This window comes from Rhipicephalus microplus, chromosome 5, assembly GCF_043290135.1.
Source record: "Rhipicephalus microplus isolate Deutch F79 chromosome 5, USDA_Rmic, whole genome shotgun sequence".
Classification (NCBI taxonomy): domain Eukaryota; kingdom Metazoa; phylum Arthropoda; class Arachnida; order Ixodida; family Ixodidae; genus Rhipicephalus; species Rhipicephalus microplus.
Genome location: NC_134704.1, coordinates 113,532,444 through 113,604,532, shown reverse-complemented (window position 1 = coordinate 113,604,532; position 72,089 = coordinate 113,532,444).

The following is a 72,089-nucleotide window of genomic DNA, read 5'->3' as shown; positions in this document are numbered from 1 at the left end:
ACGGCCACGAGCACGCCATGAATATGGTATGTTGTCATGTGCTTACATAACACGCGTATCAGGATTATCATGTTTCACTAGTCTTGTACTTTAGTGATCCATTGACGTCACGTAGCACTAAATTTGGTATATGTGGAGCTAGCAAAAGGCCGCGAGCGCATCATTGAGGACCCAAAACAATCCAAAGTAGCTTTGACGCGCGCGCATGCTGGGCACAGTGACGCTACGATAGCAAAACGGAGCACTTTATAGTCTGAAACCAGGCTCGACCGCGCAACCAGCGCGACCAGCGCCCGTCTGCACGGCACGACGGCAACAGGCCGGGGCGTTACCCAGACAACACATCGTATCCCTCTTTTCGTGACGAAGGGACGCCGTACGCGCTGAAACACGCATGCGTCCAAGCAACGCAGCTCGACACGCGCATTCGAGTACATGACAGGACCGCCGCCTGGCATGTCAACGCCGGCGTGACGAGACGAAATGAACGCAGGGGAGCACGCGCACCGCGTCACGTCGAAATGTTTTGGAACCTTGACTGTGGCATGTTGTCATCTTCTCACATGACACGTATCTCATGATTATCATGTTTGCATCAGTCACATACATTCGTCCTCCAATGACATCACGTAATACCAAATTTGGCATACTTGAAGCTAGCCAAACGGCCTCGAACGCATCATCAGTGTGGCGTGTAGTCATGTTGTTACATGATACGCATGAGATGACTATCATATTTGAATGTGTCATTACATATGTCGTCCGTTCACGTCACGTAATACCGAATTTGGTACATTTGAAGCTAGCGGAAGAGCTGCTAGCGTATCATGAGCACAGCATGTAGTCGTGTTGTTACATGACATGCATCTCATGTTTATCATGTTTGCACCAGTATCATACGTTCGTCATGCACTCACGTAACGCAATAGCAAATTCAATATTAGGGAAGCTAGCGAAAAATCTACCAGCGCATCATGAGCGAGGCATGTAGTCATGTTGTTAGATGACACGCAATTCATGTTTATAATGTTTGCACCGTAATCATACGTTCATCATCCATTCACGTAACGCAATACCAAATTTGGTATAAGGGAAGCTATTGGAAAAGCCACCAGCGCATCATGAGCGTAGCATAGTCATGCTGTTACATGACATCCATGTCATGATTATCATGTTGCATCAGTCACATACCTCCGTCGATCATTCGCGCACTGTAATACTAAATTCACTATATGTAACACTAGCGAAACGGCCGCAAGTGCATCATGAGCATGGCATGTAGTCATGTTGTTACATGACACGCATGTCATGATTTTCATGTTATGTCTGTCGCTTGTGTTCGCCATGCAGTTATGTCATACCATACCAGTGTCACAACATGCCATGTGAACGAAACCACCGCAACAGCTGCAGGACCATGAAATGTAAAACATGACATTCATGACAAACATATCATGGTTTTCATGTTATGACTAGTTAAATGTGTTCGTCATACAGTCATGTTACGCCATACCAAATTGGGTATCAATGCCATTATCGAAACAGCCAGGAGAGCTAAAAGTCGTAGGTGGCTAGATAGATAGATAGATAGATAGATAGATAGATAGATAGATAGATAGATAGATAGATAGATAGATAGATAGATGCGCTCTAAGTCACGAAGTTCGCTAAGAAATGCTTCGCATTCAATATTGGCAGATTCCACGTACAGTTGGAATCGACGATATACGAAGCACGATTGAAAAATGTTGATACGTCACTTTGAAATCAGCACAGTGTTACGAGGTTGAGGTAAATGATGCCATACATGACTTCCGTGCCATGATTAAGTTTGGATGTGTCATTTACCTTCGTCATCTGTTCACGTCACGTGATTCCAAATTCAGTATATGTGAAGCTAGCGAAACGGCCGTGAGCACGCCATCAGCGTGGTATGTTGTCTTGTTCTTACAAGACACGCGTCTTAAGCTTATGATTTTTCCACCAGTCATATATTTCGCCATTTTTGACGTCAAGTATTTTCGAATTGGGTATATCTGGAGCTAGAAAAAATGGCAGCATATCCACGGAGTGAATGATGAGGAGTGGGGCGAAGCATTCGTCCGTCCATTTGTTCTTGCTTCCGTCCGTTCCTGCGTACGTCTGTGTAACCGTCCATGCGTCCATCCATCCATCCGTGCGTGCGTCTGTTCGTGCATCCGTCCCTGCGTTCATCCATGCATCCGCGCCTACGTCCGTTCATGCGTCCACCCATGCATCTGTCTGCGTGTCCGTTCGTACATCTATCCAGCACTCCAAGTACCACCATCTCACATCTTTTCATCATATTGTAAAAGAAAAAAGGAGCCATCCTGGCGACTTAGTCGCGCCAGACGGCTTATATGAATTCACCGTCATGCCCTTCGGACTTTGCAATGCACCTGCAACGTTCGAACGAACGATGGACAACATCCTGCGTGGACTAAAATGGAAGATATGCTTGTGTTACCTCGATGATATCGTGGTCTTCGCCCCTAACTTTGACACACACTTACGTCGCCTTCAGCACGTCCTTACTTGCTTAACTAACGCCGGTTTTCAATTAAACCTCAAAAAATGTCGATTTGCCATGCTTCAACTGAACATTTTGGGCCACGTTGTTTCCAAGGAAGGCATCCTCCCGGATCCCGAGAAATTGCGAGCTGTTACGGCGTTTCCTAAACCTGCCACCATCAAAGAACTTCGAAGTTTCATCGGCTTGTGTTCGTATTTCCGGCGATTCGTCCGAAACTTCGCGTCTATTATATCACCTCTCACGCAACTTCTCAGCAGCTGTAAAGACCTCTTATCGTGGTCCCCTGCCTGCGACGAGGCTTTCACCACCCTGCGACGGCTTCTTACGACGCCACCCATTCTACGCCATTTCGATCCTGAAGCTCCAACTGAAATCCACACCGACGCCAGTGGTGTAGGCCTGGGTGCTGTGCTCGCACAGCGTAAACCGGAACATCAGGAATACGTCGTGGCATACGCTAGTCGCACACTTACCAAGGCTGAGAGCAACTACAGCGTCACAGAAAAGGAGTGCTTGGCCATTGTGTGGGCCCTTGGAAAGTTTCGCCCATATCTATATGGTCGTTCTTTTGACGTCGTGACCGACCACCACGCGCTGTGCTGGCTTTCGACGTTAAAAGACCCATCTCGCCGCCTCGCTCGCAGGGCATTGAAAATTCAAGATTACGACATACGCGTGGTTTATCGTTCAGGACGGAAGCATGCTGACGCCGACGCCCTTTCCCGTTCCCCCCTGTCCCAGAATGCCACAGCTGACTCCGCTTGCGATTCCACATTGTCATCGCTTGACTTTGACCCCATTGCTATCGAACAACGCAATGACCCGTGGACTGCGTCTCTCCTCAATCATCTCTCCGACACTTCTGAACTCCCAAAGACGCGAACGCTTCGGCGCCAAGTTCCACACTTTTCGATACGTGACACGCTTCTCTATCGACGTAACTACGCACCAGAGGGACGCAAGTGGCTGCTCGTCGTTCCACGAACCCTGAGGTCGCAGATTTGTTCCTCTTTTCACGCTGACCCACAATGTGGCCACGCAGGAGTCTTCAAGACCTACGAAAGGCTTCGACATCGCTACTACTGGCGTGGCATGTATACCTTCGTCCGCAACTTCGTCCGCTCTTGTGCCGAATGTCAGCGCCGAAAATCTCCACCACACGCCTCCGCCGGTGAACTGCAGTCTTTACCATGCCCTTCCCGACCCTTCGAACGGGTTGGAATAGATATTTATGGGCCACTTCAATTGACTCCGACTGGCAACAGGTGGATAATAGTTGCTATCGACCACCTCACGCGCTATGCTGAGACCGCTGCTCTTAAAACGGCTACAGCACAGGAGGTTGCCACTTTCCTACTGCGTCATTTTGTGTTGCGTCATGGAGGCCCTCAAGAACTCCTCAGTGACCGCGGCCGCGCCTTCTTGTCCGAGGTCATTGAAAAATTGCTCACTGAGTGTGCTATTGTACATCGCACATGTACCGCTTACCACCCACAAACCAATGGGGCTACCGAGCGCTTTAATCGTACTCTCGGTGACATGCTATCTATGTATGTGACGCCTGACCACTCTAACTGGGACTTAGTTCTCCCATTCATTACATACGCCTATAATACGGCAACGCAAGCGACAACAGGCTTCTCCCCTTTTTACCTCCTCTACGGCCGTCACCCCTCCCACACCATTGACACCATTTTGCCCTATCGACCAGACGCGTCCGAGTGCCTACCGATCTTGGACGCCGCCAGACACGCAGAAGAATGCCGCCAGTTAGCTCGTCGCTTTACCTGCGATGACCAAAACAGGCAAAAAGCAATTCGTGATGCCCAGACCTCAACTCCCGTTTTTCTTCCGGGTTCTCTTGTATGGCTGTCAGTGCCGCATCGCACACCTGGGCTCTCTTCCAAACTTCTGCCAAAGTACGATGGGCCATATCGTATTGTCGAACAAACTTCGCCAGTAAACTACCTCATTGAGCCTCTTACGCCACCATCAGACTTGCGACGTCGCAACCGCGAGGTTGTACACGTCCAGAGGCTCAAGCAATACCACGGTTCAACGCCGCCTGCCCAGGACTAAGTCGCCAGGATGGCTCCTTTTTTCTCCGTGGGGCCATTGTAAAGAAGAGGAAGTACTCCGGCGCAGAGGCAGCAGCATCGAGTGTGCAGCAGCGGCTCGAGCTCGGAAATTGCGGCTGGTGCATCGCCTTCCAAGCCTTCCAAGCACCAACCTTTCTGCTTAATAAATCTCCTTTATAATATATTCTCCTTATAAAAGCACCGCCATCCAGCGGACATTTCAAGGACTAAACGGGAGGTGGCATATGCACACTTTCTTACGGCTTGCGCTTCGGGTTTACTTCCCACCTTTAACCACCTCGAGTTCATGGTATATACAAGTTCACTGTATTCATGGCTATGCAGCCCAACGCTCGCTAAACCTTTCTAAAACCAAGGAGGTTACAACCAGCGAGTATAACGTAGCAACCCTTTCTTTTCAGATCGTGCTCAATGTACATGCCAATAGCTGCTAATGGGGATCGCAGCGTGCGCGTTACCTAAAGGCCGAATGCTCCTGTCTCTTATTCCCCCTTAGCAGCCATTACCATGTGCATTAAGCACTATATTTTATTGTTCAACAACGCACAGAAGAAATCTCTCACAGGAACCACCTTGGAGGTCAAAACTGTAAAGACCGCTATTTCGGGTATGTGCCACTGGTGGTTACATACTACGAGGGACGCACAAGCCACGCCATAAGGAGCTTCGCCCCTAAAAACGGCCACGAACGCATCATAAAAGGCCCAAAATACATCAATGTAGCATTGACGCGCGCACACGCTGGGCACAGCGACGCTACGTTAGCCAAGCTCGAGCATTCTATAGTCTGACGCAGGCGCGACCAGCGTCCGTCGGCGCGGCCCGATGGCAACCAACGTGAAAAGCAACATTCTGCATTCCGCGCCGATGCGTTACCCAGCGATCACTGCGTCTCCCTCTTTTCGGGACGGAGGGACACTGGACGCGCCGAAACGCGCATGCGTAAAAACGCATGGCGGAGCGCGCATGCGAGTAAATGGAAGAACCGGCGCCTACGTAGCAACGCCGGCGTGACGCGACGAAATGGGCGCCGGAGAGCATGCGCTCCGTGTCACGTCGAAATGTACTGGAGCCTTGACTGTGGCTTGTAGTCATGTTGTAACATTACAAGCATCTCATGATTATCCAGTTTGAACCAGTCACACACCTTCGTCATTCATTGGCGTAACGTAATACCAAACTTGGCATATGTGAAGGTAGCGAAACGGCTACGAGCGCATCAGTGTGACATGTAGTCATTTTGTTACATGACACCCATGTCGTAATTATCAAGTTTGGATGTGTCATTTACCTATGTCGTCCACTCGCGTCGCGTAATACAGAGTTTTATACATGTGAAGGTAGCTAAACGGCTGCGAGCGCATTATGAGCGTAGCATGTAGCCATGTTGTTACATGACACGCAAGTCATGTTCATCATGTATTCACCAGTATCATACCGTTGTCATCCATTCACGTCCCGTAATAACGAATTCGGTATAAGTGAAGCTAGCAAACGGCCACTAGCGCATCATGAGCGTAGCATGTAGTCATGTTGTCACATGACACGCAACTCATGATTATCATGCCCCGCCACGGTGGTCTAGTGGCTAAGGTACTCGGCTGCTGACCCACAGGTCGCGGGGTCAAATCCCGGCTGTGGCGGCTGCATTTCCGATGGAGTCGGAAATTTTGTAGGCCCGTGTACTCAGATTTGGGTGCACGTTAAAAAACCCCAGGTGGTCAAAATTTCCGAAGCCCTCCACTACGGCGTCTCTCATAATCATATGGTGGTTTTAGGACGTTAAACCCCCCAAATCAATCAATCATGATTATCATGGTTGCACAGGTCACATACTTTCGTCATCCGTTCAAGTACTGTTGTGCCAAATTTGTTATATGGGACGCTAGCGAAAAGGTCGCGAGCGCATCATGAGCGTGGCTTGTAGTCATGTTGTTGCATGGCAGGCATGTCAGGATTTTCATGTCAGCGTTGTAACTTGTGTTTGCCATACAATCATGCCATACCATACAAGTTTTGCAACATCCCATGCGAATGAATCCACCGCAAGAGCTGCAAGACCATGATATGTATATCATAACATTTATTACATACATGTCAAGATTTTTATGTTTTTACTGGTCAAAGAATCAGGCAGAGTCTGCGTACATCTAAAATCGATGACATGCGAAGCACGAATTAGAAGGTTGATTTCTAGCTTTAAAATCAGCACAGCGTTACGTAAATTATGCCATACACGACTTTCGTGTCTTGAATATCATTGTAAGTGTCGTTTACCTTCGTTAACTATTAACAATACGTGATACCATATCTAATACATATGAAGTTGGCGGAACGGTCAAGATCATGCTATTGTCACGGGGTCGTGACGTGGCCGAAGACAGGAAACTTCGTGTTGAGATTTAACTGTTTATTTGGGCGAACCTGTGCCCGGTAAAGGGAAAGTCTAATTACAGCAGCAGTCTTGCACAGATAGCAGTCTCGGACTGATAGCGGCGAACGCAGCGTCGGCCTTCGATCAACAACTGACAAGCGGCGAAGCGCGTCGGCATTTATACCCTTGCCGTCGAATGTTCTAGCGTTATCGCTGGCGGTGGCGTAGGTTCCAGAACAATCTGTACCGTTCGCACAGTGGGCGTGATCTTATCGAAATGATCTACTACAGTCCGGAACCTTCTCGAAACCTGCAGGCGCGGTATGCACCGAGAATCGTGTGGTGTTTCGGAACGATAACAAAAACTTGGGAAATGGAACGTGGCATTGCCCCCCTCTGAAAAAACGCATCGTCCCGATGCTTTAACTAAAGATGAAGGTACAATAATAATGCAAGAAAGTACAATGAATAAATTACAATACAACAATATTACAAAAAACACTGTTTCAGTTTGTTAACGTGCATGAAACGGCTTGAGGCGCGCGACATGGACGACTTCAGGTCGCGATCGGCGTCGTTGAGAGTTCGTGATGCCGTCGGGGACAACCTCGTAATCAAGTGGGCTGAGACGTCGAACCACCTTGTACGGTCCGAAGTACTGTCGCAGAAGCTTTTCACTTAGTCCACGTCGGCGTATCGGCGTCCACACCCAAACACGTTCACCGGGCTGGTATTCCACGAAGCGTCGTCGAAGGTTGTAACGGTGGCTGTCGGTCGTCTGTTGATTCTTCATACGGAGACGCGCAAGTTGTCGGGCTTCTTCGGCGCGTTGAAGATACTCGCTCACATCGAGGTTTTCTTCGTCGGTGACGTTGGGTAACATGGCATCGAGCGTCGTTGCCGGGCTCCTTCCGTAGACCAATTTGTATGGAGATATCTGCGTCGTCTCCTGCACCGCCGTGTTGTATGCGAAGGTCACATACGGAAGAATGCCGTCCCACGTCTTGTGTTCGACATCAACGTACATTGACAGCATGTCGGCGATCGTCTTGTTAAGCCGCTCGGTGAGGCCGTTGGTCTGTGGGTGGTACGCTGTCGTCCGGCGGTGGTTTGTTTGGCTGTATGCCAAGATCGCTTGAGTTAAGTCGGCAGTGAAGGCCGTTCCTCTGTCGGTGATAAGGACCTCCGGGGCGCCGTGACGTAGGACGATATTTTCGACAAAGAACTTAGCTACCTCGGATGCACTGCCTATTGGCAGGGCTTTTGTCTCGGCGTAGTGGGTGAGGTAGTCGGTAGCTACAATGATCCACTTGTTTCCGAAAGCCGACGTCGGGAACGGCCCCAGTAGGTCCATACCAATCTGCTGGAAAGGTCGGCAAGGTGGATCAATTGGCTGCAGAAGTCCCGCTGGCCTTGTCGGCGGTGTCTAGCGTCGCTGACAGTCCCGGCATGTCCTCACATAACGAGTGACGTCGGTGGTAAGACGTGGCCAGTAGTACCTTTCTTGTATCCTCGCGAGCGTGCGGGAAACACCGAGGTGCCCTGCCGTCGGATCGTCGTGCAGGGCCTGCAGGAGTTCTGGTCGCAGAGCTGAAGGCACCACAAGGAGGTACTTAGCTCGAAGCGGTGAAAAGTTTTTCTTTTGTAGAAGACCGTTTCGTAGAAAGAACGACGCAAGTGCGCGCTTGAATACCTTCGGGACTTCGGCGGTCCTGCCTTCGAGGTATTCTATTAGGGCCTTAAGTTCCGGGTCAGCCCGCTGTCGTTCAGCGAAGTCGTCGCTAGTTATCGTTCCCAAGAAGTAGTCGTCATCCGTGTCGTCGGGTAGCGGTTGGTCGACAGGCGCACGAGAGAGACAGTCAGCCTCGGAGTGTTTTTTGCCGGACTTGTAAATGACAGTAATGTCATATTCTTGAAGTCTCAGGCTCCATCGTGCGAGGCGACCTGAAGGGTCCTTCAAGGTGGCTAGCCAACACAAGGCGTGGTGGTCGCTCACAACTTTGAAGGGCCTGCCGTAGAGGTAGGGGCGAAATTTCGACGTAGCCCAGATGATGGCGAAGCACTCCTTTTCTGTTGTGGAATAATTTGCTTCTGCTTTGGATAGCGATCGGCTGGCGTAACTAATAACCCTTTCAAGTCCGTCAGCCCTCTGCACAAGAACGGCGCCAAGACCTACGCTGCTTGCGTCAGTATGTATTTCTGTCTCGGCGAATTCGTCGAAATGGGCAAGTAATGGAGGCGTCTGGAGGCGATGTTTAAGCTCCTGGAAAGCGTGTTCCTGTGGCGTTTCCCACTTGAACTCCACGTCGGCCTTGGTAAGGTTAGTGAGAGGATCAGCGATGCGGGCGAAGTTTTTCACGAACCGCCTATAATAGGCGCACAGGCCCAGAATTCGGCGCATGGCCTTCTTGTCAGTGGGCGGCGGGAAGTCGGCGATGACGGCTGTTTTCCGTGGATCGGGACGAACTCCAGACTTGCTGATAACGTGCCCCAAAAACAAGAGCTCCTCATACGCAAATCTGCACTTTTCTGGCTTCAGTGTGAGTCCGGACGTCTTGATGGCTTGAAGTACAGCTTCAAGGCGCCGAAGATGCTCGTCAAAACTCGAGGAAAACACGACGACGTCGTCCAAGTACACAAGGCAAGTCTGCCACTTCAATCCTGCCAGTAATGTATCCATAACGCGTTGAAAAGTTGCAGGCGCTGAGACTTCGGTGCTGAGACCTCCACCAGATGTCACGACCCCGTGACATCTGGTGGAGGTGCTGTTTCGTTCATGTACCGAACGCCCCCGTCAAGCCGTGTACCCAGCACCTCCACCAGATGTCACGGGGTCGTGACATGGCCGAAGACAGGAAACTTCGTGTTGGGATTTAACTGTTTATTTGGGCGAACCTGTGCCCGGTAAGGGGAAAGTCTAATTACAGCAGCAGTCTTGCACAGATAGCAGTCTCGGACTGATAGCGGCGAACGCAGCGTCGGCCTTCGATCAACAACTGACAAGCGGCGAAGAGCGTCGGCATTTATACCCTTGCCGTCGAATGTTCTAGCGTTATCGCTGGCGGTGGCGTAGGTTCCAGAACAATCTGTACCGTTCGCACAGTGGGCGTGATATTATCGAAATGATCTACTACAGTCCGGAACCTTCTCGAAACCTGCAGGCGCGGTACGCACCGAGAATCGTGTGGTGTTTCGGAACGATAACAAAAACTTGGGAAATGGAACGTGGCACTATGAGCGTGGCATGTATTCATGTTTTTATATGACACGCATCTGATGATTGTCATGTTGGCACAAGTCGCATACCTTCGTCACCCATTCATGTACCGCAATACCAATTTTGGTACATGTGGCGCTAGCAAAACGGCCGCGAGCGGATCCTGATCGTGGCATGTTGTGTTGTTTTTACATGACACGCTGTCACGATTTTCATGTTATGACCATTCACTTTTGTTCGCAAAGCAGTCACTTCATACCATACCGATTATGCAACATGCATTGTGAAAGAAACCACTACAAAACCAGCAGAATCAAGAAATTTACATCGTAACATTCTTGACATATGTTTCATGGTTTTCATGTTACGACTAGTAAATATGATCGCCATGCAATCATGTTCTGCCATGTCAAGTTTAGTTTTGATACCATTATCAGAACGGCAAGGAGAGCTAGAACTCGTATGCGGCGAGATAGATAGATAGATAGAATCAAATTTGCTCGATTGATCGGTATGTGGGGATTAACGTCCCGAAAACACCATGTGATTATGAGCAACGCCGTAATGGAGGGCTCCGCAAATTCCTTCTACCTGGGGTTCTTTAACGTGCAGCCAAATTTGAGCACACGGGCCTACAACATTTTCGCGTCTACCGGAAATGCAGCCGCCGCAGCCGGGATTTGATCCTGCGACCTGCGGGTCAGCAGCCGAGTAGCTTAGCCACTAGACCACCACGGCGGGCCACGCTCAAAATTTCTGAAGTTCGCTAAGAAATGCTTTCCATGTAACATGTTCTCCGTACAGCCATGTTATACCATACAGAGTTTTGTATTGATAGCATTCTCGAAACGGCCAGGAGAGCTAGAAGTCGTAGGCGGATAGATAGATAGATAGATAGATAGATAGATAGATAGATAGATAGATAGATAGATAGATAGATAGATAGATAGATAGATAGATAGATAGACAGACAGACAGACAGACAGACAGACAGATAGACAGATAGATAGATAGATAGATAGATAGATAGATAGATAGATAGATAGACAGACAGACAGACAGACAGACAGATAGAGAGATAGATAGATAGATAGATAGATAGATAGATAGATAGATAGATAGATAGATAGATAGATACGCTCAAAGTCGCCGAACATTGCTAAAAATGCTCATTTTTACCGCCTATGCTTAAAGGCTTGCCTCGCGTTCTTCAACAAGCTACTGATATTCTGCACGTCCCTCCATCAGTCGAAAAGGTAAAGGCAGCACTACTATCTATGAAACGGGGGCTAGCATGTCGGCAAGACAGTTTTGCAGTTGAATTTTTGTTGTCATTTTGGAATGAGCTTGGTACTGCCTTATTCGTGGTTATCCAGTGATTTTGAGTTTCGAGGACGGTTTCTTTCCATCAAGTTTTCGAGATAGCCGCATTGTAGTATTTCCAAAAGCTGACGCTTCCTCTGTCAGTCCTGAAGATTAGAGACCTATCATTCTTCTTTACGTCACTATAAGTTATTTGCGACGGGGATCGTTCAACGTTGGAGGGCTCTGTTGAACACCCTCGTGGGTCATCACCAGGCTTCATCAATGCCTGGACTAGAAAAACACAGCTTGTTCTTACCAACCGGGATATCGTAGCCTGTGCTCTGTCACGATCACTGCGTGGTCTCCTTGTGTCTTGGACCAAGACAAAGCATTTGACCGACTAAAGCACACGTATATCTTTAAAGTGGTCACAACCTTTGGTTTTCCTAGCTCTTATATGGGATTCATTAAACATACCTACTCTGGTATACGACGTATTATCGAAGCCAAGCTCTGTCAGCTGGATTCACGGCCGCTTACAGAAGAGAAGATCCTGGGACCTTGGCCGACAGCTTCCCATACGCGCAAAGCCACGAAAGCCCTCTTGCACTTTTTAAGGAACACCAAACTTCATGACCGCTTGTGAAAGAACTGTGCGAGGTCGTGCTGTGTAGTTTCGAGCTGACTATTTATGCTTCTCTTTCTTGCTCCTCTTCTTTTCTGTCTCTTTTCGTTCTATTATTCCCCTTTTCCCCCACCCCAAGTGTAGGGTAGCCAACCGAGCCAAGCTTGGTTAACCTTCCTGCCTTTCCTCTCTATTTATCTCTCTCTCTCTACTCTGGTATAAAAACCACACTGCTTCTAGATGGTTGGGAGAGTGTTGCCTTTTCTATTATACGTGGGGTGCGTCAGAGATGTCCATTGTCTCCTGTTCTATTTGTCCCCAGCCTTGAGCCATTTTTGTGTGCTCTAGAAGTGAATTCACGGGTCCGGGGTCTTGCGCTTCTGGACAGCAGTGCCTTGAAAGTCACAGATTTTGCTGACGAAATAACCCTGTACCTTTCAATCAAAGATAGTCTTCACATAGCCTGCGTTTATTCTTTCAGTATGAGGACATTTCAGCTGCCACGCTGACCTTCTCTGAATCCCGATATTTGTTCATCGGCTGACCAAACTACAGACCTGGCTCGAGATCTGTTCATTAGCTTGCTGCGTCTCTTCACATTTTAGGAATTCTATACAACTATTTTGGCCTAGTAACTCCGTTTGGACAAACGCCCTCAACGAAGTAAAACAAAACAATTGGCAGCATTTCCAGAGAGTGAATGATAGAGAGTGGGGCGAAGCATTCATCCGTCCATTAGTTCTTGCTTCTGTGCGTCCATGCAACCGCCCCTGCGTCCGTTCATGCGTCCATCCATGAATCTGTCTGTGTGTCGGTTCGTCCGTCTATTGAACACTCCAAGTACCGCCATCTCGCCTCTTTTCATCATTTATTCCCCATAAGTACCACCATCCTGCGGACATTCCATAGACTAAACGAGAGGTGGCACATGCACACTTTCTTACGGCTTGCGCTTTTGGGTCTACTTCCCACCTTTAACCACCTCGAGTTAATGGTATATACTAGTTCACTGTGTTCATGGCGCTGCGGCAAAACGCTCGCTAAACCATTCTAAAACCAAGGAGGTTACGCACAGTGAGTATAACGTAGCAACCATTTCTTGTCAGATAGTGCTCAATGCACATGCCAATGGCTGCTAATGGGAAATGAGAGACAGGAGAATTCGGCTTTTACATTCTTACGGCTTACGCTTCGTATATACTTCCCACCTCTAACCACCTCGAGTTCATTCATGGTATACACTAGTTCATTGTATTCATGGCACTGCCGCTCAACGCTCGCTAAACATTTCTACAAATAAGGAGGTTACACCCAGCGAGTGTAACGTAGCAACCCTTTCTTGCCAGATAGTGCTCAATGTACATGCCAATGGCTGCTACTGAGGAATGAGAGACAGGAGCAGTCAGCCTTTAGTTAACGTGCACGCCGCGAACTTTTTATTGTTCAACAAAGCACAGGAGAAATGTCCCACCGGCATTACCTTGCTGGTCAAAATGTAACACTTGTTACACAATACGACAACGACTACGATGGACGAACGGGTGCCGCTTTAAGGAGCTTCGCCCCTAAAAATTGAGAACGCACGGGATTTCACCGTCCTGCTTCTTGAGCGGCGGTACCTTGCACAGACTGCGTTCTGCGGTCGCATTTGGTAGCTTTCTCACGTGGAGCAACCACCTTTACGCATCATGAGGTCATTGCGATCAGTGTTGTGTTCTTTTGTTTGTTCTTGCGGCACTGAGTTGGCTTCTCTTGCAGCGTTAGGACAGCAGCGTCCCCAGGGAGGCTTTGCTTTCCCTTAAGTGTCAATACGCTGCCGCCTACTGGCCTGGCGCTTCCTGTTCTACCTCGAACAAGAATAGGAATGCCGCTCGCGAAGTCTGGTATATTATTTTTTAGGCGCTCCCTTTTCGTATTAATTGCCTAATGTGCATCTTACTCGGGGCCCAATATCAGAAACACTTTCTTCGTCTTATGCAACAGCTGTCGCAGTTTTTTGCCATATCTAGTCGAGTTGTCCTGGAGTAGATGTGTTTGAAAACCCAATCGTTGACACAACAGCCGCTTTGTTGCTCCCCTTCAGTTCCTCCGGCACGCCGCCGCTCTATTCGTGTGTCTTGGAGCGCGCTGACGGCATCATTTCTGCCTGGCCACCTCCGGGACTATATGTGGCAGCTGGGGTTGGGTATGGGTTCTTCCTACCATTGACCGCCTCGAAAGGTGAACGTTCCACTCAGCAACATACACTAATGGCTCCTTACGGGAAACAAATCAGCATTTTTTAAGACAATGCGTCGTTGCTCGTATTTTCTAGCGGGCCATGCATGCTGGATTTACAGCCTCGGAGTAAATCGCTTTATTTCTTTTGGGCGTTGTTCTCGAGGCTGCTTCGCCTGCCTTCTCATTGTTGCTGGTGCCTACTGTCTTTGGCGCAATCGCTGTGAGGTGGTTGCAGCAGGTCGTCGCCGTCGCACTCTCTTACCGCTTTTGGAGCCTCTGTATATAAAAAGAACTACTGTCTTTTCTTTTGAGAAACTCTTCATTCTGTGTGAGGAGGAGTTCCTTCGACACTGGTCCTGCTTTTTTGTGTACTTCTGCGAGAGACGTGTAGAGCTTGTTTTCAAGCCTGCCTGTTTTTGGTAGGTTAATGTTTGTGTAGTAGTTGCGCAAACACCTTGTAAATACTATGTAAATACCTAACATATAGATCTTCACATTTCATTTTTGTGGTCTTCGTTTAGCACGTATTGTACATATGTAAACATATCTTTTTTTAACAGTTTTTGGTGTGTCTGTGGATGTTGTGTTCGGTTGCGATGTTCTGTTGGATTGTGATTGATGTTCACTGTTCGAGAGAATAAATTTCTCTAAACAAAAAACAAAGTGATAAATTAGATTTTGGCACTCATTTGGAAGTTGTATTGATCCTTTCACTGTCTACAAACACAGGCATTTGATTACATCTGATATTGTCAACTGATGCACCCTAACAGCATCGGTGAGCAATAAGAGCCTCAAAAAATGCCCGCTTATTTTCTACACCTTCCTTTCCTTATTTCGCAACCAGCCACTTGAGCACAACCAATTTTGTTCGCCTGCCACCTCGAGCCATCACATACGTATCTTTGTAATCAGCCCCTCCCATTCCTGACGGTGATTTTACCGTTACGCTGATTACTGCCGGTCAGCTGACGCGCAGTGTTCCTGGGCCACATACTAACGCGACCATAGCGGATAACTGTGTGTTCCTTGCGCTCTTTAACTTTGGTTTCACTCCTGAAGTGTTGCCCTGCCAGATATCTATAGCTCAGATTACTGCCATTGCAGAGGACGATGTCAGTGTTGTCGCTATATCTAGTCCTGATTGAAGCGCAGTTTCACGCTCACCCAGCTCAGACGATGCGATTTGTCGAAACATGAATGGATCGGCGCTTCTGCCTCCTCAAGCCGACGCGCTCTGCGAGGTTTCGACCTCATACAACGACATCTCCGACACCTACGCTCGTCCCTTGAGACAGACAAAATTGCCACTCACCGACTCAACACTCGTGACTATGCATCAATTCACCATCAGCCCTACCGCGTGTCAGCGTCCGAGCGAGAAGTGATTAAGAAGAAGTGGCCGAAATGCTTACGAAAAATGTAATTGAACCATCATCAAGCTCTTGGGCATCTCCCGTGGTATAAGTAAAAAGGAAGACGTATCATGTTCTGTCTGCACTGAATGTTGCCATCCTAACAAAATTGCCATAAATTACGTGTACTACCTACCACGCATTGACGATGCCCTCGATAACCTCCACGACGCCATCTTATTTTCGTCTCTCGACCTCCGATCTGACTACTGGCAAATTGCTGTAGAAGGCATTGGCCAAGAAAAGTCTGCCTTCGTTACCACTGACGGTCTTTACCAATTCAAGGTGATGCCCTTTGCTGTTTGCAACGCTCCAGTGACCTTCGAGAGAATGATGGACACGCCCCTACAAGGAGGTAAATGGTCGACTTTTTTGTGTTACCTGGACGACGTAATCATTTTTTCACCTACATTCGCAACCCACCTTGAATGCTTTCGACCATTCTATCCATATTTCGACGGGTCGGCCTGCAGCTCGATTCCTACAAGTGCTAGTTCGGTCTTCGTCAGATTACCGTTTGGGGTCACCTCGTTGATGCTGTCGGCGTACGACCAGACCCAACGAAAGTACGCGCTGTAACAAACTTCCCAGTCCCACGCTCGGTCCATGATGTTCGCAGTTGATTGATTGATTGAATTGTGGGGTTTAACGTCCCAAAACCACTATATGATTATGAGAGACGCCGTAGTGGAGGGCTCCGAAAATTTTGACCACCTGGGGTTTTTTAACGTGCACCCAAATCTGAGTACAGGGCCTACAACATTTCCGCCTCCATCGGAAATGCAGCCGCCACAGCCGGGATTTGATCCCGCGACCTGCGGGTCAGCAGCCGAGTACCTTAGCCACTAGACCACCGTGGCGGGGCTGTTTGCAGTTGACCGTCTCGTCTCTGGGTGTATACGAAACAACTTGGAACGATTATATGACGCCGCCCGCTGCACGGCCGTTATTCGTACCTTATTCAGCGAACAGTGCCCCTACCGTCAGCCAATGGCGCACTCTGAATACTCGGCCAATATGTTTTTCACATGGCATCCCAGGCCCCATAGCTCGTCACTGCCACCGTCAAAGCTTCCCCTCTCTTGACATTGCAGGGGCCTCACACTACATGCCTACTAAGCCACGATATTCCGTTCCTGCCGATCCACCTCCAGATGTACGTCCCCGAGCGCCAACCATGAAGCGCGAGCCGTTTGGCTTCTCGTCGTTACCGATTCATTTCTCCAATGTAACGTCACAACAGCCCACCGCGAGAGGAAAACTGACGGGCGTAGTTGCGGAGGCAAGAACTGCGTTGGCAGCGAAAATTTTAAGACCTAACTGCCTTCCCCCAAGCGAAATCGAACTCTATATTGATGGAATTAAGGTGCACAGATTTGTTGATACTGGAGCTGCTGTATCTATAATTAGCGAGAAAATGCGCCTAAACGTGAAGAAAGTGGCCACTCTACTCACCGACCTCTCTTTGTATACGGCTACGTCTCATCATGTTCAGTCTTCAGCTTTTTGCACTGCTCGAGTTGTCAATCAAGGTGTGATGTACGTCATAGCATCGGTATAGTTTTATTCCGTTCTCCGCATGACGTTATCCTTCGGTGGGACTTGACTTCATCAAATTCTGGTTTGGTCGACTGTTCTCGTTCCGAACTCGCGTTATCTGCGCCGTGCTATGACCCCGACGAAGGCGCTTTGTGTAGAGTGTTTGCTGCTTCTGACGTTGACATTGCGCATTTCACAGCTGTTGGCCCGGTGTCGTGTGCCTCTTCTCTGAAATCACCCGTGTTTTTATGCCATCGGTAATATCTGCGAGCCGTCGAAATTTCTCGCTTTCATTTGCCATCATAATTTTTCGCAACGGTCACGCTGCCATTTGTGTGAGCAATCCTTCGGATAGCCCGTCACCTCTGCTACGTGGAAAATGCCTGGGAAGTCAAGAACCTTACGAGTGTGTCCTTCTAGCTACTATAATCGATTCAACGGTTTCGGCCCCAATTTGTGCTGTCCCTCCTACCAACGTGCCTAAGGATGTTCTGGACGTCTTCTCAGATGTCATCGACTCTGAGCTCACAGTAACTCAGCGCCAAGTGATCAAAAATCTCCTACTCCGTCATCCCTCTTCATTCTTTCGTGACCAGCCAGGCTTAGGCCGAACCTCTGCCGTCATCCATCGATAACGACACCGGTCAAGGAGCCTCGGTAAGACAGCGTCCATAACGTGTGTCATCTGTTGAATGCTGCGTCATCTCCGAACAAGTGGACGGCATATTGAAACAGGGCATAATCGAGTCATCCAAAAGTTCCTGAGTTCACCGGTTGTTCTCGTCAATGGAAAAGACGGATCCATTCGGTTCTGCATTGACTACCACCGACCGAACAAGATGCCGCGCTAAAACGTATACCCTCTGCCTCGCATCGATGATGCTTTGGACTTCCTACAAGGAGCATAGTTCTTTTCTTTGTTAGATTTACGCTCCGGCTACTGGCAGGTGCCCATGGCAGAAAGAGACCGCCCGAATACAGCCTTTCTAACACCGCATAAACTATTGGAATTCACCGTTATGCCCTTTGGCCTCTGCAATGCGCCTGCCAATTTCGAAAGGATGATGGATACCATTCTGCGAGGTCTGAAATGGATAACGTGCCTCTGTTATCTGGACGATATACTGTGATATTTTGAAGCGACTTTGCGACCCATATCAGCCGCCTCGAGCAAGTTCTTACGAGCCTTTCCACAGCGGGTCTTCAACTTAAATTGAACAAATACCACTTTGGCGCTCACAAGCTTGTAATCCTTGGCCATGTGATCTTTAAGGACGGCATTCTTCCGGACCCTACACAACTTCGTCGCGGCGTTCCCAAAACAAACCACCATCAAAGGGCTCCGAAGCTTCATCGGCATATGTTCGTACTTCTGGCGCTACGTCCGCGATTTCGCCTCCTTTATCGCCCCTTGGACCAATCTTCTTGCCGGAAGTTTTGATTTGTCAGCGTGGTCACAAGCGTATGATGATGCATTTCAGTCACTCCGACGGCTGCTCACTACGCCTTCCATACTCCGAAATTTTGATCCGTCTGCTCCAACGGAGCTTCTTACGGACGCTAGTGGTGTCGGGCTAGGGGCCGTACTGGCCCAACGCAGGGTTGGCTTTGGCAAGTACATCGTTGCCTATGCCAGCCACACCCTCAGTAAAGCCGAAAAGAATTACAGTGTCACTGAAAAGTAGTGCCTTGCCATTATTTGGATAATCGAAAAATTTCGGCCTAATATATATGGACGTTAGTTTGATATTGTGGCAGACCACCATGCGCTTTGCTCATTATCTTCACCAGAAGATCCTAATGGTCGACTTGCTCGTTGGGCATTGCGGTTACAGGAATTATATATCTGGGTTACCTACCGTTCTGGCCGGAAGAATTCCGACGCCGATGCCCTGTCACGCTCACCGGTGGCCTCAGAGCCTGTCTGCTCGCCTATCTCCACCAGTGCTGCCTTGTCAATCAGCCTTTCGGACATGCCTTTTGAGCAACGCAAATACCCTGGATTTCCTCTCTTTTAGACTTTCTCTCAATTCGGACACCCGCTCGAGTTTCCAGGACACTTCGACGTTAAGCACAACACTTTGCTATTCAGGATGACCTGTTTACCGCCGAAACTACAGCTTAATCTGCCGTAAGTGGTTGTTCGTCATTACCCGACGTCTTCACTCTGACATCTGCGCCACATTCCACGATGATCCGCAATGTGGCCATGCTGGTGTGTTAAAAACATACACTCACTTGCAGCTGTGGTACTACTGGCGTGGTATATACCGTTTCGTTCACCGTTACGCAATGTTTCTCCATGCGTACAAGCTATGCAAGATGCGAGCTCAACATACCACAGGTCCCTTGCAGCCGTTGTCATGTCCAACACAAGCTTTTGATCATGTCGGAATCGACCTTCATGGTCCGCTTCTTTATATTTCGATTAGCAACCGCTGGGTCATTGTCGCTATCGATCACCTAACGTGGTACGTCGAAACAACTGCATTATTTACCATCTGCTGCCGCAAAATGCGTTGCATGTTTTATAGTGCGAAGCCTGGTTTTAAGGCATATGAGCACGTCGGGAGTTACTAAGCAACCACGGCCATGTTTTTCTCTCTGATGCCATCAAAGCGTTGTTGAGCGAGTGTCGCATCATACACCGCACTACCACAGCCTATCACCCACAAACTAATTGGATGACAAAGCGTTTTAATCGTACACTTGGCGATATTGCTACATGCATGTAAATTGAAATTCTCTTCCGTAACAATATGCTGATATGCTGGCCGTGTACGTTTCATCCAACCGTCAAATCGAGGATAGCATACTGCTTTTTGTGACATATGCCTACAACACTGTAACGCAAAGCATCACTGGATTTTCGCATTTCCTTCTGCTTTAAGGACGCGAGCCATCATCAAAAATGAATAGTATTCTTCCTTATCGATCGGATTCTTCAGAGTTGACAAACGTTTCATGAGCAGGAGCACATGCTGAAGAATGTCGGAAGCTTGCTTGTGCGTTCACGTCACACGACCAGATGCGCCAAAAACATCGCCACGACGCGTCCACCACGCCTGTGACCTTTGCTCTTAACTCGCTGGTGTGGCTATGGGTTTTTTCTACTCCTCCGGGCTGTTCCCAAACGTCTTTGTCGTCATGCTCTTTACGCTCCCATAACACACCAGCCCTTTAAATGTTTTACGCACACATCACACGCATGCAGAGTTTAAAGAAAGCGTAGTTGCATGAAAGCAATTTTCGAATGCGTGGTTTGGTTTGTACAAGCTTTCATACTAAGGCGGAAGTTTACATATCTAATATTCGCGTACATCCATCCGCGCCGTAGAACGGTGCCTGCTGTGGGTCCCAATCCCTCGCCTCCTCTTCCTGAGCAACAACGTGATAGTACAGTGGCGCATAACAACAGTTGTCCCGCCACCATTTTGGCCTCTCTCCCTTGCACGCTTTTATTGTTTTACTATTACTTTTTCCGTATAGCTGAGAGTAAATAAAAATAAAAGCAAAACAAACATGTCATAGGCAGCTTACTGTACATAGGCTTTCCGTGAAGCCACAGAGGAGTTTGCAAAGCGTCCTTCAATATTCAGGGGCGAAGCTCCCAAAGTCGTATGTCCATCCCTCCTAACTCTTCGTGGTTCGCAAGTTCGATGACTCGCTCGGCAGGTGCGGATGGTTGGATGGACAGACAAACAGATGGGCGGATGAATGGATGAACTGATCGATGGAAGGATGGATGTATACACGGACGGACAGATGGACAGACAGACAGACGACCAGACGTACGGATGGATGGACGATTCCCGGTTTACCGATAAAACCTTTCCACGCTTCACCCCGCTCATCATCCACTCCGTGGATATGCTGTGATTTTTTTTTCAATTATCAAGAGCGGGTGAGCAAGCATGCTTCGGAGTACAAGTTTCCTTAGTATATACAGTGAAACGCACTAGCTGGCACATTCATGGGAAAAACTGCAAACGTTCTTTCAGTGCAGCTCGGAAACATCAACTTCTTTTAAGGAATAGACTGAATTGAGCAAACTCCTGGTGGCACAGAAACGACGAAACGAAGCGAACTCATTTAGGTAAAGAACAGTTTATGTTCTTATAACCATGAGATCTGCCGGCTGATTTTTCATGTGAATCGAGTAATCACTCTTCAAAGTTTCGCTGACTATGACTGCGTATAAATATAAATTAAACTCATGTACACTGCGAACGCTTGCGCTCCCCCTTTGTGGTGCTTTTGAACGTGGCACTCATGATCGAAGATCAGTCAAGACGCTCGAAAGAAAAGTGCAGGCTGATCCCACAGTGATTCTCTTCGAAACTCGCCGAGGGGATCAGACTGCGCTGCACTGACGAAAGCAGCTGCCGAGACTTTTCTGGACAGCAAGAACTAGCATGCGAATTTGGAAAGGGTTACTGGCACTTCCTTTTATTTCTTGGCAAGAGATCTCTTGAATAAAAAGGTTTTTTATTATAGGCAATGCTACAAACGTGAGTTCTGTCTGGTCTGTGTAGAAGCATTATTTTTATGTATTATTCGGAAGGTTTTTCTATTCTTTAATGAATGAGATGGTGTATCTATGAATATTTTACTAATCTGAATCATACACTTGTCAAGATGTCTGTTTAATTGCTTCACCTGCCTATCTAGCTAGGCGCGTAAGGTATTACGCTAGTGAGCTGGAAAACGTGCCTTCAATTTCCGTCTACTTCTGATGCGCTTGGATGAAGTCAAAAGCGCAGAAAAAGCCGGGTTCCAGAACCGCACATGAACGCAATTAATCCAGCTTTTTTTGCTATACAGTAGAGCTGATGGCCACATGTTTTTATTTTCGCAAGTAAAACTATTTTTAAAAATCAAAAGTAATATTGATTTTTTGAAGAGCATTATTTGCACTTATACAGCTAAATTACCTATGTCGTATTGGCTAACAAGTTTTAAAAAAATAGTAGATCCTACGTACAGTGAGAATCGATGATATGCGAAGCACGAATGGGAAATGTTGATATTTCACTTTAAAGTCAGCAAAACATTACGAGGTGGACACAAATGATACTGTACATGACTTCCGTGTGATGATTACCATGTTTGAATGTGTCATTTACCTTCGTCATCTTTTCATGTTACGTGATAACAAATTTAGTATATGTGGAGCTAGCGAAACGGTCGTGAGCACGCTATGAGCGTGATAGGCTGTCATGTTCTTACAAGACCCGCGTGTCAGGTTTAGCATGTTTGCATCAGTCATATATTTTGTCATCCAATGATGCCACGTAAAACCAAATTTGGCGTATGTAGAACAGGAAGAACGGCTGCGAGCGCATCATAAAATGCCCAATATACTCCAATGTAGCGTTGACGCGCGCGCACGCTAGGCACAGTGGCGCTACGTTATCAAAACGCGAGCACTCTATAGTCTAACGCCAGGCTCGACCCGCGTTCGTCTATGCGGGCCGACGGCAACTGGCGTGAAATGCGACATGCTGCATTTCGCGCTGATGCGTTACACAGGCGACACTGCGTCTCCCTCCTTTCGTGGTGGAGGGACGCCAGATGCGCTGAAATGCGCATGCGTGAAGGCAACGCAGCGGGGCACACGCCTGCGAGTATATAGCAGCCCGGCGCCTGGCGTGGGAAAACTGGCGTGACCCGATGAAATGAACGCCGGCGAGCACGCGCATCGCATCACGTCTAAATGTATTGGCACCTTGACTGTGGCATGTAGTCATGTTCTCATATGACACGCATCTTTTGCTTATCATATGTGGACCAGATAATACTTTCGTCATCCATTCACGTCCCGTATACCAAATTTGGTATAAGTTAAGCTAGCGAAACTGCCACCAGCGGATCATGAGCGTTGCATGTAGTCATGTGCTTACAAGGCTAACATCTCATGGTTATCATGTTTGCACCAGTCATGTACCTTCGTCATGCATTCACATACTGTAATACCAAATGTGGTATATGTGACGCTAGCGAAACGCCACGAGCGCATGATGAGCGTGGTACGTAGCCATGTTGTTACATGACACCCATGTTATGATTTTCATATTGGGGTCTGTGGCTTGTGTTCGCCATGCAATTATGTTGTACCATACCAGTTTTGCAACATGCCATGCGATCGAATGCACCACAAGAACTGTGGGACAATTAAATGTAAAGAACGACATTCATGATATACATATAATGATTTTCTCGTTATGACTACTCAAATACGTTCTTCATACAGTGATGTTATGCTATACCAAGTTTGGTATTGATACTATCATCGAAACGGCCATGAGAGCTAAAAGTTGTAGGTGGCTAGACAGATAGATAGATAAGCTCAATGTCGCCGAAGTTCGCTAAGAAATGCATCGCATTTAAAAAACGCCTAGTCTGCGCGTAAGGCGTAGCACAGTCACAACGAAAGCTAGAAGAGTGGCCCTTGAAAGCCTTTTTTATAACAATCATTGGGTAACTACTGCAATGCTTATTACCCACTATGGCAATAATAATAAAATCTTTTTGTACCAGGCTGGCATTTGGTATGCAATTTTTAGTCATTCTTCTGAGAAGTGCGATATTCGCTAAACACTTGCACTGAATTTTGTGCCAATTGTTCATGCTGTGGCTGACGACGATGAGGAATTATGCCTGAAGTGGGTATGCGCCACAGGTAATAGCTTAACAAAAACAAGATTTTGTAATTGGTTGGAGGATCGGACGACCCACTTGTAACACTATTCGCATTGTGCGACGACTGGTCGTTATTTCACTGTTTGAAAACGCTTTATAGGCAGTATTGACGTGATTGTTCTCCGACATGAAGCCTTTCTAAGGCAACTTCGCAAGCAATTCCCAAGCACCAGTGTGGCTCCGTAGTAGATTACTGGGCTGGCTCCCAGCTTACCGGGTTCGAGCCCCACTGTGTCAGGGGCGCTTTTTTTTCTAATTTCTTGCGATGTGGTTACGGACACCGGTGGCGGCGGACAACGACGGTGGCGCATGACCTGAGTTGTGATCTCATAGCAGCTTTCGCTATAATAAGCTTCTCGAATACTGTTACTTTGCCATTAAGACTAGTACTCTATATCTCTACTAGGCAAAGTTCATCCACCTTCTCAATCGCTAGCATACCTTCGTTTCCCTGTGGTCATCCTAACCACGCCACACGAAAAAGAAAGCCTCTTCCCTAAAAACTGGCCCCGTATCTGCATGTTAATTTGCATATGTCGTCGAAAGAGGATAGCCTTGTGTGTGGAGAGATTTATAAAAACATATATTTGATGTTCAGCGCAAGAAAATCGGTGAATGGTATTCTGGAGGCACTGCGTTAGAGTCCCTCGAGCGGAGGTGAACGAGCGCATATTGTCACGTCACACGTGAGAAATAGACTATATCAGGCAGTTTTCTTGGGAAACGAAGCGCGCGGCTCTGAGACGAGCCTCAGAGGTGGTAAGGTGTAGAACGCAAGGCGACGGGTAGGTGCCACCCCCGTGTCGTCTTACCAAAGCATTGGAAATACCCGCTTTTTCGTGCAAGCGTTGCATGCTAGGCGCAGCGTGATAAACGCTATGGTCTTCAGAGGCACGTAGGCCTTTTCTAGTAAAATACGAACATACACACTATATATGCGTTGTTATAATGCCTCAGATATGCGCAATAATTGGTTTAATAATTGACGATTGCACAAGTACGAACGCTGAACCTTGAGCAACGTCGGTTGGCGCTCCGGATGGGGTCGACCGTTTGGGGTATTGGCTGGTGCCGTTCAGTGTACCCGGCACTGTTAGGGGGGACAAACAGGCAAATATACAGATAGACAGACCAAAATATTTGCGTCGAAGGTCCCCAAGAAAGACTCTCGTCTTTGAAAGAAAGTCTCTGGCATAACATAGGTCATTTAAAACTGTTCTGGAATGCCGAATAGATTAAGGGCCGAGAAGAACCCGCTAAAGGGACGTCCCCACGCCCGTGAAACAAACTGAGCAGCTGTGCAGCGGCCACGAATAGTTGATCCTGTAGCTGAAAAAGACGATTGATTATGCCTGTGTGCTTTGTAACTAATTGAGCTTTCAACCCGCGTATCATTAAGCAATTCACTTGTATTGACGCATGGTGTGATTGTACGTTTCTACCATGGCATTATAGACGTTCTATGAAGAACTACTACTGCACAAAACGTTCATTCGCCATGTTCTAGAATACCCATTTGTAATTTGGTACCCTCTCAACTCAGGTGACCGAAAAATTCTTGATAGCGTTCAACGTAAATCTATACTCATCTGCCGCAACAACAGCCACAATGTTTTACAAATACAAGCTCTGAAATCACTGAATAATGTACCATTACAGTCTAGAAATCGTATAGAATCTCTAAAACTATTTTATGAAGGTATGAACTCGTTTCATGGCATTTTAGGTTGTACGGACATCAATTTTATGGAAGAAACTTCCACCCACCGCTCTAATAAGTTGAACACAGGCCTCTATTTGCTCGTACAAACACATTCAAATTCAGTTTTTCCCACCTAAATTAGAACTCTGAACTTTTCCACCGGGCTGTATTCCTTTGCCACCACTAAAATTTTCGCTTATGCAGCTGCTAACCAATTTCAATACATGTAAGTTTGTGTTTCTAATATACAAAGTGAGGTTTGACTACGTATTTTTCCTATGTAAACTTTATTTTTTTGTTTTCGCTTGAACATTATATTTGTTATGTATTACTTATTATGGCCCTACACTACGGCTGCAGTATATTCAAATAAAAACATAAAAATATAAGTACTGTTCAGCTTAATGAGTTACATTAGTTACAGCGTCTTGAGTAGCAGCTATACCTCTCAAATATAAGCCAATGCTATCAAAAACTGATTCATTTCAGAATAAGGTGAACATTCGATTAATGGTAGAGCTCCTGAGAAGTAGCCCGTTAAGTTAGAGAGAAAAACCAACATTTAGGATTGTGCAAGGGGCATCAAGCACATGCAACAAAACTCACAAGATGACGAATGTCGTTTCGATTAGTCTTATGCTTGTTAAATAAAAAATATAAAAGGAGCACGAGCTTGCAGTCGTTTCATGTTTTGCTCTAAGGCCTGTGATCTATTCTTGTTAAAAATTCGTTATCACATTTCTGCTTTTTGAAATAACAACTTCGCTGGTCGTTCACCTTGACAGATATGCTTGGTCTACCATTTTGTTCTCCTGCATATACCCACTTTTCGCTAGCGCGAAAGAAGTATAAGAGCACATTTTTTATTTCTTGCCTATGTATACCTATAGACAAAAATTTTATTACTCATTCATAAAACATCATATATTATATGAATGTTGAGCATCATGTCTGCGGTAGCCGCAGAAAAAAAAATTCTTGAATATTATTTTGTCACATTGCAAAATTCAATCTGCTTTATTTTTCTTCGCGCTACAAACAGCGGTTATTGCTCGCTAGGAGCAAGAATCAAACTATACGTAAAATTATTCCTGGTTCAAGAGACAGCTAAATAACAACTTGAAATTGTACTACAGTGAGAAAGCATGTAAAATAAAACTACATATTTGAGGGGGTCCTTAAGCTTCGTCTTTAAGAGTTGAACGCGATTGTGAAATGCGGCGCCTAGCGCGCCCTTCAACCGCAAAGTGCATACTTAATAATATGTTTTGTTACACCCCCCAAAACACACACGCACGCACGCACACAGTAGATTGCACCCGCGCGTGCGCGGCAATGGTACATACATGTTTTTCTTTTAAAGCAAGAGTCGCATGGCCTTCAAGATAACGCCACGCAATTGCCATCTCGAAGGCCTTATGGCCTCTGAGATGGCAAGTCTCACAATGCTTCACAGATGACTGCACATCATCTAGCGTTTGCTGTTTGCTTGATCAACGCCTCTGGAAAGGCATGATATATTTTCCGCTAGATGGACATAGTTGTCAATTTTGAGAGCTGTTTCAAAGTTCCTGTGTGTTTTTAGCGGCAACGGCCTCACTATTTTAATTTTTTGACGTAGTTTATTGCCTCCCGAATGCACGTTTTCGTCGGGACACCTGTCGAACAAAATGCGTTGAGACGTCTTTTTTCACTACATGGCATTTATGTAGTGTTTTTTTTCCGAAGCAGCCGCTTGTGACATCGTGGCTTTGTCATTCTTTCGCAGGCACTCGCATGCGTCGGACGCAGGAATCATGGACTCCCACGGAGCGGCTAAGGCAGTCCTTGGTGGCCGCGGAAACAGGATTACAGACGAAAGTGACAAGGATTTTGAGATCATCTTGCCGAATCTGCCAACAGGACGTATTGTTTTGAACACAGTGTTTTTGCACGGTGTTATTCGAGTGAGGCCTTTCAAGGTCGAAGAATTCCGGGATGCCCTGAACAAGGAACGACTGCTTCCCGACGTAGTCGCATTGGGCGCCTACCAGATCAACCATGTGTGGGCCGTCACCTTTAACAGCCAGGAGGTGACGAAGAGGTTGACTGATCTGAAAGAACTCCAGGTCAAGGGACGCCGCCGCCTCGTTATCGATCCTCAGGAGCAGAAGGTAAAGCTGCGGCTTCACTGGCTGTTACACGGCGTTTCGGACGAATATGTCCGCACGACGTTGGCAGCGTTCGGGAAAGTTACAGAAGTGATCCGGGAACGCTGGCGTGTGGAAGGAGTAAATGAGAAGAATTCGGCGACCCGCACTGTTTTCATTAAGCTGAAAAGCGGTATGAAAGTTGAGGATCTGCCTCATCAGATACGAGTTGCCGGTGAATTAGCCTTAGTGGTAGTAGCCCCAGGTTGGCCTATGCAATGTCTGCGTTTCAGCGGAACAGGACATGTGCGTCGCGAGTGTAAGGTGCCACGGTGCTCTCGCTGCCGGCGTTTTGGGCACGGGGACGTGGAATGCGTCCGTTCGTACGCCGCAGTGACCGCGTCAGTGGAGGCCGAAGATGCGTCAGAACACATTATGGACGTGACAAAAGCAGAGGACGCGGCTGAAGGTTGCGGAGATCAAGTCGCAGAAAATTTGAACTGCACATCCGCAACATCAGTAGACGAATCTACACCGGCATCTGTGGACACTCGACCAGGTTCTGCAGCTGTATCGACCGAGACATCTGACAATGCAGTGAGAGACGCAGGCAGTGAAGTAACCGGAGCGTCTGCCCATGCGTCGGAACAAGGCCAAGTAGTCGATGGTGCCTCTTGTAGCGTTGGTTTCGACATGAAGATACACGGAAACACATGCAACGCTAGCTGCGTCTGTTAGCCAAGCGGTGCCGTTCCAGCCATTAAAAGACCATTGGAAGAACCTGTGAAGATGGGAGACAAGAACAGTGCAAGTAGCGGGGAAGAACCACCGGCAAGGACGCCGACTGGCAGACGCACCAGCATTAGAGCAAGAGCTGGTGGCACCACGGACAAGAAAGTTGTGAACAATTCAATTCTACTCTGCAGTGAAACCGGGTGGTCGGCCGGTCCTGGAGGCGTCTAGCGTACCGCTAGACGTGCAAGGTAAGCGCCATGCTCCGGGCCTAACTCCTTCACATGGTTGTAATGGCGCCTCAAGTATCATTTAGCTTCGCCACGCTGAATGTTAGAGGCTTGACTTCAAAGAAGAAGCAAAGCCAAGTCTATCGGTTGTTATTGGAAGAAAGTCTTGATGGGCTTGCAGTGCAGGAGACGAAAGTTGAAGGCGAGGAGGAGACTGGGAGCATGGTGCTTAAGTTTACATCATGGTATTTTGCCACTGTGAGCCAGGCCATAGGCGCATCAGGGGGATGTGTTCTTTTTATTAGAAAACTGCCAGGATTAGTCATAAAAATGTCTTTTCTTGCTCTTCAGGCCGAGTAGTATGGTGTGATATTGTTCATTGTGACACTGATTGGCGCATTATATGTGCTTATGCTCCAACTATTGGCCAGGAAAAATCGGGTTTTTTTCCAATTTACGACAACCTATGTGTACAGGTAGGAAACGTTTTTTGGTGGGTGATTTCAACTGTGTCTTGAATGAAAGTGATAGATCAAGCAGGCGCAACGTTAAAGACAGAAGAAGTGATGTCCTGGCACAGGTGATTATTGAACACGAATTAGTAGATGTAGCGGAGTGTTTGCATAGCTCCCGAGATGTGAAGTATACCCGCTTTCAAGGCACAAGTAATGCCCGATTGGATCGACTTTACCTTACTGCAGCTGCGAAAGCCCAGTGTAGCAGTTATAATGTTGTCCCTCTTTCCTTTTCTGATCAATGTCTTGTAAAATGCAATATCGGGTCAAAAAAAAAAGAAAGGAACGCCTTTTTTTGGGGAACAGTGGAAAATGAACTCTAACCTCTTAAGAGATGAGTCGTTTAGCGCATCAGTTATTAAAGAAATAAGTAATATTAACATAGAGTGTATGGACGAAATAGGAGAAGAATGGGAGCTATTCAAGCAGTGAAGCAATAGAGAGATCTAGCGTTTTATCTTTTGAATCTAAGAAGAGTGAAAAAGAGCTTAGACAAACACTTGAGAGGCTAACAGCTCTTGAATGTGAAAAACCTGGAGTATATGGTGACGATTTGTGGAGTATCAAACAGAGGATAGAGGTATATGAGGAGGAACGCTATCGCGGAGAGCTAGTGCGAGCGAGGGCAACATCAATGACAGTGGATGATCGCCCGACGAAGCGAGCGCTTGGATTAGAGAAGAGTCATGCCAGACGAAATTATATAGATGCCATTGAAGTCAACGGTATCGAAGTTTCAGACAATGAGAGCATAGGACGAGCGTTTGGCAAACACAACGAAGGACTCTTTGCTGCTACGCCCATTGGTTCAGAGGCATTTAAGCAGGAGTTCCTTAGCAGAATGCCGAAGTTGTCAGATGACACCAAATCAGCTTTAGAGCTATCTATAACGCCAACGGAAGTAGAAAGGGCTATAAATAAAATGAATCCTGGTAAATCTCCGGGGCCGGACGGGCTTTGTGCTTCGTTTTATAAGGAGTTCAAAAATGAATTATCCCAAGTACATACAGATGTCTTCAATCAAGCTTATAAACTTAATGGCCTCCCTAGGTCCTTTAGTGAAGCACATACAATTTTGATACCTAAGACAGAACACTCAGAAAAGTTAAAATTAGTTGCTTCGTATAGGCCGATATCACTAACTAATTGTGATTACAAAATTTTAATGAAAGTACTAGCACAGCGACTTCAAGGGGTAATAAAAGAATTGGTAGGGCCTCACCAAACATGCGGGATTACGGGACGCTGAATTGTGACCAATATACACAAGATGCGCTGCAGGCTCGAGTGTAGCGATGCCAATCAAGTAGGGGTAGCCATTCTACAGATTGATCTCGAGAAAGCTTTTGATTGTGTTTCCCACAACCTTCTGCTTGCCATTCTTTACCATGTCAACGTTGGTTTTGTAATGAGAGATGGAGTATCTATGGCATCCCGGAACTGCACGACCCGACTGGTAATCAATAAGACGCTAGGAGATACAATTAACATGAAGCGTTCTGTCCGTCTGGGCTGTCCGCTGAGTCCACTACTTTTCAGTTTATATATAGAATCGTTGTGCTTAGCAATAACTCAAAACAGTTGCATTCGTGGCTTTAGATTACAAGAATCCGAAGTTAAAATTTTGGCATATGTCGACGATGTGGCTGTTTGTTGTATCGATCATGATAGTGTTACCACTACCATCAGTGTGGTTAAAAGGTTCGGCAATGCAACTGGCAGTCTAGTAAACTGGGGAAAGTGTCTGGGTTTCTGGCATGAAGAGTGGTCGTCAAAACCAGACTATTTTGCCAATGTTAAATGGGTGATCACACCTGTCAAGTACCTTGGGGTGCCACTGGAATTTTATAAAGATGATGAGAACTACTGGCAAGAACAAGCGAAAGAATTCTGGACGAAAGCTAATAGATGCAACGGTAATCATCTGTGAGTGTTTGCTAGGGCGACTGTCTGTAATCTTTTGTTGGCCTCAAAACTTTGGTATGTGATACAAGTACTGCATTGTTCAAGGGCAAACATACAGAAGTTCGATCGCATCTTCGTAGTGTTCGTGTGGACTTCGAACTGGGAGAGATGCAGTCGAACTAATCTGTTCCGAAAAGTCAAACGCGGAGGGCTTGGTTTAACATATCTTTTCATACGCCAAGTGGTAAATAGGTTCTTTTTTTTCGCTACTCAAGGAACCCTTTCTTACGTACAGTGTGCCAAATGAGACTGATGCGGGATTTACCTGGATATGTGGTTAGCACGAACGACATGACGGGTGCTGTGCGCGGGTATATTAAAGAGGTTATTCTAAATCTACGGTTTTTATTTGTTAGATTTTCCAATGAATATTTGTTTTCAGTGACTCGAAAGACGTTGTACAAAGATGTTGTTTTTCCTGAACCGCTGTACCGTGCCATGTACGCTGGAGGTGAAAGGAAAGATGTGCTTAAACGAGTGAAGAGAATGCAAGTGGCTCCTGCCAAGAAGTCTTTCTTTTTCAAGCTGCACACAGGTCATTACCAGTCAGGACATTTCAAGCAGATCATGGTTTTTACTTACCTTGGGGGACAAATTGCCTTATCTGTAAAAAACCGGAAACTATTGACTATGTTTTCTTACATTGTTGGGAGGGAGTATATTTTTGGGGTGTACTTCAAAGGACGTTACAGAAAGAATTACCTTTAAATTCATATGGTATAAGATTTCTGCCAATAGTGGACGAAGAGGGAATGCCTTTTGATTTGATTATGCTATGTGGACTTCACTGTTTATGGCGGGCTCGTATGGCGGGTTTCTATCGCGATCAGGATGCACGGCCTGCACGAATGTAGTCCCGTGAATGTATGGCCATGTTTGTTGAACTGCAGAAAACTCAGGAGATTTTACCTGAGTGGTTGTCGAGGGTGGAGCCCTTGGCATTACTTAGGGAATTTTAATTTCTGTCAGACTGTTACTGCTTGTTTTTGTTCTGCTTGTGGTTTGGTGTACGCGTCTATAAACAGGCAATAAAGCAAAAAAAAAGACACCTTGGCTTCTTTAATGAATGACATTATCACCAGTAAAGTACACAGAACATACTTCATCAGAAGTCAGGCAAACACACACAAGCGTCAAGAACGGGAAGCCACTCCGGAACGGGGTCAAAAGTCTCGACAACACTGCGCACTTGAGCAGCTGCTTCTCGGAAGACAGATCTTGTCGACCGTGGTAGCGCGGCGTGTCTATCGATCATGCGACTTTTCCATAATGAATAAAGTCCTAACAACACAAACAGGTCCTAAGGAGTACTATCAGTCAGACTCTTTTTGAACGGAAGGAACCTATTACCATGGGCTGTGATTGGAAGTTCTTTTCTTAACGTTCTTTTTAGAATGTCCCAAAAATAAAAAAAAGCATCACGACAATCAATAAAACAATGCTCTATAGTCTCAGGTTGGTTGCAGAGTCTACAATTCAGTGTCCAGGGTACATATATTGATTTTTCATTCAGCCACGTTTTCACTCGCAGCGTGGAAGTGTGCAGTTTAAAGAAAAATGTTTTCACTGAAGGAGATATACACATTCTACGTACACCAAATAATACATCGTGACCAGACAGAAGCGAATATGGCTTTCGATAAACAGGTTCGGGGAAAAGATTATTCACAAGTGCAGCGGTTAAATTTGTTCTGTCAATAGTATACAAATACTCTAAGGTAAACCTGGCTTTGAAAAAAAAAAAGACATCTTGGCTTTGTGGTAGGACACCTGCTTGCCAAACGAACGGTCCGGGTTCGATCCTCGATAAGACAGAAAATTTTATTCTGTATTTTATTTGCTTCCTTCTCGATTTTTCGCTCACGGAAGATTTTTCGCTCACAACCAACGGTGCCGACGACGGAATTTCTGCGACACGAGCTCTCTAACGCTATCGCGTTAGCATGTCTGTTCGAAGCCTCGCTATAGTTTACTCTAGGCGCCTTTACATAAAAAGACAGGAGTAGTGTTGGAACGACTTGGACTAGCGGGTTGGTTAGACAAACAGAACACCAACAAAAATATATATTGTTACACCCGCATTTCAGTACAAACAGCCTGCTTGTAGAAAAAAAAATTGTTCTGTTCGCCTTTTTCTTAGGTATGCATTCCTTTTTTTCTTTTTTTTTCTTTAAGACAATAGTGGCTCATCCCACAATCATTTATGGAAGATACGTTGTGCCGCAGAGGTGACAAAGAACTGAAGCATCGCGTCACCAAAATTTGACAAGACCCAATATAGGAAGGGCACTGTAACAAACAGAACGAAGGAAAAAAAACAGAAAAACAAGAACGTAAATGGAAGCCTAGTCAGAAAACTTGAGACAGCACATAGGAAAGTTCTCGCAAACTGTTCGAGCCTCTTCTCGTTGTTTCATTTATTGTTTTGCTTGTTTAGGCTTCTTTATTGACTGGAAAGAGGCCTCGAGGCCCGAGGCCGTCGGCCAAGAGGGAACCAATAGAGCTAACGGTCCAGCTACTGGCCAGAGTGGTTCGCCGCGACTTTGTGTTGCCGCTTTGCTGTTCACGACAAAGGCATCCAGACAGCAGTGAAAGAACGTTTCAGTAGAGCAAACAAAGACGGAAACCTCTGGATACACTGACTTCTGCTGACATGCTCTTGGAATTTCCACGACTCAGCTGCACAGGAGGTCTTTCACCCGACAGTGCGTTGCCCTTAGAGCCGACGTCTGTAATGGCATCACTGAGGGGGAAAGTTCCACCAAGTTGTAATTCAGGCAGCAGTTATTGGGAGTCAGGCGGAAGTATTATTGGGCGCATGCAGCTTTTAAAAACAGAAATACCGAACATTGGCTTTTCGCCCTGTTCTGGCATATAGAAGTTAAATGCGTTTATTCCGTTTTTTTTGTCTTTCTTTTCGGGTGTGTTGTTGCATTACCTGTAGCTTAAAGTAGAAAAATACAACGAATGAGAAGCTTAGTTCAGAAAAAAACTTTATATTTTTTAACACCGGCAAATTACATGGACTTACACATTGCGTCAGATTTTAGTACGTGGCAGAGAGGCATTCTTGACCAGCAGAGCATCCCATCCATGGCATGTGTACTCAGATGATAAAATGCGTGCCTTGTTCAGGAACTCTTTACCAGAAAGTAAAAACAAATTCCGGACACATAATCTAACATAATCTATACGAATAATATATACGAAATGGTTTTAGTGACAGTCAAAAAAATACACACAACGCTTGTAGACAACTACTCTTTAAGCTGCTTCTAGGGTGCCGATGCTATGTAGGCTCATCGAGTTACCTCAAGAAGTACCATTGTTTGTTTATTTTTGTGTTTTAGTCTTGCTTGCTACACTTCAGCCTTGCATTTCATATGAATTCGTGGTTACAGCACGGCATAAGACAGCCTAACAATGAAGCATGTATAAGGTACTGTTATGGTGAGCTCCGGGGCTCAATGTCAGTCTGCCAACCCAACTGCTCACATGCTTTCGGCTTTTGAAGCTCGTCCACTCAGAGTAACTGCAAAGCAGATAGTCGTGCGTGTTTTAGCGGTGAAATTGGCTTCGGAGAAGAATCAGCAGAACTCCCAGTTTTTACTCTAGTTGCGTGCCTCTCGAGACATCCCCCAAAAAGTCAAGCTGTGGAAATGGAACTGAGGTGGAGCTGGGCAAGAAAATCAAGGATTTAAGCTGGCCTTATCCAGTGCTTTTGGCCCCACCGCGGTGGCCTAGTGGCTATGGTACTCGGCTGCTGACCCGCAGGTCGCGAGATTAAATCCCGGCTGCGGCAGCTGCATTTCCGATGGCGGTGGACATGTTGTAGGCCCGTCTGCTCAGATTTGGGTGCACGTTAAAGAACCCCAGGTGGTCTAAATTTCCGGAGCCCTCCACTACCGCGTCTCTCATAATCATATGGTGGTATCGGCACGTCAAACCCCACGCATCATTCAATCAATCAATCAATCAATCAATCAATCAATCAATCAAGCATCAAGTTCTTTTGAAGCAGAGAACTAGAAAGGCTGGCTGCTGTTCAATATGTAAACATCTCATGTCTGTGTTCTGATTGTACCCGCGCCTTCCTGCTGCCATTCGGCATCGTAGGTAGGGGAAGAACCATTCAGTTTCGCGTCACAAGTTAGCAGAAGTCTACTCAAGAAGGGCGCCATGTACGATGTGTAGTCATAAGTGTTTGGTGTCGAAATTAGTGCCACCCAAGGAAGGCAAGTTCACAAAAGCAGACAACGAAAAAGCACGTGGTTTAATGACAAAAAACACAGTTGTCGCCACTCTTTTCGACAAAAAGCAGTTTTCAATAGTATTCGGGGCCTGTTGACTTCTAGGACTTGTCGGACCAATAAGGTTTGGGCCTTATGCGTCAAGTCCTTCGTGTGTGGAAAATGTTGTGTTGTACACCAGGGCTGTAGTCTGATAGCACAAAATATGAAAAGTTCGAGATCGATCGACGTGATTTTTTCTTTTCTAATATTTTCGAAAAAAAACAAGAATTCGCAATTACAGTTCATTTGCGAGGCGTCAAATTCTCGCCTAAAATTTTTGCACTATTTTTACATTTTTAGTATTTTTCTGTGTATGCGCGCTCGCAAAGCTCTCTGAAAAGATTTATTTTGAAGAAAGCCCAAGGTATACTTCTAGCTCGTGTCCCTCATCTTTTGCTTGCACCTAGTTGGAATGTGAATTATCGGTTCCAACAAGTCAAACCGCTAATACCTGATAGGAGAATTACCCTCGGTTGTATATGCCGGCTTTGTGACGTGAGCGTTTTGGTTTGTCAGCATTTTGACTGGTATTCGTAATATTGCCTTCTCTGATATATTCAACTACATCTTTGTGCACGCAGATGCACTATATGTGTTAAAAGTAATCTTGAAGTTTAGATTAAAAGACCTGGCAGTATTCATTCAAGACGCCGACGAACGACGCACAATGCAAAACCCTTCTAGCGGCTCTTTTGACGCAGCCAAGCACCCGTCACCTTGTAAGTCTGGAATGCTGCCAAGGCTCCTTAAAGTCTCTTTTATCTTTCGCGTTCTCAATGTCGCCATGGCGTTCCACCGTTTGCGCCTAGACTGCTGGTTCTACAGTAACTCCAGCCCAGGGTGCGCCAGCCTTTCCACTTCTCGCCTAGCTCCTAACCGAGTGAAGACGTTTATCCAGCGCCTCGCTTCCATTCACTCCACTCAACTAGAAAGCTGCACGCACGAGACCACAAGCTTCGAAAAAAGAAAGCTGGTCGTGTAATACAGACAATCCTGGCACAGTAGTTTCGCGGGGGAATTCGCAAGGCAGGGTTGATGACTCGCGGCGAATAGCTACCACCCTGCCATGTGCGCAGTTTATTGCCTTTCTTCCGCAGCGTCTGGTGTCAATGTGTGTGATAACCAGCTGAAAAGGTGCAAAAGAAGCACCAGTCTGTGAGGAGAATACATAGCAAGGCAATTTTTGTATGAAGATTTAGATGGGAACGGCACCTACTGGTTTAAGAAAGGGCCGAACCGTGAAGTATTTCAATGTTCTCAAAAACACAAATTCACTAATATACAACAATACCAACGACTATGAACGGGCTTGGCAAGCAATAAGAAATCTCCAGAGCTGTCATTTCTTCAGCAACTTTGATCACCTCGGGTAGGCGGCAAGCTACGAAGATTACCCTCTGCTTGGTGGTTGTTCTATTTGTGCTTTGTTGGTAATGATAACTTCATTTTACTGCGTCATATCAAAGCTGACTGTAAGGCGAGCTGCTTTTCGTGCAAGCTTCTCATGCGCTGAAAAGTTTGTGCAAGCTTTTCGTGCGCTAAAAAATTGCCGAAGAAGGAAGCACATATGAACGAGTCACATTCTTCTTTCCTTGATATTTTGCTCGTGTATCGCTGTCACCGCCGCTAAGTTCTCAGATCGAAATGTTCAGTGGGCAGTTGCAGTAAACATTGTATAGGATAGTTTGAAGCGGCATCATTATGCGCATTATTGTTAGTTTCCGTTTTGCACGGTAGATAAATGCGCCACGAAGAGAAGGCAGGCAAGCAATTGAGAAGGTGATGCGTGCGGAGCCCCATTACGCTATCGCGATCCACTCTTGATGTTCAAGCTGAAGGATGCTACAAGTTTTGACCATGTGGCTTTCCATAACGTACACTGATATCGCCCTCTACACCGGCCTCTGGCGTTTTGAGTCCATCAAAATGTGACCACCAAGGCGCGTTTCAAACTCGCGACTTTCGTTATAGCGGCCGAATAACGTAACCACAAAACCACCATGGTTCGCTGCAGGGCAATTGTATATATGATAACCTTGAAGGCGTTATCAAATTTTCGGTGGCATATGTTGAAATCATATCACTTGAGGTGTTACCTCAAAAGACAAGGAGTCATGAGGGTATCCAAGGAGGATGTAATGAGGTGGTACAGTCTTGCCACTTGATATGCTGGAGTTCTACCTTATTATCTCCGATCTCTCCTACGTGCATCTCTCAATCTTGGTAGCCACACCTACGCAAATTTGTCATCTAGTTCCCTATTTGGAACGACACACCTTCGGCGCTTCTTGAAGAATATAATCAGGAGAGACTAAAAAATGCCCCCATTCCTTGCATCTTTCGAAACCTTGCCTTATGCAGATCCCTGGAAACATCCAATAACAAGGTACTCGCAATCGCAGCTGCAACCTTTCATATAAATCAGAAATGGCAGAATAATGATGGCCGAAAAAGGGTAAAAGACTCCCCCTATACCCTGCTTATGTACAGTTTGCCACTCTTTATGCATGGCCATTCACTTCCAAGACTAAAAAAAAACAACGCAATTTCACTACTTGTTTATTTGGAAATGGTACAGAAGGACATCACAAAAAAAAACCTCGTCAGCTGGTCATAATAACCCGCTTCGGAATAAGTAGTCGCGAGGCACGCGTGATTTATTCTGTGCCTATCACCCCTCCTCCAGTTCCTCTATTAGTGACCGTTGGTCCTCTCTTTACCTAATAGGAGATTCTACCTACCTACCTACCTACCTACCTACCTACCTACCTACCTACCTACCTACCTACCTACCTACCTACCTACCTACCTACCTACCTACCTACCTACCTACCTACCTACCTACCTACCTACCTACCTATCTATCTATCTATCTATCTATCTATCTATCTATCTATCTATCTATCTATCGATATACATATCTATCTATCTTCTAGCAACCTACTTTAAATGAACGCCTACACGTATATAGCCATACGCAGTGCAACTGCCAAAAAGAAGGCGAAGCGAGAAGCTGTAGTAGAATTCAAACTTTTCACCAACAGTACTGCCTCACTATTCTCAGACTTTCCAAAGCTAGCGCACATGCTTGAAAGACCAGGTTTTTCTGACCCAAAGTCAAATTTCTTCCGTTTAGCTTTTGATATATGCTTCTACATATTTCAATCGAACTTCGCCTTTACGATATTTCACTCGATAAGGTAAGAATAGCAAGACAGATTAGCCAGGACCTAAATATTGCTACGTGCCAGTGCATGGAGCTGAAGAAGACAAAGCAGGTAGACTGGCGCGAGCTAATCTGTGGCTGGCGCTGCTCGCCTAACCGGCTGAAAATACATCGGTGACTACCCCTCTGAGTCAGTCTTCTTCCCGTAACAATATACGCCACGAAGCGAAAATCTGGAGACTACGCCGCAATAAATAAGCCAAAGCTTCAGCAGGCAACAATTCAAAGATGGCTTACAAAAGAAAAGAAAAAAGTGAGCAACCCTCTGGCGCAGCGCTGCGGGAGTTCGAAATGCGAGAGTGAAGAAAACTCTTCACGCTCTCTCTGCTCTTGACATGCCGTGAAATAGACCTCATTTGCTTACAATTGCACACCTTTTAATACGTGCCCACGCACGCAACCCTGCTTGCATGTACGAATAGGCAAAGCAACGCCCACACATATACAGGTACACCACAAAAACAAAACAAAAAGGCACTACTTAAAGTGATGTGTTACTTCAACCCCACATCTATGTTGCTTTGAAGTACTTTTAGTGGTACTTCAGCTCCCATGTTAATCAGTTTTTCACTCTTCCAGTCGTACCGACACCTAACTATGCGAGACAATGCCCCCAATATACAGCTACAGGCAATGCGCCCAATTACGCTATCACGTTCTACTCCTGAAGGCGAAGCTCAAGTGGTCGTCAAGTTTTGGTTGGAGAGAAAATGAAGACCTAAGCTCAAATTTTAGGAACAAAGCTCTCTGGGGCCTCGCCTTGTTTTCGTTCACGTATGTCTCGGGGAGATTCGTTGAAGTGAGGCACAAGCAATAGTGTTCAACGACAGACTAAGATCAATCACTATTCCGACAAAACAATATTGTAATCATGAAAGCAACTACCCTTCATACTAGTCGGTGACTTCAAAACATAGTTTTATGGACGTTAGAAGCAAGCTTTGTCGTCGACTCTGTCACTTTTTGTCTCTCCATTCACGTGGGGCAACGCTCGGGCAACATATGTGAAACACACGAAACGGTTTACCTGTACGCTAATATCATTCACAATTGCGGCAGAACATAAAAAAACTGCTAGTAGAACCTTTCTATACAAATTGGGAACTTCAAAGTACAGTAATTGTATGAACGTCAAGACCTAGTTTTGTAAACTTGTCACCATTCACTTCAAGTACAAGTGTGAATTGTTTGTTCCTATTGTTTTTTCTGCTCGTGGCTTGTTTTAGAGGAACTTTGAATAGGAATGTATGACTAAAAATTGGGCAAAATGGTGTGAAATATTGTTAAAAGTCGCTTGCGAAGGGCATGGTTAACCTCATTAGACTGGGCATGGTTAACCTTATAAGGACGGGCTTGTAATGATTCAACAGTACACGTATGCATAAAACGGACATAGCCACTTCGTTGCGCCTACATGCTAACATTAAGCGATTAGTGCGGGGATTGTCTATTCTACACGCAAATAGCGCATAGCTGATGATTCGCACGTCGCCATCAATATTTTACAGTTAGCAGTACAGGCAGCGAATTTCCTGATCACTGTCTCCTATATAGATACACTTTCCCAACTGCTACATTTCAGAAGAAAGCTGAGTCTCAAAAATAATAACAGAGTGAAAAAATTATTCGAGATTATTGTGCTACCGAACGTAGAATATCAATGATTTCATTTATTACCACTCCATAACTCGGCATATGTCGACAGCATAGAAAAAAAATCTGGCACAAACTACTGTAATCTCGCCAGGAAAGTTATCAGAAATAAATTGGTTACTTTAAAAGACTAATATATCTTTCCTAAGAACGTAGCGGGGGCTTCAACTACGGCAACAACAAAACAAACGCACGTAGCACAGCGTCGTGATCTCAGTAGCATGCTTTTAGCTGCACTCCCTTCATTGCACGCTTCGGTGTAGGAGTATATTTTTATCATGCCTAAAATAAATTAGGCAGTCTTGTAGAGGCTGCGATAATGCAAGGCAAATAGCCGTTTTTTTTCAATAAATCAGCAAGTCTGAACACGAACAAAAAGCGATAACTATCGCCGGCGACAAGTCAAGAATGAATATGTTAAGCACACCATTACCCATTTGTGTTACGAGCGTCCAAAGAGATCTTCCCTTTGCTATGGCGTAATTGTTAGGAATAACCGATCAAATATTAAACTGTTGTCCACATGTACACAGCGTCACCCTCATCTATCGCCATTCAATGCAGGTGTTAGTGATTGTCCCGCGTTCGATGTGCACCGAAACAGCAGCAGTTTAGGGTGATTTGCAAAGCTTTATCGCTTTCTGTTGTTTTCTCAGCGTGAAGTACCACAGTGGCGGATGCAATAAAAGTAAGGAAGATGTGGATTTGTGGGTGCATACTTATTTACTCTTAGACTGGCACGATTCATTACTCCACCAACCCGGTCGTGCGAAAATAATAGTGAAAAAAATTATCTTCTTGACCGCTTAGTAGCGAAAAGAAGTTTATTAGCGCATTTCATCTATCAATAAATTGATGTTCTACTATTTATTGTACCATGAAAGCATACCTACAATCACTACTAATGGGTATATTCGACAGTGATGGTTAGAACAGCCACTGCTGCACCACAAAAAATCATTGCGGCTAATTTTATTGAACGGAAACCTGTAAATCAGCATTTCCGAGAGAAATCAATTTTCTGCGTGACAGTGTTTGTGTTTTGATGGAACTCCTTCGTGCCCATTTATTTTGCTTAGTTATGGCATCTGCCTTCGTTTATTAGAAAAAATGAAATCGGTGACTCTATTTGTAGAGTGTTAGCAGATGCCGACACAAAGCAAAATTGTATTGTAATTTGATATGGCGTAACGAGCCACGTCTACAGCTACAGTTAGTCATTATGAATATCCTGCATTCCGCAGCAATACCAGCAATCTGTCCCAATGCACTCCCTAGTATGTGAAATATGAGCAGCGCCCTACTGTTTGCTATGACTCTGGGTGATATCGACAGTTTCAGAGGTACCTTCCTGACCACCTAAGTGTAATTAGGTCGGCATGCGTCGGTTGCGATGCATTTTACTCTTGCCAGCAGCACTGGCGAAAGTTAGTAGAACTGCCGGCCATTGATGCGCTACTCTACTTGTGTCCTACGCTGAGCTCGTTCGCAAGAGTATCGATCTCGGGGGGAAGAGGTGCTTTATTGAACTGCGCTTACGTGAAGCGGCGGTCATCATGAGCGAAGCTTTAGCGGCACCGGTCACACTGTTTTGCGAGCACTGCACTTACGCTCCACCTTGTATTGGCCGATGACGCCGCGCCAGCTGCCATGTGTCGTAGAATGCGAAATCAGGGAAAAAAAGTAAGCTTGGTTGAAACCTCAGAAAACTACAATTAACTCTGACGGTGCTCTCGAAAGGCATGAAAGCGTGATGGATGCAGGAATGGGGAGCCACGAACACGCGAATGGTTTCGCGCTTGAATGGTGTGTAGTATGAAAGCCAGGCAACCACTTTCTTTTTTTCTCACTTTGAAATTAGTACCATAGGAGCCATTGCGCTTTCTTGTTCATGATGTTCGGTGAATGGGATGTAAGCTGTAATTACGCCTCTTCACGCTATTTTTCCTCTTTGTCGATTTTTTTCCACCTCCTCCATGACTACATTTTGCTTTGGTAGAAAAATAAGCACTTTAGTTACTCTTTATTATTATTAATAATAATAATAATAATAATAATAATAATATAATATAAAATATTAACAATAATATAACAATGTAATAATACACCATTACTATTTTTTTTGCTAAAACACCCACTATGCAGTACGTTTATACGGATCAAGATGACAACACAGAAATAGCAGCTGTTGTGATTATAATATAAGAGTAACGACAGTGTAGACGTAAATCCCATTACCACGATGACTTAATACATTGGCATACAGAACCTGGCCCTTAATTTAACAAGGCTGGAACGCAACTGCCGGAGTTAAAATTATACTTAGGAAGAAAAGTTGCGACGCCCATTCGCTCAAGACAAACCACCAAAACATTTGGTAATTGATAGTTTCTCTTATTTTTTATGCCTATAATGCACACATCGTATCTACTGCTTGTGTTGTACGGATAATGAAGCTTCTCAGCTGCACCCTTTGTAGAAAACCTCCTGGTCTTCCTATTCTCAATTTAAGCGGCAGCAGGTGCCTTTCTGAGTCGAAGAAGTAGCCGTATCGAAGCAGCACCTCGACTCGTGTGACAAGCTCAAACACTTGGTGGCTTATATTGATCAGGAAGCGATGGCGTAGTGGTTAGAGCATCCGCCTCGCATGCAAAAGGTCCGTGGTTCAAATCCCGGTGCCGCGCGATTCCCAACCAGATAAAAAAATCAGCGTGGTGATGGAACTGCATTACGAGGCCTGGGGTGCGGCCTCACCGGCAACAACCGCCGGGAATGCACTCCCTCACCAGAGAAGGATTGGCCACCCTGGTGCAGTATCTGTCCACTACCTCCCACATGCATACGTAAATACCTCACGGCCCTCAGTGCCCAGCAGCTGCGAAGCAACTGACCACGGTGGCGGTCAGATCTGCAACGCACAAGAGGGTGCGAAGAATCTCTGGATCCAGACAGGCCGCCATTAGAACCTGAACTTAGCGACGTTTAACGCAAGAACCTTATCTAGTGAGGGAAATCTAGCTGTACAATTCGAGGAGCTAGAGGGTATTAAATGGGATATAATAGGGCTTAGGGAGGTTAGGAGGACAGATGAGGCGTATACGGTGCTACAGAATGGGCACGTCCTTTGCTATCGGGGCTTGGCTGACGGAAGAAAATTGGGAGTGGGGTTCCTAATTCACAGAAACATAGCTGGCAACATAGAGTAATGTTATCGCATTAATGAAAGGGTGGTAGGTATCGTAAATAAACTGAATAAGAGATACAAGATGAAGGTGGTACAGGCTTACGCACTTACATCCAGCCATGATGATGCTTTAGTTGAAAGCTTCTATAAAGACCTGGAATCTGCAATGAGTAAGGTAAAAACACAGTATACAATACTGATGGGAGACTTTAATACAAAGGTAGGGAAGAAGCAGGCTGGAGACCAGGCAGTAGGAGATTATGGCATCGGTACTAGAAGCGCCTGAGGAGAGCTACTGGTAGAATTGGCAGAACGCAATAATTTACAGATTTTGAATAACTTCTACCGAAAACGAGGAAACCGCAAGTGGACATGAGGAGCCCTAATGGCGAAAATAAGAACGAAAAAGATTTTATAATGAGTGCACGCCCAGGCATCGTGCAGGATGTGGAAGTGGTTGGCAAGGTACGATGGAGTGACCATAGAATGGTACGGTCTCGAATTCACCTAGACTGAAGGAACGACAGAAACTGATACACAAGAAGCCAGTCAATGAGCTAGCACTGAGATGGAAAGTACAGGAATTCAGAGTCTCGCTTCAGAACAGGTACTCGGCTCGTAAAGAGGAAACCAACCTTAGCATAGATACAATGAATGATAATCTGACGAGTATCATTACGGAGTGTGCAGTGGAAGTTGGAGGCAGGGTAGTTAGACAGGACACTGGCACGCTTTCCCAGGAAACGAAGAATCTCATTAAGAAGCGTCAAATCATGAAAGTCTCAAGTACAACAGACAAAATATAACTGGCAGAGCTTTCGAAGTTGATTAATAGGCGTAAGGTATCCGATGTAAGAAGGTATAACTTGGAGAGAATTGAACACGCTCTGAAAAACGAAGGAAGCGTCAAAGCAGTAAAGAGGAAACTTGGCATAGGCAAAAATCGGATGTATGCACTAAGGGACAAAAAAGGCAAAATAACTACCAATATGGATAGGATAGTTAAAATAGCGGAGGAGTTTTACAGTGATCTGTACAGTAGCTGGGACAACCACGACTTTAATACTGTGGGAACTAGCAGTAACCCAGATGACACCCTACCAGTCATGATAGAAGAAGTCAGAAAAGCTTTGGAGAGTATGCGAAGAGGCAAAGCTGCTGGCGAGGATCTGCTGAAAGATGGAGGACATCAGATCTGCTGAAAGATGGATGACAGATTGTGTTGGAAAAACTAGCCACCCTGTTTACGAGGTGTCTCCTGACGGGAAGAGTCCAGAGTCTTGGAAGAACGCTAACATCATCTTAACACATAAGAAAGGAGAAAACAAGGACTTGAAGAATTACAGGCCGATTAGCTTGCTCTCTGTAGTATACAAGCTATTTACAAATGTAATTGCTAACAGAGTAAAGAAAACATTAGAATTCAATCAACCAAAGGAACAAGCAGGATTTCGAACAGGCTACTTAACAATCGACCACATTCATACTATCAATCAGGTAATGGAGAAATGCTCAGAATATAACCAACCACTATACATAGCCTTCATAGATTACGAGAAGGCGTTTGATTCAGTAGAAATATCAGCCGTCATGCAGACACTGTGGAATCAGGGCGTCGCTGAAGTATATATAAACATCCTGGAAGAAATCTACAGGGGATCAAATGCTACCATGGTGCTTCATAAAGAAAGCAACAGAATATCAATCAAGAAGGGTGTAAGGCAGGGGGACACAATCTTCCCAATGGTACTTACCGCGTGCTTACAGGAGGTTTTCAGAAGCCTAGAATGGGAACAGTTAGGGATAAGAGTTAATGGAGAGTACCTTAGTAACCTGCACTTCGCCGATGACACTGCATTGCTGAGTAACTCAGGGGACGAGTTGCAACTCATAATTATGGAGTTAGACAAAGAGAGCAGAAAGGTGGGTCTCAAAATGAATCTGCAGAAAACGAAAGTAATGTACAACCTCGGAAAAGAGCACCGCTTCGAGATAGGTAATAGTGCACTTCAATTTGTAAAAGACTATGTCTGCTTAGGGCAGGTAATAACTGCGGAGCCGAACCACGAGATTAAAGTAACTAGAAGAATAATAATGGGGTGGAGCTCATTTGGCAAGCACTCTCAATTTATGACAGGTAGATTGCCACTATCCATCAAGAGGAAAGTATATAACAGCTGTATCTTGCCGGTACTTAGCTACGGAGCAGAAACCTGAAGACTTAAAAAGAGGGTTCAGCTTAAATATAGGACGACGTAGCGAGCAATAGAAAAAAAATGGTAGGTGTAACCTCAAGAGACAAGAAGAGAGCAGAGTGGATTAGGGAACGAACGGGGGATAAGGATATCATAGCTGAAATCAGGAAGAAGAAATGGACATGCGCCGGGCATGTAGCGCGTAGACAGGATAACCGCTGGTCGTTATGGGTAACGGACTGGATTCTCAGTGAAGGCAAGCGGGTTAGGGGGAGACAGAAGGTTAGGTGGGCAGATGAGATTAAGAAGTTTGCGGGTATAAATTGGCTGCAGCAAGCACAGGACCGGGTTAACTGGCGGAACATGGGAGAGGCCTTTGTCCTGCAGTGGACGTAGTCAGGCTGATGATGATGATGATGATGATGATGATGGTGATGATGATGATAATAATAATTTATCACTTCAATGCATAAGTTCTTCCACCTCTTCCTCAGGGCACGGCTTTTTTTCGGCGTATGGACAGCACAAGAGGACAGAATCAAGGACGTGTGCCAGGTAGAATATACTTCAAAATAAATAACAAAATATGAACTAGCTCACCCATTTCAAGCATTCCCTGATGCCAAGTGGAGGTGCGTCCAGTAAGATGTTCCATTGGCCTCGCCGTCCCCCTTCTGGAAACACCTTGCACAGCTCCTGAACGTAAGCGCACTGTAGTAGTCAGAACGTGACGTCACTCATTAACGAAAAGAGCAGCACTTCTCGGAGAAGCTGAGCTACTTCACCCTGCATACACTCCACCTGCAGACGGAGGCACGAGCAAGCTGCAAAATTTTCTGCAAGTACGACCCAAATCTGCTATCATCGCTGAGTGTGTTTTGCTGTTGGGAGCGTACACATCGCTTACTTCACATCTCTTTCAACTATTTCGTTGCCTCTTCCGCCTGTTTGCCATTTATGTATTGCTGTGTAGGTATTCACACGTGACTTGGTTAGCCTAAACGTTTCTTGTTCTATCCTTGCCCACAGAATACACCCATTGTCGGTGAAAGCTCATTTTGTAAAAGGCAAAACAAAGCAGCAACCGATCTCCCTTTGATGAAAAATACAAGTAAACAGAACAACATACTCATAATTATGGAAGATCTAGAAGCTGTACATCATCACAAGTGCTACAAGACGCTGTGCTATGTCTATAAAATAGAGGTGTCAGCGTTTTTGAGCACGGGAATGATTTTTTTTCACCAACGTTATGATCCATGTCAGAGAAGCAAGCATCAATCTCTCAAGGAAGAAAGAAGCGAAACCAGAACTGTTCGGTAAACTGTAGTGCCAATATAACAGAGTTAATATGCGAACCACAAAAGTCAAGAAAGGAACTGAAGAATTGGTAGGTTTTCGAAGAATTATCATGTCAGTCATCTCGCGGTAGCAAAAGAGTTTTAGCATATAGTTTGAGCATGTTTTTTATTTATGGCGAATATGAAAACTAAATAGCAACAGCGAAAGTACCCTAACGATCATCTAGCTGGTCATCATCTAAATAGAAAATTTCACTTACACGAATTCGTGTGTTCATTCTTATCATCGTCGTCGACATCAGCAGTACTAGAAACTTTTAAATCATTAATCCAAGCAAACATTCGTCTAGTGCGAATGATATGGGTGCCAGGCCATCGTAGTAAATTTATAAACGAGATGGCTGACACACTTGCGCGAACATCTCTTGATCTTCCGATTGTGCCAATCATGCCTCCTACAGCTTATGTAACAGCAGCGAGGTTTAGAAAACTTTCTCTTCTTGAAGACTCATCAAAAATCATGATACCGAATCCAGATTTCTCGCACCTGCACTTCACATGGAATAATAAATTGTGTCCCACGCGTAAATTGGAAGCCTTGATAACAAAATTACGTAACCGTGTACCACCTCTTAATTTCTACTTAAACAGGTCTGGTCTGGTGCCATCCCCTCTGTGCTCAAGCTGTAACGAACCTGAACATATTGGCCATTTTCTTATCACACGTCACCGTTTCAAAAATCAAAGAAAAAACTGCTTCGAAATTTTATTCAGAAACTTAGGAATATCACTTATTACTCCCAATATTTTGTCTTTTGGGGCTACTTCATTGGGACACAGCGACAGGAACATCTATGGGGCTCTCTGTGAATTCATATATAACACAAGAAGATTACCTTGCTGAGTCGCTCTCGAATTTTTACTAGCCACACTACCACCTATTATTTAGCTGATACACTGCAATGATTCAACTTTCAGGAGAATTTCATATAACGATTCCACCTCAGATATTCAACAAATTCTATTATTTTTCTCCCCCCCTTTTTTTCTTTTTTTACATTGCGCCAAAAAAATTTCACAGTCAAAACACAGTAATCATATTCCCCTAGTCTAGAAAATCTATAGGTATAGACTTGCATTAACCACCGGCTTCATGGCCAATCCCCCTTAGTGGGTGAGAGCCACAAAAGAAAGGAACAAGCAAGCAAGCAAACGAAGCCGTATTTCTTATCCTGGTAGTACGACAGCCAAGTAAACTGCAATGCGACACGACAGAGACTTTTGCATCATTATGTTCAGCAACTGCACCTGCAATGTATCCTTATGCTCTTGTGAAATATTACACCGAGTAATAGTACATTTTTGCTTCCAATATACGCGTTTCAGCTATTGCAACTTCTATAATTGTCTGTTAGAACACTTAATTTTATTGCATTTAAACTACTGAGATGCATGCCAGACGTGTTATTTCCAAAATATGTCATTCGTGCTTTCTAATAAAGGAAAATAGGATACCTCCAACTTTAAAAAAATTGGCAGATCTTACGTATCATGGAAATTTATGCTATGTAAAGCATGCAGAAGAATGGTCACTGTGGTGTAATTTTTTTATTAGGCGGAAAATTACGAAGGAACGCTAATGATACGTACGAATGTACGCGCAAGCACATTATTCTTTGTTGAAGAATTTTTGCTTGAAAAAGCAACATGCTACTTTTAAATAAAGCCAGCTTCATGCTTAGCACCGAGAGGGTCTTTTGTTCATTTGTCAAATGCATTAACGCCTGTTTCATATGAAACACTGGAGATACGTATAACGTATTGTAAGCCACTAATGCCTGTAATGACTTCGGTTTATTCTACGAAATTGGGGAAGTGTTCTTCAGATGAGTTACCAGTTTTTGTCTCGTAGCAAGACCCTCTAAGCGAGCAACCGTTCCGAACGCACTTCACATAGCCTCCACGTATTCTGTGCCGTTCTAGTAGGTTTTCTAAAAGTTGACATTTGACAACAGCGGGGAAGCTTTACGTGTCCTAACGGCACTAAGTTGTCACCTTGACCAGCGGTAATTGTGTAACTGCCATATTTTGACTGCCTAATCGTCACCGTTGGTTGTCTGAGCAGTGCCATTCTTCCGTGACTTTCAGGACAAAATTTTCGTGTAAATTTTGATCGTCAACTCGCTCGGCATGCACTCTGCATGCCTGGCTGAAAAATCACAAATGAATGGTAACCATCAATCACCTTCGACATGCTGCCAAGGCGTGGCTTGCCTAGGAAGGGATTAGGCAAGGATCTTGGACAGGGGGGTGAGCGAGACTGGCGAGTAGTTTTTGGCAACTTTTCGGCTAAGTTTCTACCGTAATTTTATGGCCACCTTTTAGACCTCGTGACGGATCATCATGCCCTGTGTTGGCTCTCGTCGCTGAAAGATCCATCGGGACGACTCGGTCGCTTGGCGCTACGGATGCAAGAGTACGACATTTGTCTTGTCTACCAATCAGGCCGCAGGTACTCTAACGCGGACGCTCATTCGCGTTCACCTCTAGCATCCGTCAGGGCTTCACCATCAATTTCTATGTCACCAGTCGACGTCACCCGCATGTCACTGGAGCAACGCAAGGATACGGATGTTTGTCACCTGCTTGAGTTTCTGGCGTATCCATTAGCTTTCTACGCTTCCAGAGCTATACGTCGTCAAGTGCCTCATTTCCCGACTCGAGGTGGTTTCTTCTATCGGCGCAATTACGCACATGGTGGTCTGAGGTGGCTATTTTTGATACCTCGCCACATGTGCACGCAATTGGACGCTGTTTTTCACACCGACCCACATAGCGCCTACGCTGTCGTTCTGAAAACGTATACAACCGCTAGCGCAAGAAATACTATTGGCGCGGAATGTATCCTTATATGTACAAGTATATCTGCGCTTGTATTTCCTGTCAGCGACGAAAGGCTTCCCCTCAACGAGCCGCCGGTACGCTTCAACCTCTCTTGCGTCCCGGCGTGTCCATGTGACGACGTCAGCAATGATTTATATGGCCCGCTTTCATCGACCCCTTCTGAGAATTGATGGATCGTCGTCGGCGTAGACGACCTTACGTGTTATGCAGAAACGGCAGCTTTATCCACGGCAACAGCCAGAGAAGTTGCGTTTTTTAACCTGCGCAACTTCGTCCTGCGCCACTGCGCTCCCTGCGAGCTTCTGAGCGACAGAGGACGTGTTTTTTCTATCCGAAGCCATCGAAGCATTGCCCGTTCGGTATAACATTGTTCACCGCAAGATGACTGCATATCAACCGCAAACGAACGGCCTAACCGAATGATTTAGCTGCAATCTCGATGATATGCTGACGATGTACACTGCACCCGACCAGGTAAGCTGGGACGCCGTGCTTCCTTTCGTCATGTATGCGTACAACACTAAAACGCAAGCGGCCTCCGGATCTTCACAGTTTTTTGCATGGAAGTGAGCCCTAATGCACGCTAGGCACCACGCTTCCTTACCCACCTGACGCCTGTGAAAACAATGGCATTTCTGACATCGCCAGGTACTTTGAAGACTGTAGACAGTTGTTCTATTCCTTTACTAGTGAAGACCGAGGTTGCCAGAAGCTTAAGCATTACGATGGTTGACCTCACGCTACTTTCAAAACGGATGTCTTCACTTGGCTCTGGGTCCTAGCTAATACTCCTGGCCAGTCCTACAATTTATTGGCCTGTTATCACGGCCCCTACCACACCCTTGCTCCGACTCTCCCGTCAATTACGAGGTCTAGCCCTTGAAACTATCTGACGACTTGCGTCGACGTGGCCGAGAAGTCGTCCACGTATCTCGCATCAAGCCTTATTACTACCCGGCTATACCAACGCCTCAAGTCGCCAAGATGGCTCCTAGCTCTATAACCCTGGGCCAAATGTAGTGAAGAAAAGACGATGATGAATCACGTGACCGAGCAAGCAAGCACCAGTGTCAGTAGCAGCACCAGGCGCAAGCTCGCGCTTGCTCGGATTTCATATGTTGACGCCCGCCACACTTCGGCGCTCTACTTCAAACGTCTGTTCAGGTTACCTGGCGCCCAGTGTAAAAAAATACATAAAACTTCTTACAACTTTCCTCTTGACCAATACTTTCGCCTGAGCTGCGAGGAACACAACATCGATGATGCAACTCAGGTGTTCCCGAACCTGCCCTTCATTGGAGGTCGAGCTCGTACGGCGCACCTTCTAGATTGCCCGTCGGTGTCCTCTAGCCTCACAACGGGGAGCTTCTGTCAATGGCCTACATTGACACCTCAACAGTAAAGGCGCCAGGCGAGCACAAGGCCTTCATTCTTGTGCTCCGTGACGAATTTTGTCAGAGATGACGTAGGCGCTGAATATATCTGTACCAGTACAGCCTCGGTGCACACAGCTACCACGACCAGGAGCAGGGTGATCCACCAATTATTTTGAATTTGGCAATGCTTCCTGAGATCTCGACCACTTTCGTGCACGTTCCAGCAGCCCTCGTGCCGTGCAAGCCTTTCAAGTAGGTACCGGAAGAGCTCATGGCATTCACCACTGTGCTCGCAAACTCACCGGAGCCACTTCTGCTGCTTCGAGGGCGTCGCTTGATAGAATGCACACTCAATAATAAGCGGCCGAGTGGCAAGCTGGTCCGGCATCAGTATAACGAAGTTGCCCTTTCCCTAATCTCTGAGCCTGTTTACAGGACATCTACTACCCCGAAAAAGCCTGAAGTAGAACGCCCAGACAAGGCACCTGGTGTGACTTTCCGGAGGCCCTTACGGTAACGTTCTTCACGAGTGCGATGTCCGCCGCTAACTCCGCAACTCCGCCGTAGCTGCCCCACAGATACACGTTAGGCAACTTCCCACGAAAATTCCCTATGTCTCCGATACCAACCACAGTGCTGCAGCGAGAGTCGACTTCCAGGTCTTCTGAATAATTTTCGACCACAGCGATGCAGACAGTGTCACCCTTGGATACCCGCAGTGCCATCTTTACCGACGCCCCTCCCGATGAACCGAGCTTGGGCATAGCATCCTACAAACCCTTGAACCTTCAGACCAATCACTACACATGCAGAATGAACTAGGCGATGCCTACACAAGCAGCGTTTTTGAGGACTTAAAGGACATATATATTGCAAATAGAGAAGATTTCACAGCTTTAAGCATCCGTAAATTTTCGCTGCACAAAATGGAGAATTGTATTGACGCTAGAGGTACCTGGACAACGGGTCACAAGGGTACTCAAAGCGGAGGTAACGAGGTGGTCAGTCTTTTATTTATTTATTAATTTATTTTACCCTCAGGGTACACAGTATATTTCAGAGGGGAAGGGCATGCACAACAATGAAAAAAACAAGAAATACAAAGCCAATGGCATAAAAATGTTGTCACTAATTGGGGTAAAAATATGATTACTACTAACTCACATCATAATAAAGCAAATGATAACCCTAATTTTATTTTTATTACATGGTGAAGGCACAAAGCATTACAAATAAACTGTTACACAAACATACAGGGGGTAATTAGGTAATCATTGTTTTAAGGACATTCTTAAATTCAATTGGTTCATTGATGCTTGTTATTGATGCAGGCAGGGAATTCCATTCATTACAAGTTCTTGGGAGATATGATTGGGCATATGTTACTGTGTTGCAATGGGGGACTGTGACTTTTTGTTGGTGATTACGGCGAAGAGAAATGAAGGGAGCAGCTTGGATTAAACGGGAACGGAGTTTCGGATTATGATAGAATATTTTATGAAACAGGCAAATGCGAGTGCGCTTTCGGTGGGTAATTAGAGGGATGAGGTTTAGAGAGCCTTCATTTGAGTGACACTAGCTGAACGATGGCAGTTAGCGAAAATGAAACGAGCTGCACGAATTTGAACGGATTCCAACTTGTGTGATAATGGTACCTGACCGGAATCCCAAACAGATGAAGCGTATTCCATTTGTGGACGGACGTATGTGGTATATAGTAATAACTTTAGTGACGATGGAGCAAGAAAGAAGTTTCTTCGAAGGTAACCCAGTGTTTTATTAGCTTTGGACGCTATATGTTCTGTATGTAATTTCCAGGACAAAGTGTTAGTTATGTGGACGCCGAGGTACCGGTAAGATGTTACAGTTTCAAGGGGTTGACTGTGAAGAAAGTAAGTTGGACAAGTTGTACTCGACCGAGAAATCCTCATAGACTTGCATTTTTGAATGTCTAGTTTCATTTTCCAAAGATGACACCAACGAAGTATGTTATTGAGATCAGCCTGCAGAGAATGAATATCAATGTCATTAGATATTTTACGGTAAATCACACAGTCGTCAGCGAACAAACAAATTTTGAAAGTAATAGTAGAAGGTGTCATTTATATAGATTAGGAATAGCAGGGGGCCAAGTACTGATCCTTGAGGAACCTCAGAATCAACCGGTGCAGTAGAAGAATTAACATCGTTAGTGCTGACAAATTGAACACGAGAAGAAAGGAATGCACGAATCCAGTTAAAAACTGCAGGGTCAATTTTTAGAATACTTAGTTTATATAGGAGCAGGGAATGGTTAACTTTATCAAACGCTTTAGCAAAGTCAAGAAATATACAGTCAGTTAAAGAAGCAGAGTTCAAAGATAAATGCAAATCATTGGTAAAAGAAATTAGTTGAGTATCACAAGAAAAAATCTTTCGAAAGCCATGCTGAGTTGAAGAGAAGAAGCTATTATCCTCTAGAAAATTAACAAGATGAGAAAATATTATATGTTCCATTATTTTGTATGGTACACATGTGAGAGATATAGGACGATAGTTAGATGGACTATGTTTATCACCGCCTTTATGTACTGGAATAATCACAGCAGTTCTCCAGTCTTCAGTTAGTACACCATCATGATACGATTGTGAAAATATGCATTTAAGGATGATGGAACTGTATTCTTTGGTATTATTTAAACATTTACTATTAATTCCATCAATACCGTGAGAAGACGTCAGTTTCAGGTTGTCAATAATCGTTACGATGCCATGCGAGTCAAATGTGATGGGATCCATCGCAAAATGATTGTAAGACTGAAGCTCAGGACGTTGGATATAATTAGGTGAAGAAAACGACTTAACGAATGTATCGTTTAGCACAGTAGAACAAAGATGATCGGGAACAGTATCGCCGGTGGGTGTAACCGATGATACTTTACTGGTGCTAAGTGGTTTCATTATACTCCAAAAACTTTTAGGGTTAGTCTTAAGGATATTCGGCAGGGTTACATTGAAGAACGAGGATTTAGTATCCTTTAGCGCTCGCGAATATGCTAAAGAGGCTGTCTTGTACTTTGTCCAGTTGGCCGGTTTAAGTGAATACTTAGCGTTTCTAAAAAGTCTTTTTTTTCCTGTTAGAAAGTCGGTTTAAGTATCTGTTATACCATTAAGCTTGGTTATTGGAGTACACCCGGCGAAGAGGGATATGGAGATGAATTAGTTCAGACACTTTATTACGAAACAAACAACAATTAGTTTCTACTGAGCGCCCAAGATAACCTGGTAAGAAAATGTCTAAAAAGGAGCACAGTTCATTATTAATGGCTAGATAGTTACCCTTGTTGTAGTCTCTGATGTTCTTGGACTGTTTTACTGATGGTGCATGCGACAAATCGAATGTGAAATGCAAAATATTATGGTCGCTCAGGCCAGGCATGTGCAATACGGGTGACGTGACAGTCTCTGATGACGTTAGTACTAGGTCTATAAGGGAAGAAGAAGTTTGAGTGACACGTGTGGGTAAGGTGACGATTTGTGTTAAACCAAAATCCTTGCAGGTGGTGATAAACTGGTTGGCCTCAGTTGTCGGTGGGTTGGTAAGTGGGCATGCGTGCAACCAATCAATATTCGGGTAGTTGAAGTCCCCCATTAGTATGAGTTGTGCATTGGGATAACGAACCATGACTTGATTTAGGCAGTCGTGCAAGCTATCACAAAATGACGCATCGCTTGATGGGGAGCGATAGCAGACCCCAACAATAACTTTCTTGGAATTTACGTTCAAGCAGCACCCCAGAGATTCAATGTTCGAAATAATTGGTATGCAGTAGCAATCAAAACGCTTGTCCACGGCCAGCAAAACTCCACCCCCCACTCTGTCAGAGCGGTCACTGCGGTAGACTACATACCTTTTTTCACAATGAAACAATTCAGTGTTAGATATCTTGCTGCTAAGCCATGTTTCAGTTAGTGCGATGAGATTGGCTTTCATATCGTTAATTACTGTACATAACTCATTCTTTTTGCGGTAGATACTACGAATGTTAGTATATAAAATAGAAAATTCTAATCTCGAGCGGGTAGCACCGTTTCCCCTCCCGTGTCCTTAGCGATCTTTATGCTGAAGAAGGCGGCCAGAGCGGAGTGCTCGAGAGGATATACCATGCGAATTCGATGCAACTTTCGAGATACCGACCTCAACAATGGTGTCATTTATGTCATTGTAGCCAAAGGATTTACCGCCAACATGCAGTTTTTCGTACCCAAGTTTATATGGCTTACGCAGGCTTTTGGCATGCTCTTTTAACTTTTTTTTAATTTCGCGCGTGGGCAGAAATCCTCACTGAGAGCAAAGCCACTATTTTTAAGCAAAGAACACTTAGTAAGAACCGTTTCTTTTTGCTTGTATGCAGCAAACTTGATAATGATCGGCCGTGTTTTCATTTTCATAAACCGACCGAGCTTGTGAGCGCGTATAATGCTATCGCTGTTAAGGCTCAGATTTAGTTTATCATTAATGACGCTCAAAACTTTAGCTTCAGATTCAGAATATGCCTCGTTTTCAACATCTGTTATGCCATAAAAAACTAAATTATCTCGTCGAGAACGGTCCTCTGCGTCGTCTAGCCGATGGCGCAGCGCGCAGGCTTCCGACTCAAGTCGATTAAATTTATCACGTAGCTCACTGAAATCGGCCCGACATTGCTGAAGTAATGTAGTCTGGCCTTCAACAGCCTCTAACCATGCCTTTATATCAGATATGGCTTGAAAAGTGTTTTTTCTGCTGGTCTTTTAGCTCACACACCGTTTCAGCAACTGATTTTTGTACTGTTTCGATTCTGATTGATCGCTCATTTAAATCTTTGACAGTTTTAAGAACTTCCGCAAGAACAGCCGATGATTCATTAGGACCCGGGTTGCACTCAACATCCCCACACAAAAGCAGTAGCAGCGAGCAAAAAGGTTCGAACAAAGCTTCAGGGCATGGAAGCGCGACTAGAAACGGATCATCCGATTTAAAACAATGGTGAAGTAGTTGGGACTGGTAACTAACCTGCAGAATGAACAAGAGCGTTGGTGAGCCTTCATCGTTATGATGCTTCCATGCCCATCAGTCTTGCCACCTGATAAGATGTAGTTCTACTTTATTATCCCCGATCTCTCCTACATGAATCTCTGGGTCTCTGTAGCCCCCCCTACGCAAATTTGTCACCCAGTTCTCAATAATAAATGGTACGCCTTCTGCGCTTATTCAAGTATATTGACCGGGAGAAACTCAACAATACCACCCTTTTGTGTAGCTTTCAGAACTTTGGGCTCAGCAGATTCCAGAAAGCATTCACTGAAAAAGTACTTGCAACCTGAGCCACTACTCCTCATATAATTCAGAAATGGCAGACTGTTCTGACAAAATTGTGTGAAAGACACTAAGACACCTCTATTCCTTGCTGGTGTACCTTTCGAAGCTTTTTATGCATGGCCATTCACTTCCCTGCCCTAGAAAAAAACAACACCATTTTCGTACATGTATTTGGAAATGGTACAAAAGGACATCACAGAAAACCTCGTCAGCTTGTCACATTAACCCACTTCGGAATAAGTATCGGCTTGGCGCGCATGATTTAGTGTGTGCCCATCACCTCTTCTCCAGTCTCCCCATCAGTGACCTTCGGTCCTCCCTTTCTCTAATAAGAGAATCAATCAATCAATCAATCAATCAATCTATGTATCTATCTATCCATCTATCTATCTATCTATCTATCTATCTATCTATCTATCTTCTCGTAGTAACCTACCTTAAATGAACGCCTACATGTAATATAGCCATATTCAATGCAACTGCCAAAATGAAGGCAAAGCGAAAAGCATAGTACATTTCAAAATTCTCACCAACAATACTGCCTCGCTATATTTAGACTTTTCAACGCTAGCACACATGCTTGAAGAGCAAGTTCTGCTGACCCAGTCTAGTTCTTTTTGTTTAGCTTCTCATATAAGGTTCTACTTATTTCAATCGAAATTCAGCTCTACGATATTTTATTCGAGAAGGTAAAAATAGCGCGAGAGATAAGCAAGGACTGAAATACACGCCGCCCAATGAAAATCTGGAGACCACGCCGCAATTAGGAAACCAAGCCTTCAGCAGACAGCAATCCAAACAGGGCTGACAGAAGAAAAGGAAAAATTGAGCAACCCCTTGGTGCAGCGCTGCGGGAGTTCAAAATGCGAGAGTGAATAATAGAAGCTGCGCGCTCCGTCTGCGCTCTCCATTCCTTACAATCGCACACCTTTTAAGGTACGTGCCCGTGCGCGCAAGCCTACTTGCATGTACGAATAGGCAAACCAAAGCTTACATATATACAAGTGCGCCGCTACAACAAAAGACACAACTTAATGTGATGTGTTACTTCCACCCAAAATCTATGTTGCTTTGCAGTACTTTTGGTGGTACTTGAGCTCATCATAAATGTGTTTTTCACTCTTCCGATCATACAGGCCCTAAACTATGTGTGACAAAGCACACAATATACAGTTACAGGCAAAGCGACCGATTATGCTATCATGTTCTGCTCTTGAAGGGGAAGCTTAAGCGGTCGTCAATATTTAGTAGGAGAGAAAATAAAGACCTAAGCTCAAATTATAGGAGCGAAGCTCCCCAGGGCATACCCTTGTTTTCGTCCATGTCTGTCACGGGGAGTTTCGTAGAAGTGAGGCACAAGCAAAAATTTTTAACAATAGATTTATGTTAATCACTATTGGGACAAAATAATATTTTACTCATAAAAGAACGAGCAATTCATACTGGTCGGTGACTTCAAAACATTCTTTTTACAAACCTTAGGAGGGTGTTTTGTCGTCGACTCTGTCACTTCGTGTCACTCCATTCACTTGAGACAACACTCAGTCAACATATGTGAGACAAGGCTTAACAAAACGCTAATATCAATCACAATTGTGGTAGAAAAACATAAAAGCCGTAACTTTCTATTTTATTTGGCAACTTCAATGTACGTTAAATATATGAGCCTTACGACCTAGTTTTGGAAACTTTTCACCATTCTCTTTATGAAAATGTGTGAATCTTTTGTTGTAATGTTTTTTTGCTGCCCATGCATGCTTTTAGATGATCATCGAATGGGAGTGTAAGATTGAAAATTGGGCAATTGGGTGTGGAAGAATGGAAAAAGTCGCCTGTAAAGTGCACGGTTTACCTCATTAGCGTGTAATGACGGGCTGGTATTGATTCGACTCTACACGAGTGCATAAAACGGACGTGGCTGCGCTGTGGTGCCTACCTGCTAGCATTATGTAAGCTCCTGGGAAGAACCACCTTGGATGTTATTAGTTTTGTCGTCGTTATCCACCCACCATGGAAAGACATGGTGTCATTACGTACATACTCGGGCACTTGTACGTCTTTTTTCATTAGCATTGCCACTTTTTTTTTCGAAATTCAATTTAGGTATCCAAAGAGAAGCACACTAATTTGTATTTATTTTTGTGTTTTCTTGATTTTTTCTGCATGCCATTTAAAGCTGTCGCTGTGTTAGCCCAGACCTATGAGTAATGTGTTAAGGTTTCTCTTTTTTTTTTCTTTACCCGTTCACATTCACATTACACTTTCAAACAGCTCTGCAAACTACAAAGGCACGCCTGCCCCCAAGCGGTGGCAGCGACGGTCACAAAGTCCACCCAGGGGTCCATCGGTCATTCCTAAGTGCCACACGGCCACGTCATCATTGTGGTTGTTTTCCAAGGGGGAGGGCACTGAAAAGACTTTGATTTATTTGTTCTTGTGTAGACAAAAAGTACGTATAGAAACAGGAGGTACTGCCGGGCCATGAAGACCCTGGCGGGAGTGTCAACAGTAAAGAACTAAGAACTCAATTTTCCTATTTATTTTATTGCATATACGGTTACACACGGACACAGAGAAAAGAAGGAGAGAAAGCACGCTGACAACTGCCCCTTGAGGGCACAACGCCGGCTTACTCTTTCAGAAGGATGGAAGAGACAATGAAAAGGTAGCTGAGGAAAGCGTGAGAAGAGAGGAAATAGAGAGAAGAAAACATGTATAGGCTTCGGAAAACAGACATTAGCACGTTGCGCCTTCGCAGAAAACCTTTTGGATTAGGGACACATGAACACGCATCATGGACAGAGAACCAGCTTAAACTTCCACCTTGCCAAGTTTCAATTCTACATTGAAAAGCAAAGTAGACAAAAATAATCTTTTCTAATGCATCAGTACTGTCTAACAATGAAAATCGCAATTTTGGGCATTAAGGTGCACTTAGGGGGGAATGTTCGACAAACAAATTTGTCCAGTTGTAATATATAGGCAGCTAAAGTTTGAGGCTGCTCATTTCTGGTTTGTCGTTAAGGAAAGCGTACGGGCATGGAAGCATGAATGGTACAATAATTTCTTAGAAGGAAAATAAACGTACACAATGACTTTTTCACACGAGCTACAAGGTCTGCATGCTTTCAGTTGGAAATGTAGAAGTAAGCGAGTCAGTTTTACAATGTAGCTGTAACTCAGTGCAGCGGATTTATGGGGACGACCTAAATATATTGTGAAACAGGAAAGTTCATAGGATACAAAAAAATTTCGTATGCTTCATCTATAAATTGTAAAGAATAATGGCCTGGCAGCTTATACATGTTGTGACATGTATAAGCTGCCAGGCCATTATTCTTTCCACTATCGCTTCTCTGCATGTGTATGGCACGTGAGAGCAGCCCTAGGGCGGCCCAGATATAGAGGCTCTCACGTAGTTCGTACACAGGGCTCGCCATGCCCGCACAATAAAGTCCAGAAGCACTATTCTCAGAAGCACTGATGGGCGAACGTTATGCAGAGATGCATTGAACAATTTAAATGATTATGAAATCAGGCCAAGCCAGGAAGTTCTTGAATAACAACCAGTGTCATGGATGCATGAAAAGAGCCACAGGTGTGCAAAACCCACCTAACCACAACAATTCAACAAGTTGGAGCGCTACTGATTGGCTGGTCCATTGCTACACGCATCAGCGAGGCGTGCATTATCATCAAGCTATAGCTTGGACCATAAGTAGGGCACCTAAAGCGAGAGAAAAAATTCAAATAAATATATTCATAACCGAAGCATGTGAGAGAGAGCTCTAGTCCGGTTTCTCTATGATGATCTCGGTGAACACCCGAGGAGGAGCGTCGCAGCGGTCATCGTCCCACAGATTTTTGATACGTCTGAATGTTATAGGGTTAGAGCACACACTCGAATAAAACCCCGTCTTTGTTAAAGTTTGACGACATTGCTGGTTTTTACTCTGTTATTTCTGGAATAACTCTTTTCAATGAGGCTTGCCGGCCAAGCTACTTCATTATTTGAGGTTGATAACATTTATCCTGATGGGCGATTGCTAGGAAATTGAAATCTGTTTGTTACATCGAGAAATTGATAAACTTACATCTCGTTAGAATGAATACTCCGCAAAAGGTAGGTTAACTTCTTACCCATCAATATTTATAAGGAGGTCAATATTAAATGTGATGTGAGGATTTCATACTATGCGTCCGCATTCCATTTCGCGTGGTTGTTCTCTGTTTTTTATTGTACAAAAAAGGCCCATGCTTGAAATTATCTCCATATAGTATGTTGATTACTAGACAAAACACTCCCGAAAGTATCGACACAACATTCACTAAACACAGATTGCAGTGTCGGAGGAATAGATATCGTAGTCGTTGTCCACAGAATGTAAAAAAAATGAACATGTTAAAGCTGTGCCCTGATAGCAAATGATAAATCATTTGGTGTATAGCAACATTCAAACAACAGAACAGTGTGATGGCTATAGTAAAGTGCCAGTATGTGCAGGTGCATTCAAATTGGAGGTTTATGCAGTACATGGATGATGCGACAGCGCTTCTAATTGAAACATGTTATACTATGTTGCGCCACGGTGACTCTCTAAATTATCTACGCTGTCACAAGCCTACGCCGTTAGGATAACTTAAGCGTACGAGGTGGCCGTACTTTTTGTGCTGTGTGTGTCCACGGGATTTTTTTGTGCTTGTGCGTAAAATATGATCATTGGTTTCTGTTTACTGGAATGGTCTCCACCATACATATCATTTTCGTTCCGACAGTATTTATGTAGGGTTCATTGCTTAGTTGTCTAAATAAATGTTGTTACAGCCATAAACTGGTAAAAATTTGCACTACTTTGGTTGAAGACTAACAAAGAAACAAACAAAAATGCTATTGTCCTCTCTACATACATTGAAACAACTCGCATTAATTTTGTCCTCGTTGTCTCTCATTGAGTAAAATTTGTTTACTTGCAACTCCATCTTTTTTTGGCTAATATATATACGTTTTATTGAACAATGACGTAGACATGTCTCTTCCAAGCTTAGACTAATGCTTCCGAAAAATTCACCACGTATTTGCGTGATTCCCTGCAAATGTCATCGAAAGGCGATAGTATTCTGTCTGGAGAAAGAGAGAGAGAGAGAGTAAAAGGTTTACTCGATGTTCTGCATGAGAAAATCGCTGAACGGGATCCTGGAGGTGCTGCGTGAAACATGAGTGCCATCCGTCAGTGATCTTGGAAAACAGCAGTATCTGTAGAATGCAGAGCCACGGGTTGGTGGCAGCACCTTATCCTCTTAGCAGAGTGTAGGGAACATCCGTTTTTTCGTGCATAATGTTATACTGCCGGTGCAGTGTAATGAAGTTATAATCATTAGAATAACGCATCTATGCGTTTCCTAGCGTAAAGAAACACACCAGCAAATACTGACGTGTTGGCGTTGCGTCTGAGAAACGTGTAATGTTTGCTTTTTCATCGACATTGTACACAGGTATGAGCTCACACCCCAAATGAAGATGGTTGGGCGTTGATGAAATAGTGGAAGTTTTGCTTGGTAGCTGAATCGTTTCCGTTGACTGACAAACACACAGACAAGGTCACGGGTCCGGATCTTGCTGAAGGCAAGTTATCTTTACGTCAACTTTTCTATTATCACAATCATAGTTAAATTACTTTTATTGGAATTTTCTACACTTTCTATGGACATGATTGTCTGTTCGTTCTGGTAATTAAGAGAACTAGAATTTTAATATGTCACCAGCACTTTGAGGATGTGACGTTGGGCATTTGTTCATAGGACCACTGTTTATCTTTTTGTTTACATGTCCTGAGTGAGTGGAGCCAAATAATATGACAGATGCGGTAAATAATGTGACACATGTAGCTTTCGTTTCTAATAGATTGTAGTCGCGAGTCGGCGCGTTTGTTGTGTGCGTCTTTCTTCTACTACCTGCGTTTCGGTGCCTCGCCATATCCAATCGAAACGAAGTTCTCTTCTGCTACTAATGTTTACATCGCGCTATTTTTCTGCAATGAGTAAGTTGCAGAGAAACGACGAAACACAAATCAAAGTTGTATAGGTACCTCTCGCTAATGTAAACCTTGGCGCAAGTGACAGCATGGAGTGTCAGTGACGTTTCCATTGTAGTAAGAGATACGCAAAATACCTTTGTTGAGTTTAGTTCATTCATTGCCATGTTAAAAAAATTCGCACGTCTATATTTGTCAAATTAGGGACCCTTGCGTTCTCAAGGCAATTTAAACATTGCATGCACTATGATCTACATATGTTTCTTTTAAAACACAGGACGTAGAACAACATTATGACACGCCTGTATCAATAAACAACCATTTATTTATTTATTTATTGTTTTATTTAACCCACGGGGAGCATTTAGGCGTTACAGAGGGGGCGGGTTATACAAAAAAATACAACGTAGAAATACAATAAAGTTGGAAGTACATGTTCAAACAGACTAGACTATTGTAGGCTGAAGTTGTAATCGGTTAGTGTAGCCTTCAATAATGAAGCGTCCTCGATTCATGCGTTGGAGCAGGGAAGGCGGTTCTACTGAGCACTCGTTTTTGGTTAAAAAAAGCTAGAGAAAACATTAGTGCATCGTAAAAAATGAAAAATGTATACTGTATAACATACTTTATACGCATACTTATTACATATAATGGATAGGCTAATTATATGCCAGGAAATAAACATTACTTGAAAAATGTCATTTTATGATCCAAGAAAGTTTTATTTTTCATAGATACAGCTGCAGGCGCAGGAAGGCGCTGTAGAGATGCACCACGGAAATATATTGTTACGTTTAGTAATGTGTTTATTACACTGTGGCGTACTGGTAGACTTGAAGGGGTCGTGCACCGGAGACCTATCTCGCTAGCCGAACGTCCTCTTCTCTAATCTGCCTGTTCCCCGCTACCCCGAGGCTCATACCCAAATCACATATGCATAACATTTGCCTCCGCGCAGACGAAGTCCACCGGGTGAGTTAAATGGTCTCTCTGGGAATATAGCGCTTCAAAGGTGCTATATGGACAAGTTCAGGTGGTGGTGGTGGTGGTGGTGGTGTTGCAGCAGGCGGGGTTAGCTATGGACAAGTTCAGTCTTTGCAGATCGTCGGCCATTTGAATGATGACGTGCTACGCAGTAAGTAACATCGCTTATGCGGTCTAGAACAACACAAGTTCCCGCATAGTGTGCCAGCAATTTTTCACACAACCCGCGTTTCCTATTTGGTGTCCACAGCAACACGTGGTCTCCGTGATTATACGTCACGTGTTGACGTTGATGGTCAAAACGTGTCTTCGAGCGATCATGCGAAGCGAGGGTGCGCAGGTAAGCAAGACGTCGGGCTTCTTCTGCACGGCAGACGATCTCGGATATACCGGAAGCATGGTGGTCCATAAACGGGAAGACGGTGTCTAGTGTATGACGAGGTGGCTGAGCATACAGAAGAAAAAACGGACTGTAGCTGGTAGTATCATGCTGTGCGGTGTTAAATGCGTAAGTGATGAAAGGTAGCACGCCATCCCAGTTCGTGTGATCTGCTGCGACATACATAGAAAGCATGTTCGTGAGAGTCCTGTTAGTTCGTTCCGTCAGGCCGTTTCTACGTGGATGATATGGCGTAGAGTGCCGAAAGCTTGAAGCGCATAGACGAAGCATCTCTCTTCCACCACGCCTGCAGTAAATTGTCGCCCACGACCACTGATAACAATTTTAAAAGGTCCATGTCGTAGAACCACAAAACGCAGCTTGAATAAACACACGTCAGCTGCAGTTGCCGGTGGTATAGCAGCTGTCTCACAGCACCATGTTAAGTGATCGATACATACGACTATCCAGCGATTGCCATAAAAATACCTCGGAAAGGGACCTCGAACGACAATGCCAACTTGCTCGAATGGATTTCTATGGGGTGGAATAGGATGTAGCCGCCCTGGAAGAGCACTGGTAGGGCGCTTGTGGCGTTGACACTCGTTGCAACTAGAGACGTGCTGTTTCGCTGTCTGGCGCATTTTCGGCCGGTAAAGTCTTTCTTGAAGCTCTCAAAGAGTTTTCGCTGTGCCTAGATGGCCGGACGTTGGGTCATCATGCATAGCCTGCAAGACGAAAACGCTAAGGCTCTTCCAAACCATGAGAAGATATCGTAAACCGGTCGTGGCATAGTTCTTTTTGTACACAAGCCCGTCGCGCATGCAGAAGCGAGTCGCAGATGATCTGGACTCGGTAGGAAGGAGCTCCTGTACGGTGTGGTCCCTTTGCTGCTCAATCTTAAAGGCGTTGGTATCAGGAAATGGCAGATCCAATGGCGCGATGTAGGTGTCAAAGTTGCCCGCGTCGCAGTCCGTCGAAGGAAGCGGTATTGGCGAAAGACAATCTGCATCAGCGTCACGACGACCGCTTTTATAGGAAACTGTAAAGTCGTATGCCTGCAGACGGAGTGCCCAGCGCGCTAGTCGACCAGATGGGTCACGCAGATTGACCAACCAGCAGAGCGAATGATGATCTGTCATAACGGTAAAGGGGCGTCCGTACAGGTAGAACCGGAAGCGCTGCACTGCAAGGACTACGGCGAGGCATTCTTGCTCTGTGAACGGTATAGGTACGCTCGGACTTGCTTAGCGAGCGAGTTGCATACGCAACGGCACGTTCTTTGGTATCCAAGCGTTGAACCAACACGGCGCCTACACCGACACTGTTAGCGTCTGTGTGAAGTTCTGTGGGAGCCAGAGGATAGAAGTTTCTAAGAATCGGATGGGATGGTAAAAGGAACTTCAACTCAGGAAAAGCGGACGTACATTTCGAAGTCCAGTCAAATGGCACACCTTTCTGAAGCAGGCACGTGAGTGGGTGCGCGATGTTCGCAAATCCCGGGATGAATCGACGGAAGTATGAGCAGAGACCCAAAAAGCTGCGTAGTTCTTTCGCTGAGTGAGGTTGCTTGAACGCCTCCACTGCAGCGGTTTTCGCGGGATCCGGCCGTATGTGTTCTTTGTTCACCAAATGTCCAAGGACGAGTGTTTGGCACTCTCCGAAACCACATTTCTTTGAGTTGAGCACCAAGCGTGCTTTGCTTAGGCAGTTCAGCACGAGGTCGAGGCGTGTGTTGTGCTCACAGAAAGTGCGCCCAAAAATCACAACATCGTCCAGATAACACAAGCATACTTCCCACTTCAAACCACGCAGAATGTTGTCCATGAAGCGCTCGAATGTTTGAAGCGCATTGCATTGTCCGAATGGCACCACATTGAATTCAGAAAGTCCATCTGGTGTAACAAATGCCGTTTTCTCTTTATCGTCCTTGTGCATTGGAATCTGCCAATACCCTGACCTCAAATCAACAGACGAAAACTAGGAGGCTGATGAAAGACAGACTATAGCATCATCAATACGTGGTAGTGGGTACACGTCCTTCTTTGTGATGGCGTTGAGATGGCGGTAGTCAACGCGAAATCGCCAAGTTCCATCTTTCTTCTTGACCAATATTACGGGAGCGGCGCACGGACTGTATGATTCCTGAATCACATTCTTCTTTAGCATCTCGCCAACCTGTTCATTTACCACTGCGCGTTCCGAAGGCGATACCCGGTATGGCTTTTGTCGGAGAGGTCTATGGTATGCCGTATCTATGCGGTGCTTTACACGAGAAGCAGGGAATGACAGTGGAGCCTGTAGCTGTGCGAAATCGAAAAGACCAGCATGTTTCCGCAGAATACTCGCCAGGCATTGCGCTCGTTGGTGCTAAGAGACTTGTCAATCATTGCCAATATGGAGGTGTCCCTGGTGTGCAAATGATTGGAATCGGGCATATCCGGAGAATCACTGCTCTCTGCAAGGATGGCAAGCAAGAACACCTGATTTTGACTGATCTTAGCAAGTTGTAGACCCTCTGGCAGTACCGAAGGTTCATTGGAGCCGTTGATCACCCTCAAACCAGTATGCCCTTGCACAATCGACAACGTACGATAGGGTATTAGAACATTTTTCTTTATGCAGCTGAGGTGAATGGCTCTACTGTGGCATCAAATGTCGTCTCGGTTGCAGGGGAACTGGCGACAGGAGCACACTTGGCAGACAAGGGTGGTACAGTTGTGTCCATGGACACGCAAAGGGTGGTTTCCATACAGGGCGGGCTTTCCATAAACGCTACCGAAACATTTGAATCTACTGTAATCTCTCCTGTGCGGCAATCGACAGTGGCACCACAAAGATTCAGGAAATCGGGTCCTATAATTACATCATGCGTTGAATGAAAGAGAACAGCAAAACCAGCGATAAAATTCTGGCCACCCAAACTCACAGTCACTGTGCAGACACGAACAGGTTGTAAGACATCTCCAAATACTCCACGAAATGTATCAGCACGGTCCTAACGGAACATAACCTTTCGTCCAAGAAGGAGTTTGAATGCTAGACTCATCACTGATATAGTTGCACCTGTGTCCACTAAGGCCATTGTTGAGACACCGTCGATTAGCACACGCACCTTATTTCGAAACATGCAAATTAAAGGAGGCATTTCTATGGAAATCGAAGACTTTCCAGTAACCTCACCTCCAACGGTCGCACCGACTAGTTTTCCGGCGGTGGCGAAAGGTAGCGGCGCCTAGGAGACGGTGACCGATTGGAGCGAGGGGCTGGCGGGGTTGTCAGACTGTGGTCAGAGGACGGAGAACGGTGTCGCAGTGGCTTTGGTATCTCGTGGGTTGCGCTTCCAGGGAACTTTGGGGCTCGTGCAAAGCCAGACAGGTGGGATCTCGGTGAGCGGTCGTTCCTTGGCGGCTGCCGGTAGTTGCAGTACCTGGCAGTGTGGCTTTCGACGCCAAAGTTGTAGCAGACAGGTAGGAGTCATTCGCCAAACCACTGCTGAGAGCGATCCGCTGTGTAAGGTCGCCTACCCGAACGGAGTGGAGCAGCTTGCTGAACGGGAACTGCCCGCCTCTGTGGAGTTACTTAACGGGAACTGCCCGCCTCTGTGGAGCGGCACCGGTACGAAGGCGTCGGTCATACGGCTGGTCAGGCGCGAATGAGTCTCGGCGTGGCCAGGAAGTTCCAGCTTGGCTAAAGTCCGTCGCACGTATCGATGGTGGCAGAGGAGCGAACGGCGCCGGGTAGTAGGATGAACAGGTAGGCGGATGATGGATGGTGTGGTCGACCAGTGTGTCCTGTCGCTGTAGCTCTTCGCACACTATTGCCCTGATAGTAGCAGCAAGGTCGGCAGGCGGGCTTACGTCAACGCTGGCGACCGTTGTGACATTTGCCAGCCTACCGAATTTCCGGGCAATACGACGGGTCTTCAGCTTCTTGAAAGTACGACAGTGACGTTGGACGGCGGAGACGGAAGTGAGGTCTTCCCTGCCTATCAAAAAATTGTAGACGTCTTCCGCTATACCCTTCAGAAGGTGTCCGATCATGCCCTCTTCAGACATATACTGGTCTATGATCTTACAGAGCCCCAGAACCTCCTATGTGTAGGTGGTACACGTTTCTCCAGGAGTCTGGGCTCTTTGAGCCAACGGACGCTCCGCGCTTTTCTCTTTCGAATCAGAGTCGCCGAAGCATTTCTTGAGTTCTTCGGCGAAACGATCCCACGTTGTTAAGGAGTCTTCATGGTTTTTGTACCAAATTAACGCGGTTTCCGTAAGAAACAGCGCGGCATTTCCCAGTTGGTCGGTGGGATCCCAGCCGTTGTACCGGCCCACGCTTTTGTAAGGTGTCAGCCACGCATCCACATCTTCTCCTGCTGTTCGCGCGAACGGGCGGGGTTCAATATAGTGATACCGAGGTGCAGCCGGCACCGACTTTTGCGTGGTTGAGAAGCCGTGACCTTCGCTCTCGGTCATGATGATTATTGTCGGTGGCAGACCAGCAAGATGACGGCTCCGGCGAAGTTCAAACAGCTGTGGCTCCGTGGTTCGTCGACGTGTTGTACCCAGCACCTCCACCACTCTTTACGTTTAGTAATGTGTTTATTACGCTGTGGCGTACTGGTAGACAAGAAGCAGTTGTGCCCCGCAGGCTTATCTCGCTAGCCGAACGTCCTCTTCTCTAATCTGCCTGTTCCCTGTTACCCCGAGGCTCATACCCAAATCACATATATATAACAATATCTTTACTGCATTGCTCGCTGCATTTTCCTGCATCTCGTCTTACAATTCGGTAAGGCTCCACTGAATTTTTCAGTTCGGGGGTCTTCTGGAACTGCAGAAAACCTGCTTTCAACTGCACAGTTTTTGCTGCAATAAAAGCTGGTTTGTTTCAAAGATTGCTGCGGTAGTAAGGTGCATGTCATTATTTTTCACGCCCTAACGAAGAAAACGCAACAGTTCTAGTAACCAGATAATTTTCACTCATCATGCGTGGGCAACACATTTTGTTAGCGATGTCATGTGATGTCGCTTCAGCCTGTAGGTATGCAAGAATTTGTTTATGTTCTGTAAGTTAGTTCTGGATCAGTGGCCCTACTTCCGCCTAGCAACCTGTAACATAAAAAAACGCTGTAAAGCTTCCTCCAAACATTGCGTCTTTCAAACAAATGCCGCACATGCTTGTGTTCATCCGAGTAGACACGAGGGTGACATTGTGCAGTTTGAATTCCATGGTACGCATTTTTTCGCCGCGCATGTTTTTTTTTGCGTATTCAAGGGGATAAAAAATAAAAAAAAAACCTCCTGTCAGTGCGCGTGTTCATACCAACTTCAATCGCTTCATTGTGTTTCACTCTCTCTCTCCGATACCCCTCAACCTGCCACTCTTTCCTCTCTCTATTCCTCTTCAGCTGCAATCCATCTTGCCCGATTGCCCTGTGTGAACAACTTGTTTTCCGCAACCACACTCAGAGATTTGTTTCACACTTTCCGGGATCACTGCGAAGTGACGCTTTTGTTCGCTATCTCATTGTGATTCTGTCAACCGTTAGGCTCAATAACAAGAAAATTTCGTGCATCGTACTGCGCCATGGAGACCTAAGTGGCTTTGTATAACTGCGATTTTGGAGTCGTTGTGTCAACCTAGACGTACAAAAAGAAAACAAAAACAAAAAATAGTTTAGGGGGTCGGGGGCATAAAATAAAGACGAAAATGCGTGCCTGCGATCTCTTTGATGCAGTTCGTGCGCTGTTCTAGGCCCTTCTCGTGGAAAGGAAAGCTACCTCGCTTTGTTTGGGAGTGTGGGAGCTTTATGTACAGAATTTTATTTCAAAATGTTCGATCTCACGGCGTGATAGAAAACATAAATGCTTATGGAATACAGGTACGCAAAAAATTGGTGTTCAAAAAGACTTCGTAGGTAGTAACACTACTATGCGATCAAATCCGTATTCGTAATGGTAAATGCCCTTCATCGTAGTTAATGCGCAAAGTCCCCAAGAGCAAGAGTTATGAAGAATATTTATAACTTTGTGGCACACTAAACTTCCCTCGAAAGTAGTGAAGTGAGAACGATGTTTCTCGACAATAATTTGTGAAACTTGAGATAAATGCTGATTGTCACCGGGGATTTCATTATCAGTGTTTAATGTTCAGGAAGTGAAGTAGCCTTTCTGTTACGAATGCTCTCAACAAACTTTACTGCATGCGATTACTTTCAGCTGCAGAGCGGTTCCCAGAAAGACAGCACCGTTTTGCCGCATCTGAGACCAAGGATAAAGCCATCAAACTCGTACTACAAGCGTTACGCTTAAAACGAGCAAGCGTTGAAGACGTATAGAGCGCAGTTACTCGTAAGTTCATGCAATTTTTTCTGCGGAGCAGGCAGAGGAGCTGAGAAAGTCGCGCACAAGGAAAGCTCAAATGGGACGTGCTTCAGAAGAAACGAAATCTTTCCCGCACCAAGGCATCTCGAGTCTCCGTTTTAAAATGGGTGCTCGAGAATGCTCTCGAGACAACATAGCCAGTTTCGCTGCATCAGGCCATGCATTTCTCTCAACAAGCGTCTTTCATTGTTTATAACATTTCTCTGCTGGTGGGTATACTTGAGGGCCAGACAGGACAAGCACGTATCTCACTGCCTTCATGTCCTTGGCGGACGAAGTATACACTACACGCCATCATCCTTTGAAAGAACTCATATTCTTCAAATTGAAACCACAACATAACTTTGCAGAACGTGAGCGCCTTTCATTTTATTTTACACCTGACGAGTCTCTAAATCATCTCATATATTCACCTAAGTGCGGTTCGCTTTTTGGCTAATGTGGCCTGAATTGGCTAAAAAAGGCACAGGTAACTCTGAGATCTTGTAGACTACTGCCTCAAGACTGGTCCTTCCGCTTTTCATTTGATCATATATCCCACGTATTCTTGGTTTAGTATTCGTGCAAGCGTGGCTTGCTGGCTGCTCTTTTCTTAATGATTACATAGAGTGTGACACTATGCGTCAATGATATTTTTAGAGTGTGGACTCGTGTTATCAGGTGTGGTTTACCAGGCATGTTGATAAGTTGCATCGAGTGCTTGCTACCTTTTTGCATTCTTAACAGAGCAACTTTAAAAATTGATTTATAAACTATTCAGAGCTTCTTACTTGTGGCCTTGCCTGGCATAAATTTCTTTTAATCGCAAACTTAAACGAACACCACAAATTGAAAATGCTGTTTGTTATATCACGCTTTCACTGAAGATAAGCGCTAGTACAAAAGCCAAATTGAGGCTTCGTTAGTATATGTGCAACGTTACTTAATGAGCTTGAGTTACCGCAACACATATAACGCAGGCTATCTATTTAGACTATGTATTCTGTGGTTACTCATGATGCGTTCTCTAGATCTGGTTTTGTCGTTTGAAACCTTGATTCAAAGCACAAGAGTGTGAGAAAACTTTGTGATGAATATTGTCAAAATAGGAAACATTGTGTGCAGGTCTGCTAATAAAAAAAGACCAACAATTACGATATCACCTATTGCGAACTATGAGCGCAGCTTCTTTTTGCCGAAAGCGCAACCTCTTTTTTCTTGGATTTTCATAATGTATCATTTGTTTCATAAATCATATTTTAGGTGCTGTAGGTCAGCACTTAACGACGTTATTAACTGTCTGCAGATAAGTGATATACCAGCTACACATCCGTAAGATAATGATTGATTGATTTGTGGGGTTTAACGTCCCAAAACCACCATTTGATTACTAGATGCCGTAGTGAAAGCTCCGGAAATTTTGACCACCTGGGGTTCTTTAACGTGCACCCAAATCTGAGTACACGGGCCTACAACATTTCCGCCTCCATCGGAAATGCAGCCGCCACAGCCGGGATTTTATCCCGCGACCTGCGGG